At 34.2% G+C, this 72,089-nt stretch overlaps 5 protein-coding genes and 1 long non-coding RNA gene across 7 annotated transcripts; 3 read left to right on the top strand and 3 right to left on the bottom strand.

Moving 5' to 3' along the window:
- The first annotated feature begins 4,221 nt into the window (after positions 1–4,221).
- On the top strand, positions 4,222–9,131 carry LOC136209578 (RGG repeats nuclear RNA binding protein A-like). The gene is made up of 7 exons (XM_066001090.1): positions 4,222–4,678; positions 6,343–6,697; positions 6,796–6,861; positions 7,173–7,305; positions 7,866–8,024; positions 8,109–8,165; positions 8,605–9,131. The coding sequence occupies exons 1-7, from the start codon at positions 4,486–4,488 to the stop codon at positions 8,794–8,796; spliced, it is 1,155 nt and encodes a 384-aa protein (XP_065857162.1). The 5' UTR covers positions 4,222–4,485; the 3' UTR covers positions 8,797–9,131.
- A 12,759-nt stretch (positions 9,132–21,890) lies between these two features.
- LOC136209574 (pentatricopeptide repeat-containing protein At4g16835, mitochondrial) lies at positions 21,891–24,942 on the top strand. Its single transcript, XM_066001077.1, has one exon. The coding sequence runs from the start codon at positions 21,986–21,988 to the stop codon at positions 24,005–24,007; it is 2,022 nt and encodes a 673-aa protein (XP_065857149.1). The 5' UTR covers positions 21,891–21,985; the 3' UTR covers positions 24,008–24,942.
- Positions 24,943–25,389: 447 nt separating this feature from the next.
- LOC136209566 (GTP-binding protein YPTM2) lies at positions 25,390–28,144 on the bottom strand. Its single transcript, XM_066001065.1, has 8 exons — positions 27,886–28,144; positions 27,464–27,536; positions 27,131–27,178; positions 26,994–27,041; positions 26,431–26,502; positions 26,173–26,328; positions 25,951–26,054; positions 25,390–25,762 (listed from the first exon to the last, which is right to left on the bottom strand). The coding sequence occupies exons 1-8, from the start codon at positions 27,897–27,899 to the stop codon at positions 25,666–25,668; spliced, it is 612 nt and encodes a 203-aa protein (XP_065857137.1). The 5' UTR covers positions 27,900–28,144; the 3' UTR covers positions 25,390–25,665.
- A 6,265-nt stretch (positions 28,145–34,409) lies between these two features.
- LOC136212761 (uncharacterized) lies at positions 34,410–54,600 on the top strand. Its single transcript, XR_010679907.1, has 4 exons — positions 34,410–34,568; positions 35,144–35,289; positions 53,442–53,487; positions 54,331–54,600. It is a non-coding gene; the product is annotated as an uncharacterized lncRNA (long non-coding RNA).
- Positions 54,601–62,637: 8,037 nt separating this feature from the next.
- On the bottom strand, positions 62,638–66,196 carry LOC136209541 (monooxygenase 2). Of its 2 annotated transcripts, none has more exons than XM_066001041.1 (4): positions 65,739–66,196; positions 65,597–65,662; positions 63,646–63,808; positions 62,638–63,568 (listed from the first exon to the last, which is right to left on the bottom strand). In XM_066001041.1, exons 1-4 carry the CDS (start codon positions 66,110–66,112, stop codon positions 62,819–62,821), a joined length of 1,353 nt encoding a protein of 450 aa, XP_065857113.1. In that variant the 5' UTR covers positions 66,113–66,196; the 3' UTR covers positions 62,638–62,818. The 2 variants fall into 2 exon arrangements, with proteins under 2 accessions (XP_065857113.1, XP_065857119.1); XM_066001047.1 differs by having other exon boundaries at positions 65,597–65,670; positions 65,739–65,878.
- Positions 66,197–67,396: 1,200 nt separating this feature from the next.
- Positions 67,397–68,772, bottom strand: LOC136209558 (anthranilate N-benzoyltransferase protein 1-like). Its single transcript, XM_066001055.1, has 2 exons — positions 68,273–68,772; positions 67,397–68,204 (listed from the first exon to the last, which is right to left on the bottom strand). The coding sequence occupies exons 1-2, from the start codon at positions 68,735–68,737 to the stop codon at positions 67,548–67,550; spliced, it is 1,122 nt and encodes a 373-aa protein (XP_065857127.1). The 5' UTR covers positions 68,738–68,772; the 3' UTR covers positions 67,397–67,547.
- Between the last annotated feature and the right edge of the window lie 3,317 nt (positions 68,773–72,089).

The raw sequence follows: 72,089 nt of genomic DNA, 5'->3' as shown, positions 1-72,089 counted from the left end.
CCAAAGTTTATCAACTGTATCATATTCGATTTCCATTCTATCCCCAATAAGTCTCGGTCTAAATTCATTCATGTTCTCATAACCATCAATATCAAATTCAATTCATTCACGTCACCGTAATCATCATAAATAAATATCAAGTATACATGTCAAACATATAAACCAAATGAATAAACAATTATTACACCCAAACATAGAAGCACAAATACTATATATTTAATTAACCACTTGCACATGTCAAACACGAAGATCGAACCAATAGACAATTAATCTCAACCAATCAACATGACAACAAACATATAAAGAAAGGTACTGTATATTTAATTAACTACTCACCTCAAGCCCGAAAGGAAACTACAAGCAGTACTTGACTTATCGCTGTTTTGATCATCGTAACCTATATAATATATTGAGTATACTAATTATGTATGTTGTAATCATAAACTTAAATATTCATTTTATCATAATATAGGATTTTATTTTAATATCTCAAAATTTGACAAAAACTCAGTAAACAAAATACCAGAAAACTTGTATCAGATGATATATAAAAATTCGAGTAAACCAAATTTTAATCAAAACAAACTTTTACTTCAAAATATAATTTGATTACAAATTTTCCTTAAGAAGAAATTAATCCTTTAATATTCTATGAATGAAACCAATTATTATTTTGAAGAAAGTACTGTGTAAAACTAATGGCTAAAACAATATAATATTAATAAATTAAAACTCCATTTATTCCAACATGCTACAAAATAAATAATTGAAAGATTTCTAATAAAGAGAATTCAATTTTAATATGAGTAATAAAGATAATCAAAGATTATGAACCTGGAAAAATTTGATCTCCTTTTGCTGCTTCCAAAAATAATTAGGCGGCTCCCTCAAAATAAGATTTCATTGTGTATATATATAGGGATAAAGAGTTTTACCCTAATTAAAATTGAGTTTTAAAAAAAACAATTATTAATTTCTTATAAGCTTATAAGTTTTTTTTAGTATATTACCACAAAAATCGTACCCATCCTCTCTTTAATATCAATCACTTACAACTATTTAATATATAAGAATTATTTAAAAAAAATAAATATATAATATTTATTTTTATAATAAAACTTAATTAATTATTTTAGAATCCTAATTTCAAAGATTTACATGTATAAACATAAATTTTTTTTTACGGGCGTTAGTATTACTTTTTAAGTGGTGTATATTTTTTATAATAAAAACAATATAAACAAAACGTATTTTATTTTATTTAATTTGTGTTTAAAAATGTAGATAGATAAAGATAATAAATAATTAGTTATAAATATCTTATCCATATATTGAGTTGGTTTTAAACTCCTCCATCACCAGTATTTTTCTCTTGAATTTCGTTAAAATATTGGTTTTATTAATTGAATTTATAAATTTGGTGTTTCATTAATTTTTTTTTAAAAACGAAAACCTATTAGTGCTATAAATTCTATTATTTTGGCACAAGTATTAATAACTACAAGATTTCAATTGGAAAAAAACCCTTTCACTATATGTACATCAAAAACCCTATTTCTTTTCCTCTCCTCCCTCAACTTAAGCAGCCGGCTATTTTTGAAAAAAAGAAATCATAAGGTTTGATCATCCAACTTTCAAAATCATGAGGATGAAAGAGAAGATATGCCACGGAAAATTATATGGTTAGATTTTAATGTTAGAAGTAAGTGGTTAATTATATACGTAGTTCTTCGTTGTTTGCTTGTTTGTATGTCTATTGCAATTGACTGTTATACTTCTAATGAATGTGAGTAGTTAATTAAATATATGGTACCTTTGATTGTATATTTGTTGTTATACTGACTAATGGATATAAATTGTGTAATTGGTTTGATCTATGTGTTTGACATGTCTATATGATACGTTAATGATGATCATGTTGGTAGAAAAATATTTGAGAATGACATTGACGATGATGACATGAGAATGAGAAATATATATATATTTGGTAAATGTAAATTGGATTCTAGAAAATGTCAGAGATATGAGAATAAAAGCTTAAACTAGGATAGTATATTCAATGGTTGCGATTGAAATGAGAAAAAGGAATATTGTGATCACGTGAAATATAAACACCGGGTATTTGTTACGACATGGTGTTAAGGTACCGGGTATTTATTACGACAGGGTACCTAGAAGACGGGATACCGGGTATTTGTTACGACAGGGTATCCCATGATATGATTTTATTGGCCAAGCAACCATTGGGTATTACTAGACTAGAGTAAGCAGGGCCCTTGAATAGATTAATAGAAATTCATTAAGTATTGGATGTTCTGCTTGATAACTAATAAATATTAAATGCATGTAAACTGAATTGTATGCGCGTGTGGTTGTACTATGTATATAGTTAGCTATCTTACTGAGCCTCCCAAGCTCACCCCACTCTCCACCAGTTTTCTTTTCAGGTTAATGTCATTAAATGCTTAGCGATGCTCGTTTGGATCGGCCAGTATGTGGAGTCATCAGTCCTTAAGTGTTTGCTTTTATTTTATAAATGATGTTATTGGGTTTGTGCGCATCGATTTGATGATACGTTGAATGGAAATGTATTATTGTCTATATATTTATGGTTTGTGAAAATGGATGTTACACTATCAATATGCAAAATATGATGCAAGATGGCTGAAAACAATACTTTATATTTCTATTTATAGCACTTGATGCGTACCTTTCAATTAGACAACTTATAACAAATTTAAACATCATACCCCCCCCTCCAAAAAAAAAAAACTCATCCATCCTCAATCTTATCATCGTACTTAGGGTTTTGAGGATCCCAAACCTATGTAAAAAATATTGTAAAAGAGTCTACTAACCTTCACTTGGTGTCTTTCACCTACTATGCTTCCTAACTTCAATTGTTTACCTTGAAAATGGTAAAAAAATTGAAGAGTTTTCTTTGGAAGGTGTTAGGGTATGAAAATAGAAGAGTTTTTATAGTCTCTCTAAAATTTGGATTGAAATGAGAAGAATTGGATGATGTACATCTTTTTAAAGTAAAAAGGTGTGATTTGTTTTAATCATTAGTGACACCTCATCCTTAGTGAGGTGCTTGCTTACCAAACTTCAATTTTATCCCTCCTTATATATAATTTAAGCAATTAAGGTCATATTTATTCATTCATTTAGGTCCTAACTCAATTAACTCTCACTAACCAATCATTACGTCTTAACGACGCACTAATCACCTGCTAATCACAACTTGATCGTATTATGAATATGGAATTTCTAATGAAAATGAGATGAATCTAAAATGTATATAAATTAATCATGAATGCGTATATGAATGTCTGATGAAGTATATATTAGGGTTTTAGGGATATTACAACCGCCGTGATAGAGCCCCCTAGAAGGAGTAAACCCATACAATTTCTCCCCATTCCATAGAACCCGCGTGAAGGCAACAACTACACAATTCATAATAAGGTTAACATAGTGAGAATCCATCCAAACAAATGTAAAGTATCCAAAAAGAACTTCCAATTGATTCTGTCATAGGCCTTCTCTAAGTCTAAATTAAGAATATACTCCCTTTTCGACTTTTCTTATGCTTAAGAGAATAGACATATTCTTACACTAAAATTACATTATTAGAAATTTGCATCATCGGAATAAAGTTACTCTAAGTAGCGCTAACCACTGAATTGAGGAAAGGCTTTAAACGGTTCACAATGCACTTAGTCACAATTTTATACCAAACATTGCACAAGCTAATCGGTCTAAACTGAATAGGTACTTGATAGGGGTAAAAAAACCCTATATTCTGGTACGATTTTTAGTGTAATTTTACACTAATTTCAGTAAATAAATAGTAATTTAGGTTTCCATATAAAATAACACCAATATAGGTTTAACGTTTTAAAAAAGTATCAATTTAGACAACGATATCAGATTGGACACGTAATTTCTATTACTCCATTAAGTTCTCCCTCCACGTATAATTGACCGAACTTAATGAGGTAATATTAATAATGTGTCTCGTTCTATTATCAAAATCTAAATTGATATTTTTTTTAAACGTTAGACCTATGTTGGTGCTATTTTGTATTTGAAACTAAATTGATAGTTTTTCTAGAATCATAAGATGGATGTTCCAAAAGAGTACTACAGTCGATAACATACAACGTGCTGCAGCATAACATGTCCCACTAGGGTTTTTAAGATTAGGTTGAGCCTCCGTATCATTTCTCTGCCGCATTGGCTAGGGTTTTCTACTCTTCTTCAATACTGTCTTCTGTCTCTTCTGATTTAGCTTCGTTTCTTCTCCAATTTCTCGCCTCCAAAAACGCAGCTTTTCTCAATTTCATTCCGACAAATATCCCTTCTATCTAAGATCGATTTATCCCCCATGGCTTTAAACAAGCTCTAGAGGGCTCCTGGTTGCTTTTTTTCGCCTGAAAGAAGGGGTTTTGTTTCTCTTTATTAATCGAAATATCCTAAGAAATGGCAACCATGAACCCTTTTGATCTCCTCGTCGACGATGACAATGACGACCCCAATCAACTCCTCGCCGCCGCTCAACTCAAGGTGGTTGAAAAGCCTAAGAAGGCTGCTCTTCCTGCTCAGCAGCAAACTCAAACTCAGCCAGCCAAGTCGGCTAAGCTCCCGACCAAGCCACCTCCTCCTGCTCAGGCTGGTGAGCTTTTGTTCTTTGCTCTCTCTTTATTTGTTTTTATTCTTTTATTTTTTGAAGTTCAGTTAGCAGTATTTGAAATGTTGAGTTCTTGAAAAACAAGAACATATATTTTTCTTTTTGTTGAAAGCTTTTGTTTCTTCATCGATTATGTAGTTTTATAGAAGGATGTTTGAATGTTTTGAAGTTCAAGACGTGGGAATTGATTGATATGGACTTTTCTTGATTGCTGTTTTATTTTTTAATAGACGGGGAAGCAAAAAGAAAATGAGAAATACTTGCTTACAAAATGGTTTATCTTCGTTTCATTCCAATTAATGAATATATTGACTTTCAGTTATCTTAGTCCCGTTTTGTTGTTATTGGTATTTTTGTTGTTTTGTTAATTTCCTAAACTCGTCATATTCAAGGCTATCCTATGTCGTAATCTGGTTACGTTTATGTGTCTGTTGTTTCCATTACTTAAGTAGATAACTGCCCTCATACTGCAATCTTTACCTGTTCTTGAAATTATCTGCCCTTAGCCCTTGTTTGGGAGGGGGTAAATGGGAGTAATGGAAGGTTAACTATCAAGTTAATCTTGTTTGTGAGTTTGTGAGTTGTTTTTTTGAGATTAAATGAAGGTTAATGAAAGTTAAATGTTTACTTCCTCTAACCTCCAAATTGGTGGTTAATGGGAGTAATGTAGAGTTTTTAATTTTTTTTTTTGTCTCTGCAGATTAAATTTAACTTTACATCCCCTCCATATTTAAACTCCCAAACGAAGTTAAACATTTAACCCCATTTACATTCTATAAACTCCCAAACAAGGTTCATTTTTAACTTTCCTTTCCATCACTTCCCTTCCCTTTCTATTACCTCCTTTAACTCTCACCTCCATTAAGTTATCTTTGGAGAGTTTTATGCATCACTATATTTTCATTTAAATCAGCTGATGGAAGGCAAAACTACCCTCAAGTACATATATTAAATATATTGTAATGCCTGTTCTTGAAATTATCTGCCCTTCGCCCTTGTTTGGGAGGGGGTTAATGCAAGTAAATGGGAGTAATGGAAGGTTAAATATCAAGTTAATCTTGTTTGTGAATTGTTTTTTGAGATTAAATGAAGGTTAATGAAAGTTAAATGTTTACTTCCTCTAATCTCCAAATTGGGGGTTAATGGGAGTAACATAGAGTTTTTTAATTTTTTTTGTCTCTGCAGATTAAATTTAACTTTACATCCCCTCCATATTTAAACTCCCAAACGAAGTTAAACATTTAACCCCATTTACATTCTATAAACTCCCAAACAAGGTTCATTTTTAACTTTCCTTTCCATCACTTCTCTTCCCTTTCTATTACCTCCTTTAACTCTCACCTCCATTAAATTATCTTTGGAGAGTTTTATGCATCACTATATTTTCATTTAAATCAGCTGATGGAAGGCAAAACTACCCTCAAGTACATATATTAAATATATTGTAATGCCTGTTTGATTTGTCAATCAACAGTCAGAAAAAATCCTTAAGCTTGAATTTTCAGGGTTCATGTTTTTTTGGCTCTTTCATTGATTGGGTCATTTTACTAAACATTGATAATGTATGCCGTGTTAGTTTAACTGGGAAATCATATTGTGAGTAGTGCTGTTTTTTTACTTGACTGTAATGGATTTGCACTTATGAATAGTGAGAGAAGCAAAATATGAAGGTGGACGTGGTGCTAGTCGAGGTGGTGGACGTGGTCGTGAACGTGGAGGTGGTGGTGGATTCAATAGGGATATGAGTAATGACGAAACTTCCTTTGGAAGTAACAATGGATTTGCTGGTGGGTACAGACCATCTGAAGAGGGGGATGCTGGAAAGCCCTCTGAAAGGCGTGGCTACAGTGGCCCTCGTGGTGGTGGCGGAGGCGGAGGCGGTGTCAGCAGTGGTGGAGGCGGCGGTTTCCGTGGATCTCGTAGAGGTGGTTTCAGCAACGGGGAAGATAGAGAAGGCGAACGCCCTCGCAGGATGTTTGATCGCCGCAGTGGGACTGGTCGGGGGTTAGTATTTCTTTCTGAGTAACAGCATTGTTGTAAGCCTGTGTTCTCTACGTGATTGATACCTAATACATTTCTCGTGCCTGTTCAAATTTTAATAGGAGCGATATCAAACGTGAGGGATCTGGTCGTGGTAATTGGGGAACTCCTAGTGACGACATTGCTCCGTGAGTACTAATCGAAGAAGACAATGCAATCATTTGTCATAAAAAAAAAGGGCGGCCCGGTCGCATTACGCGTCCCCGCTGAGCGAGGGTCCGGGGAGGGGTCCCACCACAAGGGTGTATTGGGGGCAAGCCTTCCCTTGCCAATTTAATTGGCAAGAGGCCGCTCCTAAGACTCGAACCCGTGACCTCAGGTCACACGGCAACAACGTTTTACCGTTGCGCCAAGGCTCGCCCTCAATCATTTGTCATAATGCGCTTTTTTTTTGAAAGCAAAATAATTACATGTTTACTTAATGCTTTTGTAAATCAAGGGAAACTGAGGAGCCTGTTGCTGAAAATGAGAAGAACATTGTTGCTGAAAAGCAGTCAGGCGAGGAAGAGGTTGCTGATGCCAACAAGGAGAACCCTTCAAATGAGCCAGAAGAGAAAGAGCCTGAGGACAAGGTACATTGTTGTTTCTATACCCGTGTAATGGGAGTTCTTCACTCAATCAACAATTTGGCTTATGAAAAACTTTGAATTATAATTATAAGTGTGTGCATTGTTCTTATGTTGGATTACTAACTGGCATTAATAGATGCAATTATGCATATTATATTATTCTTGATTGGCTTTTACATTTTTACATATAATAGATAGACTGATCGATCTACATATTCTCGTAATATATGCTAATGTTTGGAGAAGCTTGAGATGTTTGAAATTTATGCTACTGTGTCAGTTTTTTTTTTTTCTTTAATGTATTTTTATGCTATGTTTGTCTTTCTTTTTTCCTTTTCTTGGTGGGTATTTTGTAATTTTTCGGATATTTTATTAACGGGGGGGCGGGATTTGAATGTGTAATTGTAATAGCTGAAGGGTGTCATATTATTAAAACTATATTGTATCATCTTGTGCTATGTATGCATCTAAATTTCAAGTTCTGTAAAGTTGCATAATGACATGACTTTTTCCTGTCTGCTAATATTTGGTACACATGTATTTTATTTATTTCTTCCAAATAGGAGATGACTTTGGAAGAGTATGAGAAAATTCGTGAAGAGAAGAGGAAGGCTTTGATGTCTACAAAGGCTGAGGAAAGAAAGATTGATGTGAAAAAAGAGTTTGGCGCCATGCAACAGCTTTCAAATAAGAAGAGCAATGATGAAATCTTTATCAAACTGGTAAGGGTGTTTTTTGACTGATTCATTATAGTTATTTGATGAAAGGTTAACTGACCTCATTGACTTGTACAATTTGATCCCAAGGGTTCTGAAAAGGACAAAAGGAAGGATGCTGCTGATAAAGATGACAAAGCCAAAAAGGTTTGTGTCTGTTATTATTTTGTTCTCCTTTGCACTTGTTTGTGCCAGTTGCATGGCTTATTTATTCTACAATCGTCACGTGTCTATAATTGTTTTTTTCACCCAAACTACTTTTGTGTTAGGATGTAATCTGCATTCTCAATCATCAAATCTGAATTTCTTGGTGGGTGGATGGGTATTAGTTAGTTATTTATGTTGAGTTCCATTTTAATAGATGTGAGAGTTTCCGTGAATAGCTTAATTGTTTCTCTTAAGAAAGTGTCTTATTTTGTTGCTTACTATTGTGGAATTTGATCTTAATTTTTTTGACAATTTGTATGTATTATATGGTTTGGAACTCGTAAATTTCAATTGTTGTTACTGAAATTTCCTACTTCTCTTTTGTCATGATTCGTGGATATTCAGCTGTAGAGATACTAACCTTTGTTATTTTTGGTAGTCTGTGAGCATAAATGAGTTCCTGAAGCCTGTTGATGGTGAGAGATACTATAACCCTGGTGGGAGAGGTCGCGGCCGTGGGCGAGGACCAAGAGGTGGATTCGGTGGGGGCAGTGGTGGGGGCTCTACTCGGGATGCAGTAGCTCTGAAAATTGAAGATCCAGGGCATTTCCCGACCTTGGGTGGCAAGTGAAATCAATCTTAATGGCAAGTGGTCTTCCATTGTTGCATTGTGCTAAAGAGTTGAAGTTTAGAGGGAATATGGTTTCATGCATTATAAACAAACAATCACATCTATTACATTTTAGTCTTTTGGGTGTAAATTTTAGATAACTCCTGTTATGGGTTTATCAGTGTCGACGACTTTGATATGCATGCATACCCTCTTTTTTTTTTTTTAAATTTAAGTTAGGGAAAATATTGAGTCATTATTATTATGGTCTTGGACTTGGTGGCATCAGTTTTGGTTTGTAGTAGGTTATGGACAATCTGTAGTTTTTTTTAAGTTAAAATTCTTCCATTTGTGTTTCTTATACTTGTTTTTAATTTTTAATGCTTTAAGAAAAATGATATATTCTCCTTGGCATTAATTTACGGTTATACATGCATATTTGGCAATAATTGTTTGAGCAAAAAGTAAGTCTGAAATTGTAAATTGCAATTTGGTGGAATGAAGTACATTTTTTAAACAAAAGCATTGGATTTTAAAGTGAAAGATAAAATTGCATATGCTGTCTTTTCTTTTGTATTAGGATCGTTCACAATGATTATGTTCAAATATTGTTGGTATGATCCTAATACAAAAAAAATTAGTATACTTGAATGGGAAGATTTTGATTATATTCTAATATACTTGGGCATGTTATCCTAATACAATAGCGTGGTGTTTGTTAGGAGGGATATAGGAGGTGGGATAGGGATAGAAAACACGAGATAAGTTATCTCGCGTTTGTTTGTGAGATAGAAGAGGGATAAATCTCTTATTCCTCAAATCCTATACTCAGGAGGGGGGTGGTATAAGAAGGTGAGATAAGCTTCTGCGATTTTAATAGGATGGAAAAGTCCATCTTATCCCTCAAATTAATGTTATGTAGTTTAAATAAGGTTAAAATAGTAAAATGTATTACTTTATCCCTATCCTTATCTCACGTACCAAACATACCAAACATTGAATAATAATTTTCGATTATTATATTTTTATCTCTATCCCAATCATTTATCCTTATCCATATCTCAATCTTTATCCTTATCCCTATTCTAATAGAATACCAAACTTCCCGTAGATAGTATATTTGAATAAAACGAATTTCTATTATATTTCTAGATTAATGCATTAGATCAATTAAAAGATAAATATGTAGCATGTATTGGTCCATCACCTAATTATTCTGTATTTTTTATTTGTCTATTTGGTGAGCTGTCATTTTGGTTGGCTTTACTTTTGTTATTGTTGAGTACACAATAAACCATTCAAAAGCTAAGTGACAAAAATAGAGTACTGAAATTTAATACAAATCGACAAATATTGTCTGTCTGATGCTATTAAATTAATATTTTAATCATAAAAAAAATAATGTAAAAAGAGCAAACAACAACAATCAATGCTTAAAAATAGAATGAGAAGAAACAATTGTTGTGGGATGAATTTTTTTTTTTTTTTTCAATCAAACAAGCTTCTTATATTAATTTCAAATAGCATCATAAAAAACTTGCCGCATAGAACTTGTACGATAGATATATATATATTTTTTTTGTATCTTTTGCCCATTTAGCTAAACTATGCGTTACCTGATTACACTCCCAACAATAGGAAAGTGCACATGGTAAGGGAATAAGAGGAGTTAAGCAGGAAAAATTCTCAGATTTAGCGCGTCAACAACCTTAACATCCGATTCGATACATATGAGCAATAGTTTTCTATCCCGAGCCAGCTGCAAGCTTTCCCAAATAGCAAGGAGTTTCTCGACTTTAGTTGAAATGCACGACTTCAGTGGAATGCCCGCCGATAGCAGCACCTACCTTTAAGAGTTGCGTGCAATCACCTCGACCATTGCGGAGAGGCTATTATCCGTCATACGACATCACAATTGAATTTTGTGACACCATCAGGAGGAGGACATCAAACCTTATAAGAATTAAGGAATGAATTGCTGTTTAATAAGACCCGAGCCGACCTGATTCTAATTTGAGAGGAAACTTCTGGCTTTTGCAAATAGCGTATCAACTCCGAGTAGAACTCCCTTATGACTCAGCAGATTGCGTCTGAAATAGATCCACCACAAAACAATCAGCTCAGCTTCCCATCTCCAACACCCAACATCGACCAACAAGTCGTAAGCCACGACTGAAAACCATCAGTCTGCCAATGCAAAGTGTCACGGACCGCATAGTTTCCTCCACTTCGGGCCAATTTGGATAGCAAACGGGCCCGTGGCAGCTAGACAGGCTGCCGATCCCTGACAGGCGCAGAGACACTCCCCCCTATAATGTGTCTTACGCCGAGTACGGACCTTGGGCCAGTGGACACTACTATGCTCCATACACCACTACCCCCAAAATGGAGGTTAGGCTTATCCAATGGCCACCAAACTTTGTACACATTAATTATATATCTAAAGAAGGCTGAAAGAATCTAGAAGACACGAGAGAAGTCTACAGATTTGGAGAATTGGCTAAGAGGTTTCCACTGCCCGCGGATTTAACCTCGGTTTGTGCCTATGGACCAGGAAACTGCCAGACTTCCCAACAACGCCTAGAAACTGTCCAGAAGTTTCTAAAAGTGCCCAGCAGAGCCCAGGCAGCGTCTAGAAGTGCCCAATCACTTATAAATTAGAGTAGCCTAGGTTTTTCTAGATTCTTTTGCCTTGTAATTTTCTAGAACCTTCTTAGGAGACTTGGAGGCCTATAAATAGGCGTGAGGGGTCCTTTATAACTTCAACTTCAAACACTCCAAGCTCTCTAGCAATCTTGTAAAGCATTCTTTGTGCAATATACAATACTTGTTTATTTTCCTCACACTTGTGCATTTCATTTACTTGTGACTTTAATTCGCTAAGGACCGGGTGCGTAATGAAATAATTAGGACAAAAGTAGGGGTTACATCTATTGAGAATAAAATGAGAGAAAACCGACTAAGGTGGTTTGGCCATGTGAGACGTAGAGCGCTTGATGCGCCGGTTAGGAGAACCGAAGAGTGGCAAAGGGATGTAGTGGTGAGGGGTAGGGGAAGACCTAAGCAAACTTGGAGGAGGGTGATCGAGAGTGATATGAGTTTATTGGGAATTGAGGAAAATATGGTAGTGGATAGGACGGAGTGGAGGGAGCGAATCTGTGTCGCTGACACGACTTGATTTTCACGGTTTTATATGATGGTTCATGTTAGCCGACCCCGAATCATTTCGGGACTAAGGCTTTGTTGTTGTTGTTGTTGTTGTTGTTGTTGTTTAATTCGCTAAGGCAACGATAGCTTGCTAAGGTGAATCGTGGCTGAACTAGCGATCAGGGGAGAAAATTGCTAGTGCCGCACGGACGATAATTGACGAAGGAATTGTGCCCGTGACAAAAGGCAGCGCTACTGCTTTCCATACCTGTTCAGCCACCGAGCAGTGGAGAAAGAGGTGGTGTTGATCTTCCTCACTGTGCGCACATATCCTGCACATCAGATCCGTTGGAATGCCTCGTTGTCGCAGATTCGTCGCACATGGCAGTATACCTTGCAGGAATTTCCAAGCGAAGTGCTTTAGTTTTGGTGGCACATCAATGGTCCAGAGCTGCTGTCATGCCCTTTGTCCATTCAGCGAGGAGGAGGAAGAAACCGAAGCCTGAAGTCGTCGCTGCTCAACCCTGTGATAACACGTTTGACTGAAAATCAACCATTTAGTGATAAGCCCCAGTACCTATTGTCCACAAATTGAGAAGGACTGGTCTGGATTTTTTCAATTTCAGCCCTAGATTAGCCAATATAACAAGATGTCGATCATAGTTCTAGGGAGAATCTCGCAGTACCCTCTCATTGTCCTCAATAGATTGAAATTCAATGATAAAAAGACCTTCGCCACATTCGTTAACAATAAAGCCCTTGCTAGTTTTCCAAATCGCATTGAAAGCATTTGACATTGTACGAATATTCAAAAGTTTGGAAGACAAAAAACACCCGGCCACTTTCTTCGACGCGTCTGCTCCTACCCCCACCTCATCCGACCTAAGTACGATAGCTTCATCTTTCTGCTTAGTCAGCTTCATCTTTCTCCATTGTTTTTTGATATGGTCTACCATTTCCATAAACTAGCAAAGGTGAAAAAACTAGCAATCATGCCCGACATTCACCAGAAAACGGCCAACAATACCTAACTGCACACGCAAGAAGTCGAGCGCCGCAGGTTAGAGACTCACCATATGTTAGGGCTTTCAAGGTTTGTGGGATGATTTAACTAAGGACTTAAGGCTCTTTACAAAGCCTTAAAAATCTATTACAAACCAAAATGGGATATAAGATATAAAATCAATACTTGACCATCTTCTTTTACTTCACGCTTTCAAATGTGGGTTTCATCTTCTTTTACTTGACGCTTTCAAATGTGGGTTTCATGGAGCCATTTTTAATAAAAAAATTTTAAAAAATCCCAATTTTATTGTTTCTTATCCTTTTCCAAATCTAGTATTGTCTTCAAAATGTAAAATTCAAATTTGAAAAACTTGATCAAGTACAAAAAAAAAAAAAAATTGTTGCAACTTAATTGATAATACTACATATGTTGCCATGTTAGCGAGATTTTCAGCAGTCGAAATCTTCTGAAATTGTATATGACTTTTTTCAAGATTTTCCCTTACTAAATTATAAGTGATGTCAATATGTTTCGTCATTGCATGATAAACTTTGTTCTTTGCTAAATAAATAGCACTTTGACGGTCACAAAATGCACTCTTACATGCTTTTGACCAGCTCGTAAGTCTTTCGGCAATTCCTGAAGCCAAATTGCCTCTTTATCATCATATGTGATTTCCATGTACTTTGCCTCCGCTGTAGACAAAACAACTATTAACTGTAACATAGTGTTATCGTCATAATTTATAACATTTTTCGTACTTAATTACTATTTTTTCATAACATTTTAATAAATTTTAATGAGAGTTTTATATAGTTTCATGATTTTACGTATCTAAAGTCATTTTCGTGTGTTTTCAAGAATTTTCACAAGGTTTCATGACAAATAACCAAAGTTAGGACTTAAGACGATGTTTTGAAAGTAAAACGGAGTCGGAAATGCATTTTTTCACTGTCCCTTAACCTCGTCGAGGTGCATCCCAAGATCGTCGAGGTGGGGATTTAGTGAAGTTTATTTACTTTAATCCCTGCACCTCATCGAGGTGGGAGATGTAGTGGAAAGTCACTTGTTTACATTAAGGGATAGATTTGACACATTTTCGTATTTTAATCGTAACTCTCTCATACAAACTCGGATTGAGGAGATTCAAAATGAGTTGGAAAGTTAAGAGATATATGAACAAATTACTAACAATAATCATCTCCAAATTCGAAGTGTAACATGATCAAAATATTGTCCTAAGTTGATGTACATGTTGAAGTCTAAGATTGCTTTCCCACCTTCACACATCTTGAACTCCTAAATTGTCAAAGTCTGCCACCACTCTCTTTAAAGCTTAATTTGGAAGATTAGAGGGTTGGGACACATAAGAAGACTTGGGCTTTGGAAGCATATGTGCCATTTTATTATAAAAAGAAACATTGGGACCATTTGAAGATACATCAAGCTTAGGTTTAATTTTCCCCCCTCTTTATGTTAGTTTGTTGATTATTCTCTTAAAGAATCACTTGTAATTGCTGTTGTTGTTCTATCCTTTGACTTCATTGTTTACAACCCACTTTTCTAGAGAAGTAACCAATTAAAGTAAATTAATAGGATTTACCTCCTATCATAACTGTTTTGGAAAGTCCCATACATCTGAGTGAACATAATCTAGAATACTCTTGGTATCATGGATTGCATGGAAAGCTTCACTATCGTCTGCTTCCCTTTAATTTAATATTCACACATATTCAATTTTCATATCTTGACTCCTTTCAATAATCGTTGATTCACCAAAGCTTGCAATGATTTTTCACCTACATATTCCAAATGCAAATGCCATAATCTGGTTGCTTCTAGCTCCTTATCGTTGGTAGAAATTACTATGTTGATGTTTCGACAATTGTACTACTTTCATAGTAATACAAGTTGTTGCTTTTTTGAACTTCTTTCATTATCACAAGTGCATCACATAGTGAAGCCTTTGTTTCCCATGACTCCCACAGAAATAAGATTCTTTATCAAGCTCGATATGTATACAGTTTGTCAAAATTCTGATTGATCCATCATGAGTCCTCAACTAGATTGAGCCAATTCCAATTAACTTACAAAGACTAGCATTTGCTATATGAACAACTCCACCATATATTTTTTTTGACGCGAAAGAAATAGTTCCGATTGAACATATAGTGACCACAATCCGTGTGTAGAATCCACAATTTCAAACCACTTAATGATGCCATAATTACTAATGAAAAGTCTTAGTTATTGTCATGCTTAACAATATTCAAATCTGCAATAGCCTTCCATTTGCCATTTTTTCAGCTTTGGGAAATATTTCTTCAAGTGCCATTTCTCTCGGCAAAACACATTCATATTTGTCATCTCTAGATTTTGATCTCCCTTTCTTGCCTTTAGTTTTCATCCTGGAATATTCTTTAATTACTTATGCTTCTACTACACAATTGCTACTTTCTTTTTCTTATCTTTCCTTTTCAATTCGTAGCTGTATAATGCAACATAAACTTCAGTGGGAGACACTTCAACTTTTCCATGAAGTAAGGTAGTTTCAAGGAATTCAAACTCGTCAGAAAACGATACCAACAACATCAATGTCAAATCTTTATCTTTAAAATTCACGACTGAATTCATCAAATAAGCAACAAACTATTAATAAGTAATGGAAAAAATATTGTGCCTGATTTTTTTATGTTTGTTTATTTAAGAATTAGATTAGTCAATAAAAAAAATATATAAACAAAAAAAAGTGAAAAAAATATTTTACTATTTTAAAAAATAGTAAAATATTTTTAAAACCCTACTCTATTCTTTCTTGTTCTTTTAAAATGATAGCCACTCACCACTTTTTTCCATTTTGTGATGGTTGTAATAAAAAACTGAAAAAAACATTTTTTAATATAAAAGTTTCTATTCTCCAATGTTTTTCAAAATATAATATTTTTCAACAAACAAATTGGAATTAAGATAAAATTTATTTTCAAAATAAGGAAGTTAATTTCTAAATATAGGGTTAGGCTATGCTTACTTTATTTTTAATAAAATAAGCCTTACTTTGTTTTTTCCACCATTGGATGATGATGAATTTGACAAAGTAAGCTCATCCAATGGTGGAAACACTATGCCATTTTTCCTTTCACATGACACAAGATACATGACAGACATTTGTTTTCGTGTCGTCTGAATATTTTTCATGACATTATTTTAACTGTATGTCATCGGAAAGCGAAAAAAAATGCGCTCGATTCTCAGATGACATTACGATTACATAATCCTGTCATAAAAAAAAAACGCGCGTTTTCGTTAATTTGATGCGCTCAACAGATGACACTTCTAATAAATGAATATCATTGTATGCCGAAAACAAAAAAGCGACAAATGAAATTTCACTTACGCGGACATACCAAATTTTAGTCGCTCTATATCATTTGACTGAAATTTCAGCTGATATATAAACCATCTCTCAATCCCAAACCCCAGTTTAGGTTACGCAAGCTTCATCCCTCTCATCCCGCTCTATCTCCATGGTTGATTTGAACATGCAATATTCACTGGGTGAGCTCGAAACATGGTACTGGTAAGCCATATTTTCTTCGTTCCTAGCTGTATTAGAGTATCATTGTTCCTTACTCTATCTTTTCCTCATCCGATTTAATTTGGTGTATGTCGATTTCAGCAGCTGGTATAATGATTTTGTGATTTTCAGACCTATCGTTGAAAGGTTTAGATCTCTCGCTTAGCTACACTCATTTTATTGTATTTAGATTCACTGCTGTAAAGCTTGGGTCTTTATCTTTTTTAATCTAGGGCAAGACAGTGCCTGATACAGTAGATGGTATGAACTCATCTGATTCCTTTTTATTTGAACACTATTTGTAGGGATAGTAAGAATGCTTCAGTACATGGGAAGGCTGACTGAAGAGATTGTCAATCGATTCATGCCTTTAGCATATGGGAAGATTTCTTTAACTTACTGAATATATATTAATGTTATGTTGGTTTGAACTGATTGGGCATGCCTTTAGAAGTGATTGTGTATATTTGATGTATTGTTTTGGAACCCAGAACTCATTGATTTAGGAAACTAGCCTGATTTAGTATATATATTGTTATGTGGGTTTGAACTGAACGATTACATATATGTATGATATTTTGGATGATGACGAAATGATTGGTATGAACTGATTGGTTAGATATAACTGTTTAGGAAGCTAGGACTCATAGAGTTTATGTATGAAGGGTCATTAAGCATGTGGCTGATTAGGCATACTCTAAAGCTTTGAATGTTCATTGAGATTGACACTACTCTTACACCTATGAGTTATACTGCTAGAAGTGATTGAGTATGTGTATGTGTATGAAACATGTTTATGTATGATGTTCTATTGATGTTTATGTTTGAGGTTCTGTATGAGTATGTGTATGATTATTCATTTGGGCATGTAGCTTATTAATCATGAATCAAGTATTAGAGGAACATTGTAAAAGGGTCATTAAGCATGTGGCTGATTAGGCATACTCTAAAGCTTTGAATGTTCATTGAGATTGGCACTACTCTTACACCTATGAGTTATACTGCTAGAAGTGATTGAGTATGAGTATGTGTACGATTGTTCATTTGGGCATGTAGCTTATTAATCATGCATCAAGTATTAGAGGAACATTGTAAAAGGGTCATTGAGCATGTATGAATCATGTATTAAAAGGTAAATTTAGGCTAATTGCATGTACTGATATGACTTGCAAATGATAAGATATCACCATACTCTTTTTTATTTGAACATGACCTATGATGATAAGTAAGGAATAAGTTGTCTTGAATAAGTAAGGAATAGACATGCACAAATAAGTTGTCTACTTGTTATAGCATGTTCACTTGAATATACATGTCTACTTGAATAAGTTGTCTACTTGTTATAGCATGTTAGACATACTCTTAAAGCTGAAAATGTTATGAACTCAACTGACTCATTTTTATTTGAAATGATAAGTAAGGATTCTGAATGCAATTCATTTATGAAGCATGTATGAAGCATGTATTAAAGGGTAAATTTAGGCTAATTGCATGTACTGATATGGCTTGCAAATGATAAGATATATTTTGATTAGATTGAATATATATATATACATACGAACTGAATAACAAGCTCTACATAAAGGGTTATGTATGTGCATTGGCCATACTCTTACTATGTTCCTTTCCACTTGGTTTGATATCGTAACAACAACATTAAACATGGTGATAGGTTTATGATGCATTCAGCACAAACAGAGTCCATTGTTTTGACAGCATCATAAACCTCATTACCAAGTTTAGAGTACCACGAGTACAACCCAAGTGGAAGGAGCATTGTAAAAAGGTCAGTTTAGTCTACTTGCACATACATACAAACTGAATAGCAAAGCTCTACGTTATATTACAAAAGGGGGGATGAGTGTTGCCTTTCAGTTGTAATTGACAGTCCAAAGTTCCTTAGCTGTTTTGACTAGTGAAAGGAAATTTGGAATTGGAATGAGAACCACATTTGGATATCACATTGCCTTTCAATTCTCCTTTCACTTAGCCAAGACAACTTAGGAGATTTGAACACCCTTCATATTCAGCACAAACAGAGTCCCTTATGGTGACATCATCATAACCCTCATTACCAAGTGGAAGGAGCATTATAAAAGGGCCAGTTTAGGAGCACAAAGCTCTACATTATATATTACAAAAGGGGGGGGGGGAATCAAAGGTCCAAAGCTCCTTAACTATTTTTACTATAGAAAGGAAATTTGGAATTGGAATGAGAACCACATTTGGAGCTCACATTGCCTTCCGATTCTCCTTTCTCTTAGCCAAGATAGTTTAGTAGATTTGGACACCCCATATACACTTTGCATACTCCTCAGTCCATATCCGGGCGATCCCCTCATACTCTTCCCTGTTGCCGCGGTATTGCTCAGCAACTGCTTCTTGCCCAGGATATGGCTCCTCACTGTGGGGCTGTAGAAGTAGATCATATATGTGCCACAGACACTACAAAATGCCTAGAATAATTAGAACAAAAATATGATGTTGTATGTTTATCAAATGAAATAGATAAATGGTTGCATTATACCGTGGCAGTGGAAAAGTGATGGTTATTAAGGATACATGGAAGATGAATCGACCCTTGAGGAGCCACATTAGGATGATATATCCTATTCCGGAACCAAAACAGAGAATAAGAGGAGAGATTTATTAGTGTATGTTTCATGTAGGTGATTATATCTTACTGATATGAGTTAATATTACTCTTGCAGGTCTGTTTGGGAAATCCGGAGGGTAGCTGATTCTGATTTCAAATACACCCCTTTCATATGGGGTGTATTGAGGGCCTTTCATCCTGATCGACCATGTGAAGAAGTTACCATTGAGAGTAGGGCTGTAAATGAACAGAGCGGCTCATGAGCGGCTCGATAAAAGCTCGGCTCGATTCGGCTCGATTTGTAAACGAGCTGCTCGTGAACACGATTTACTGGCTCGGTTCGTAAACGAGCCAAGCTTGAGCAGGCCAAAACTCGGCTCGAAAGCTCGCGAGCAGGCTCGATTAGAACATTTATGAACAAATTTTAGTTTTGTAGAAAACTATATAGTTTTGTGTTAGTTCACAAATATCCAAACTTAATATTATTTCATTTGTCATTCACAAACGTAATAAATGAGTAATAGACGAACTATTTGTAAGCATTTTGTTTATTTATTTACGAACTTTGCTTGTGAGCTTGTTTATGTACACAATTAAAGAGTTATTTGCGAGTAAACTTCACAAATATAATTAACAATTTACTCACAAACAATTCATGGTTAGATAATTTTCTTAATGAACCAAGTCTAAAAGAGGATTTTGGGCTCGAAACAAGCTCGAAGCTCGGCTCAAGCTCGTTGAGCAAGCCAAAGCTCGGCTCGGGCTCGGCTCGATAATTTCATAGCAAGCTCGGCTCGGGCTCGAGCTCGTTAATTTTATAGCGAACAGAGCTTGAACATGCCAAAGCTCGGCTCGGCTCGGCTCGATTACAGCCCTAATTGAGAGGACCTGTACGTTATCATCCAAGAAGAATCATTAGAAATACACAGAAGAAACCAGGAAGGGTTACAGAACAACTATGGATTGACATACGTACCATTGATGGCCAGAAGCCACTCTGGGTTCTCCATGTACAACTTATCCAAGTCAGCAATTATGTCTCCTGGAGTTTGAACAAGGGGATCCATTGTTGGTAAGTTTTCTGGTTGTTGAAGGTATGATTTTGAATTACGATGCATATATTTATAGTGATATGATTGTGGTAAGTGAAAGGTCGTGAAAGGGGAAGGGTCACGTAATTACTACTGAGTTTAAGGTTGTGTGTAATATTAATGACCTGCTTAGCTTTTGCAGATACCAAGACCTTTGGGATTATAGGCCTAATTATTACTCCAAGATATGGATTGACTTATGGAAGATTGATTATTTTTTTGTGTGTTTTGATTCACAAATGTATTGGTTATTCAAGATATGGATTGACGTTATAGGCACAAATGTAAACATATTATGAGTATTGGTCTCCAATAAAATTAAAACCATTGATATACAGAATTTAATCTTCATATTTTAGAATGTTTCTATATTCAGGTATAAAAACCAGAAATTCAAACGAAGAAGAAGGCATAAAGTGACATTTTAATTTTTAAAAATGTCATCTAAACAGCAATAAAAAGACATTAAAATTAATGTTTCTGTCACATGAAAAAAAATCCTTTGACATGATTGATTAAGACGTGTGCCATCTAAACATGCTATAACGACAGAAATTATTATACGAACTGTCATCTCAAATTAAATATGCCAATTTCCCACACGCTAACCTGGCGGTTTTAATTGTAAAAATGTCATTTGATGACATTAAAGGTGACGTCAGTAATAAATAAGCTGCATCGTAACAAGGGTAAAATGACAGTAAGAAAATAGGCTAATGTCATGTGTGATGACGAAACATGACAGAACCTGACCGTCGTCTGAAGGTTCAATAGACGGCAGCGAGCCCCGTGACAGATTTATATCGCGTGGGACGACGGTTTTTAACCATCGTTTGAAGAGGGTTTTGGCGTAGTAAAAAAACAAAATAAAGCTTACTTTGTCAAAAACAAAGTAAACATAGAAGATACCTCTAAATATAATCTAAAAAGACGAATCTGTTACAGATAATATCCTCATTATCTCTAAATATACTAAATTTCTTGTTAATATCATGTGAACCGCTTTGTTAGTATCCTTTCACCTATTAGATTATAGGTGTAATTATCCCTTAGACTTATAGTCTCTGTTTAACACTAAGTCACAAGTATATTATTCATACTCAATCAATATACTTCTCAATTTAAGGGAACAACAGTGTTAACCTAACCTTAATGATAAGATGAATTTGATCATTTACCATTAGATCCAGACTTATTAAATTTATCGGTAAATGGCCAAATAATACATGATCATTAAGGTCCATGTGATCAAAATGGTCAAGGGAAATTAATTCAATCATATACTCCTAATATTCCTATCTCTACATGGTATAAAAACCTTTTTTACCAACTAGTTGAAATTTCGAACCATGACAACTTCATTTATTGTTAAATCTAAACACATGATGAGATGAACATGTGTTGTGCATGTTTCAAATCCAAAGTACATTCACGTGATGTGTGTGAGAGATTTTAATAAACTATCAACTAATATTCCTATCTTTACAAACTCAATTCCATTTTCTTATCTTATTTGCTAATATAATAGCCAATCAAATATCTGACTAATATAACTATATAAAATATAGAGAAATTCTATTATACTCGTGGTGCAATACACAAGTCAAATCAAATAATGTTATTTGTACGTGTTTATTTTTTAACACTGATTATCTCCTATGAATTGTTATCCATTTCTCTTTTTGATTAGTTGGATCGGATGTATACACCAACTGTATAGTAGAAATTCACACAAAACATGTAGTAATATAAACATATTTTGACTGGACACTTTCCTATTTGAATATTTGTTTGGAATGTATATTTTCTCAAGCAAAAAACTTGTGCTCTTCATCCCTTCTTTCCGAATTTTCCCACCAACCAAACACCGAATCACTTGTTTCTTCATCTCCACAATCCAAAACCCAGATCCCAAACCAGAAAATGAATCCAACTCTACAATTAAAACCCACTTGGTTCCTACCTGTAATATGGCCCCAAGACCCGCCATTTTCAACAAATCTACACCTCTTCACCATAAAATCAATGATGTCATTTTATCAAACAAGACAATCACCAGTTATATCAGATCCGGTGATCTGGATTCTGCTCTCACCGTTTTCCATAACATGAAGGTTAGAACTACAGTTACTTGGAATTCCATTCTGGCTGCTTATTCAAAAAAGCGCGGCAAAATTAATGAAGCCCAACAACTGTTTGATAAAATACCTGAACCAGATACAATATCCTATAACACCATGTTAGCTTGTTATATACATAATTCTGACATGGAAACAGCTCGAAATTTCTTTGATAGGATACCCAACAAAGACACAGCTTCCTGGAATACGATGATATCTGGATTCGCCCAGAAAGGGCAAATGGAGAAAGCAACTGAATTGTTCTATATGATGCCCAATAAAAATGTTGTTACATGGAGTGCTATGATTTCAGGGTTTATAGCTTGTGGGGATCTTGATTCAGGTGTGAATTTTTTTGAAATGGCACCAGTTAAGAGTGTGGTGGCTTGGACGGCCATGATAACTGGGTATATGAAGTTCAGGAAAATTGAATTAGCAGAGAGATTGTTTGAAGATATGTCGACGAAAAATGTGGTTACATGGAATGCTATGATTGCTGGTTATGTTGAAAATTGTAGAGCTGAGGATGGATTGAAGCTTTTTAGAACAATGGTGGCATTAGGAATCAGGCCAAACTCGTCGAGCTTGAGTAGCCTGTTGCTCGGGTGTAGTGAGTTATCCGCGTTGCAATTGGGGAGACAATTTCATCAGCTAGTTTGTAAGTCTCCTTTGTCTACTGATACAACTGCGGGAACATCCCTAGTTAGCATGTATTGTAAGTGTGGAGATTTAGAGGATGCTTGGAAATTGTTTGTCGAGCTTCCGAGGAAGGATGTAGTCACTTGGAATGCAATGATTTGTGGTTATGCACAACACGGGCAAGGTGAGAGAGCGCTAGCCTTGTTTGATGAAATGAAGAAGGAAGGAATAAGATCCGACTGGATCACCTTTATTGGGATATTACTTGCTTGCAATCATGCAGGTTTCATTGATCTTGGGATCAAGTATTTTGACTGTATGGCGAGTGATTATGGAGTTGAAACTAAGATAGAACACTATATATGTATGTTTGACCTTCTCGGTCGAGCTGGTAGGCTAGACAAGGCTGTAGATTTGATAAAAAGAATGCCTTTCAAACCTCATGTTGCTATATTTGCGACCCTTTTGGGTGCTAGTAGGATACACAAGGATATAGATATGGCTGAGTTTGCGGCGAAGAACTTGCTAAATCTTGATCCGACTAGTGCAACTGGTTATGTGCAACTGGCAAACCTTTATGCAACACTGAACCAATGGGATGATGTTGCCAGGGTTTGGCAATCAATGAAAAGCAGACGGGTAGTGAAGACCCCTGGGTACAGCTGGCTTGAAGTTAAGAGTGTGGTTCACAAGTTCAGATCGGGAGATATGGCTCACTCCGATTTAGACTCCATACATGAGAAACTGGATGGATTGGAGAAGAAAATGAAGTTAGCAGGATATGTACCGGATCTAGAATTTGCATTACATAACGTGGGGAAAGAGCAAAAGGAGCATCTTTTGCAGAGACACAGTGAGAGGCTGGCAATTGCTTACGGACTCATCAAATTGCCATCAGGGACTCCAATCAGGGTGTTCAAAAACTTGAGAGTATGCGGGGATTGTCATCGTGCTATAAAGTACATTTCAGCTATAGAAAGAAGAGAAATCATTATCAGAGATAATGTAAGGTTTCATCATTTCAAGGATGGCTTTTGCTCCTGTGGTGACTATTGGTAAGTTTGCAGATTCGCAAGCCTTAGAATAGAAACCATTTGTGGGAATGATATGTGAATTCCTAGATTATGGTGGTGAGATCAGCCTGGTTGAACTGGCTGAATGGTGGAATACAACAATGTTCTTCGTAATCTGAAATCTCCAATCCTTTACTTCATAAAACTTTTATGAGTTCCAGAAGAACTTGCCTCATTGTTAAATGGGAAGTGCATCTGGCGTGGCTATAATGAACTGCATTGGATGCTCAAGTTCACTCCATTTTTGGGTCTATTAAGTGGATACAAATGTAGTGGCTCATATTTGTTCAGAGGAGTAAATTCTTCAGCAAAAAGATCCCAATAAAGGGGGTGGTAGTTGAGCTCCGCAAGGACCGGTCCAGTGAAGTAGGTGCTAATATTATTAGAAAGTTCATTGCATATCCAGAAAATAAACATTGGGTATGCTGAGTGTTTCAGCATTTGAAAGGCACATCTGATTATGGTGTTTGATATAGGTCATTGGCATTGGCAAGGCAACTTCAGCTATAGGGTTTCCAACGCAGATCAGACGGGTACGATGCATAAAAAATACACAGCCTAGTTTACAAAGCAAGTAATCGGAGAAATGTAATTGCACCATTTACTGCCAAAGGAAGCTTTTTGGTTGAAAGAAATGGTCCTGAAAATAAAAGATGTGACCTTGTTGAATTTGAGTTTATCGTGCATATTAATACAAGCATGACACCTTATCTTTCCTACTGCATAACCAATTTTCAGGACTGTCCCTTTCGACCAGAAAGCTTTCCTTTTGCAGTCTATGATACTGACTTTGTGCATTGCAGGTGATGTATTCACTAGTCATAAACAGGACAAGTACCAACATTCGTTAGACTTGTTCTGAAGTCAGATAGATATTTTAGGTGGTGGTGCACGAGTGGCCACAATTTCGTGTTATCATATCAAAAACCATATTATTTTATTTATTTGTTTCATATGATTAAGTGGGATTGATTATCTTTATAAATAGTATAAAAAATCTAAATCTAAATCGTATAAAAAATCTAGTCGGACGAGTAGTTCATGTGAAGAAGTTATCAGTTCTATATTCTAGACAATTTTACTGCTCAGCAGAATCGTATCATCATCCACAAAAAAAAAAAAAAGGTTTACGTAATAATTATTTTTTACACACTAATAAACTTCAAATAAAAAAATCAATTCAATTTGTGGTTTCGATATGAAAAAGTTTAATCACTAATAACATTTCAGAATGAAGGGCACTAATAACATTTCAGAATGTTTCCCTTCATGCTCTTATTAAATAAAAACATTAATCAATTTAAAATCTGATTTTTTTTCTAAACAGCTAGATCTTGCCCAGGGACAATATAAATTACAGGAGCGAAATATAAAAAACGCATATCATAATCTGTGGGATAAGATGATCAAGAGGAGAAGGTAAATACTGGTATTCACCAATATTCCTAATTTGTACAAATGTTTCTTTAAATCAAATTACATTTAAAAGAATGGAAGGTTTTAACAGTGCTGAAAGACCGAGTGACAAGAAAGAGCAAATTATAATAAATCATTTTCTTATCTAAACATTACTAGAGAACTAGTTTTACATGCCACAAAGAACATGGTTGACATAACAAGTCCATTAAACCAATTTCTCTTTTTTCATGAAGAGCAGCAACCAGACTTCTGGTTCACGGGCTGTCCTCGGAGCTGCACCGTCGGGGGCCTTGCGTTGTTCATTGATGGTTGGCTTGCCATCCTGTGGTTGAGAAATGAAACCATAAGATACAAGCGTTGTCATAGATTGATATTACATCAGCAATACATAAAGAAGATCTTACTATATATTCGTATGAACATTGAAATAATAATTGCTCCTTTAAACTAATATATATATACGCGATTCAGTTCCAATTAATCATAATGATAGAAAAGAGTTGTAAGCACCTATTCTTGATTTCAGCAGCCATAGCCATGAAAGCCTGTTCGACATTTGTGGCGCTTTTAGCACTTGTTTCCATGAAAGGGATGCCAATTTCATCAGCAAATGCCTGGAAAGAGAGATTCAATTTCGAGATAAGACTACCATTGATTAAGAACTGAAAACTGACTCAGGACCATTTTCAGTCAAAATAGAAGACAGATGAAACAAATGGACACTGATGTTACCTTAGCAGTCTCATAGGAGACAACTTTGTTTGCTGTTAGATCACACTTGTTGCCAACTAGAAGCTTGTTCACATTCTCACTTGCATAGCGGTCAATTTCATTCAGCCATTGCTTCACATTGTTGAAGCTCTCCTGGTCTGTGACATCATAAACAACCTAGCCAGAAATCCATTGAAATAATATTTCACCATAAGATAAGGAAAAAAAACAGAATGAACAAAACATTGATAACTATGAACAGAGCAAACAGGAACTCACAATGATGCCATGGGCTCCTCTGTAGTAGCTGCTTGTGATTGTCCTAAAACGTTCTTGCCCAGCTGTGTCCCACTGCACATTTAAAATGTTTATGAAATGTAAAGTGATTATTTGTATACTACTGACACATTATGCCATGCAACATTACATTCCAGGGTAAATTAGCCAAGACAACTTTAAGTACTATAACCACAGTATAAACAGATCATTTTTATACTACTGTCAGCTCCCAAAGTTTCTGACACATTACCCAACACATAATATAATCATTGCATAGACAGATTATCCTTACACCACTGCCAGCTCCACCAAGAAATGTAATGCAATCTACACTTGACTTCAAACTCCGAAAAAAACAACTGAACCAACCAAATGCCAGTTCAGATACTATAACCATAGCATCAAATATCATTCTCACAACACTCCCAGCTCCAAAAAGAAATGGCATATTATCTACACTATCATAATCCAAATTCAATGCTCAAGGGCTTTCCAGCATGGTTCCAATATAATTGCAATCAAACTAATTCAATAGGAAAGTAAATAATACAATTATAACTTACAATTTGGAGTTTAATTGTTTTCCCATCCTGCTCCACAGTGCGAATTTTCTACACATCACAATAGAGTATGAAAGATTAATTATGCAGCAAAATTGAAATTGAATAGCAAAGACAAGACAGTTTGTAACATTACTTACAAAATCAACTCCAATGGTACTGATGTAGCTCTCCAGATAAGAATCATCCTGTTACCAGAAACCATAAAAACAATCAGAACATGTGTGGCTTCACCCTTACCAGTTACCACTAACCAACCTGAACAGTTAGTATTCAGTTCCCTAATAATGCGAAATCAGCTATTTGTTTCTTTAATATCACATGTTGTTGTATACCAAGCTTTAAATAGACTCGGTACAAATTTTTTTACGCACAACCAATGATCAAACAAGGTTTAATCTACAGTTAATTCATCATCAGAATAGCAAAATAAGCAAGAAATAAAGATTTAATTATCAGAAATAGAAACTTACAGCAAACCTAAGAAGTAGACAAGATTTTCCGACACCTGAATCTCCAATAAGCAAAAGCTTGAACAAATAATCGCTGCAAAATCGAGAAACAAAAATTCAATATGAATTCCTTAGCCTATAGATCAACAAAACGAATAAAACCAAGGATGGGGTCAACTGATCCAAGGTCAAAGCACCTAGATCTAAGCAATCAAACAAAAACCAAATCAAATAACAATCGCAGATCAAATTTAACAACAAAACGTACACCAAAACCTATAAAAAATAATAAATCGCAGATATATACAATTAATTAACAACCGAAATAATGAATTCCAGATCCAACCTAATCACATATGAATCAGAATCTATTATTATTAAAATAGAGAAATTAAAACAAAATCCATCAGCGAAAAGTAAATTAGGATAAAATTAGAGCTTACTATTCAGGATTCATGATTGAGTGGTAAAAGGATGAACAGAGTCAGACGAATCACAAAAAGCCGGTGAATTAAAGGGGAAAAAGCTGATGATATCGAGATCAATCGAAGTATGAGGAAATCGCCGGAGAAATTGAATTGAGAATTAGGAAAAATCGCGGAGAGGAAATAGAGTTTGTATTTGGAAAAGGAAGAGAGACAGAAGGTGAAATCGAAGAATTGTTTTGGGTGGGAGATAGGAGAGGTGAAGGAAGGAACGTGTATTTAAAAGAACCCGAATTTGTCGGAATTTATTTGAAGTGGTTGTGACGTATTAGAAGTATCAATCCTTGCCACGTGTCCCATCTTTATATTTTAAATTTACGAAATTAGCCAATTATTTTGAGGAGTTTTAATCTTAAATCAGCTACTACTATTCTTTTTCTTTTTTTTTTTTTAATCATGAAACTCCCCACCTTAATCATTTTTATTTTTTTCCTTTTATAATTGAAGGATTGAACTGAGAATTGCCCCTTCACACCACTCGATTAATAATTTAATTGAGAGTATTAAAAAAATAGAAATTGTTATATGATTATATTAAAACACTATGGTAGAATTTGGCTTAAGTGAATTAGAGTTGGAATTGAAATAGAAATAATATTAGATAAGAATCTCAATCACTATTAACTACTCTAGTTTAGTTTAAACTGAGATGCCTTTTATGGTTATTTTGTTTTTGACAAAGTATCATTAATTGGTGTGTTTTCACCATTGGATGATGGAGTATAAAATTAATCAAATGGTTGGTTCATTCCATGAATCAAAATATAGTTTATTATTATTATAATAAATACAATATAATTCATATAATATTTTATTTTTATTTATTTTGTTTTTAATTTTTTATATTGCTTGAATTTTTGTATTACCTTTTTATAGAGAATTTTTACAATACTATATCCACGAAAACAAATTAATAATTAAATTTAATAATCGAGACACATGTTTTATATTATAATAATTAATATAAGCATAAAATAATAAATTAATAATATATCAATAGCAACAGTATACAAATTATGTATCAATTGGGCACTATTCATGATGAAAATAATTCATACTCCATCGTTAATGCTAAATTCTGTAGAAATATTTTTAAAAAATGGTATAATATTTTTTCAAAAGAGAAAATGTCCAATAATTCTCTTTTATATGTCGAATTTTACATATATATATATATATATATATATATATAAATAAAGAAAGAAATAATATTTTATTAACTTAAATTAGATAAAAGAACATCGTTAAAAAAAGGAGAGAACATGTCCACTCTCTATAAACAGATAAATAACTAATCGCCAAACTAATGAATGGGCTGCTGAGTTCGCTGAACGTTTAACAAAAGAAATAGAACTATTATCTAAATCTTGAACAATCATGAATTATTTCAGGTAGGTAAGACAATTGAGAAGAAGGCTGCTTTATTTCTTGTACCACGGAGAGACAGTACGAGAGAACCGTAACATCCATGCGGTCGGTGGACTTCAACCAAGAAAGTACTTCCCAGACAGCAATAACTTCTATCATAACAAGTTTGAAACAGCCCTCCAAAGGAGCATGAAAAGCATACTCGCAATAGCCCGAGTGATCACAAAGAAGAAAACCTACATAGCAATAACCAGCCTCAGAGAAAACTCCCGCGTCAACATTACAATAATAGTGATTTTCTGGCAGGCACTGCCACCTCGAAGAAACTGAATCAGAAGCTCGCATCACCTGTTTGCACAGACTCTGAGCACACTTCTAGTTAAGAAGGTCCTGCTTTGTGAACTGAATAATTCGATCTGATTGCACTGAATCTGCTCCCAAATGACAGAGTTACGATGTTTCCATAACTTCCAAACCAGAACAACAATTTCATCCAGAACCGGAGATGTTCTTTGTGATAAAAATAGTAGCTAACTAATTTAGGAAGCTACCGACCGAGTTCATATGACTGTCCCCAAAAAAGACCGACCAAGCATTTTTGGCCATTGAACACTCAAGGAAAACATGCTCCTCATCAGGGGCGAATCCAGGATTTCTCCCCCATGGCGGCAAACAATATAACTAAAATAATTTTTATCCAAACATAATAATTAATAAAAACCAGAGATCAAAGCTCAAGTTCAAGTAAAATAGTAGCAGAAATATAAAATCAAAATTCAAGTAGGAGCAAAAAAAAATACCAAAGTAGAGAGACAAAGATCGGAGATGGAGTGCCGGACCAACGATCAACGATTCGACTACGGAGGGAGTGGCTACCAATTTTGATTTAATCTTAGTTAGGATTAAGGATTTCAAATTAGGTTTAAGAAGAAAGAGGAATTGAGGAAGAAGTAAAGAGATTAAAGAGAGTAAGACTCTGTTCTTTTTTTACTGAAATTAAATTAAATTAACTTAACTGAAATTAAATTAATTGAACTGAACTGAACTGAACTTAGCTTAACTTAACTTAACTACACCAAAAAATTATAATTATAATAAATTATATATAATGATATATTTTATATATAAATAATTATATTTACAATAAATAATGATAAATTATATATATAATATATTATATATAAAACATTATAATTATAATAAAAAATAATAAATTATATATATAACAAATTATAAATTACAATAAATAATGATGAATTATATATAAATTATATTAAATTATAAATTATATATCAATTATAATAAATAATAATACATTATTAATAAATAATGATGAACTATATATAAATAATACTAAATTATAAATTATATATAAATACTTATAATTATAATAAATAATGACGAATATAAATAATATTTAATTATAAATTATAATAAATTATATATAAATAGTTATAATTATAATAAATAATGATGTATTATATATAAATAATATTAAATTATAAATTATATATAAATAATAATAAATTATATATAAATAATTATAATTATAATAAATAATGATAATTACTGAAATTAAATTAACTGAACTTAACTGAACTGAATGCTGTTGAACTGAACTTAACTTAACTTAACTGAACTGAACTTACTTATGCTGAAATTAAGTCAAAAAGAACAGAGCCTAAGAGAGACCGATGGTTTGTTTTAGGACCTATTTAGTTTTACATGTAAATATTTACTTTTTATTTTTTTTATTTTTGTTGTAAACAAAACGACGAAGTGCTAATTAAATAAAACGATGTCGTTTTGCTTTAAAATAGAATTAAAAAAATAAAAAGAAAATATTAAATTTAAAACCATTCTTCATGCTCAATTACAGAACCAGTAAACTCTAAACCTCCATTGATGAAGGGAGGCAAAGCTCTGAAACTTCAAAATTAATACCTAGGTTTAAAAAAAAAATACTCAGTGCCCCCATACTGGATTCCCCCTACTCTTCATCCTCCCTAACAAGTTTACAAGTCGCACAAATATTATCATGAGTGCAGCGACATTTGGCCAAATTTGACAGAGTTGGAAGGGAAACGGAGAACAATCGCCAAATATAATTCTTGACCTTCAGATACACTTGAAAAGACCAAACACGAGACTAATCTACCAACTGAACTAAAGGCACTTCCGAGGAAGATGACGTCTTATAGCCACATCGAACTGAGTAAATCCACGACTTCTCATGCATCTAGAACCAACCGTCAACCCAACTCAAATTCCAATCTCTGGTGTTTAAAAAAACTCCCTCACTAGAGCACGATTCCAATCCCCATCCACATTAAGAAGATCAAAGCCCCATAACCATGGACTGCTTCAAGCCTCAACTGATGCCCTATTACCAATCTTACATTGTAACCCTTTGCAAAGAAGATCACGACTAGCCAAGATGCTTTTCCAAATATAAGACGGATTGTGCCCGAGTTCTGCCGACATGAAGTTTGAAGAAGAAAAATACCTTGCTTGTAGCACCATTGTCATAAAGAATCCTGATTTTGTAAAATTCGCCATCCCTGCTTCGCTAATAAGACCAAATTGAAGTTGTGTAGATGTCGAAAGCCCATCCCACCTTGTGCTTTGAGGGCGCAAAGCTTCTCTTTATTTTTCTAGTGAATACCTGAGCTAGAGCTACCCGAGGATTTCCACCAGAACTAGTTAAGCATCTTATTGACATCATCCCAAAATTTCCCGGGCATAAGGAATACACTCATTATATACGATGGAATTGATTAAAAAACTGATTAATTAAAACTTGCTTACCCGCCTTGATAGAAACTTCTCCTTCCAGTGATTGATTATATTCCAAATTTGGTCTTTAAGAAAACTAAACTTATGCATTTTACTCTTACCGACTACCATTAGGGCTCCGAAATAACAAGCCATATCCATGAATTCTCCTACTCCCAAGCAGGGACGGATCTAGAATTTTTTATTAGTAGGGGCAAACTATATATATATATATATAATAATAAAAAAAATTAAAAAATCAACGATAACCATATAAACAAAATATTTTAATTACAATCTATCAACATAAATCAGTAAAAATAGTAAGTATTTAATCTTCAAAAGAATATCGCATAAAGGGTTAAGGTGTAAAAATACCTCTAACATTTTGGGTCAGGAGCAATTTTACCCCTAACGTCTAAAATGATGCAATTTTACCCTTAACGTTGGAAGCCAAGAGCAATTTTATCCCTAATGTTGACAATTTGGGTCAATTTAAGAAATAATTCATCAAACTGTTTTCTTAGTCATGAATCTTGTCATCTACACTTCACACCGCGTCATTTTATTAGTAACAAATCACAAACATATGTTGGGATGTGAAAAAATACACTGTTTTTTGTACGAATTAGACAAAAATTCAAAAATTCAAAAATTCACTGAATTTATAAATATTAATGTCCAATTCTATTATTAAATAAAAAACGATTAAATTGAGGTCCCATTCTAAACAAAAATCATCAATTGAGGCCTCATCGAAAATCATTCGGTTGAACAGTTTTAGACCTTTTTCCTCAAATCCATTTTGAACCAGCACAGAGATTATTGTTGTGTACATCAAATAGTCATAATTTCTGATTTTAGGATAAAATGGAGAATACGTTGATGATTTTTATTTAATTGACAGACATATTGATAATTTTGATAGTTTAACGTCATAATTAATTTTAAAAATTTAGTTTAAGGAGCCAAATGGATGTAATGCATTTAATCAAATTTAGGGTGGCAAGTTAATGTATTTTCATATTAAATTAAATACATAATTTAAAACTAGTTGAGATATATATAGAAAAAAAATATATTATTTGATAAAAATAAAAACATTTTGCATGATATTTTTAATTATTTTTTATATTTTTTATAGACAAAATTATTGGTTTATTATAAAAATATATGTTTATAACTGTTAAAAACAATAACTAAGACCTTTTCCCTTTAACAATTTTTATTTTATTTTTTTGGTTTATTTTTCAATCCGAATTTAATTTGATAAAATACTTAAAAATATAATGAAATAAATTTCATGAATTGCTCAAAATAAATAAATAAATTTTATGAATATATAATAAAATAAATTGATATTGAAAAACATTAGAACCCTAGATTTTATAAGGCAAGCATTGTGCTTGAATTAAAACAAAAGGAAGAAGAAAATAATATTTATTATAGTATATTACTATATTTTTTTTATAGCATTAAAACGAGAAAGTCCTAGGAAAAGTACATATATATGGCTATGAAGTTGTGGTTGTCATTGTCTTGGGAATAATTATTTTTTCAATTTTATTTTATTTTAATTCATTAACAATTTAAACAGCAAGGTTTCATGCTGAAAAAGTGAAAATTAAAAAATGCGTGTCTTCTTCAACCTCTCAATTCACAGCTTTTACGTTGCAGAGTCGTTAATGGTGGTTTTGAAGTTTTTTTTTTTTCAGAACTAGCAGATGGATACTTTTCTGAAGATGAGGGTTAGTGGGGCAAGTGCCCCATATTACTACTGTTTGGTTTTTATTAAAATATATATATATATATATATATATATATATTTACTTTACCTTTTATTACCTCCAAAAACAAACCCCAGAAAACAGACACACTTAATATAAAACTTGTGGGCCACACGTTACATTAGGCCAATTAAAGAGACATCATTTGTCCATACATAAAAACTCTTTTTTTATTGCTATTATTTTTCAACTGACACAAGTACACACACAATTTCAATAACATACTAATTTTGTGAGTACCATTGTCTACTCATTTCTCTATGAAAACACATACAAAATGTGTTCACTAGACTTGCTTTGTGAAAATTACTTTCTGAACACGCCAATGAGCAGCACTCTTCAATGCTCACTGTTTCTTCCAGTGATTTGCTTTAATTTTCAAAAATTTTTGGAACATGCCACCTCATATGAGTAATTCTTTTATTACTTTTACAGAGTGAAAATACATTTGAGTAGGCAAGGAATCAATTCCCTCAGTATACAACTACTTTTCTGATGTGGGAAGTAAAAAAAATATAGAAACTAAAACTATTTTGATGTGGCGTGTTTAGGTAGTACATCTCTTTTGGTCCTTCATTAAAGTTTTGTGAACTCTTTCTTCCCCTCCGTCACACCATTTTCTCTTCTTCTTTCTTCTTCACTTGTAATCCATTTTATCTTCTTCTTTCCTTTTTACTTGCAAATCTTTCCGTGCTCTTCCTCTTTCAACAGGTACATTGTTTTCTCCTTTTCTTTTGTTGTTTATCCTTTGCTTGGTTTCCGACAAAATGTTGTTTTTCACTCTATTTTCCTTCAATTTTCTGATCCCCCAATACTCCAATGTAGCTGTTACAACTTATTGTTTTAACTAATATGCGAGTCTTTCTTGCTTCTTGGAATCTTAAACCATTTGCAAAACTTTGTTTTCTCATTCTTTTACTACTACGGAAATAGAAAATATAGTGGTAAATTACATCCATGCCCACTTAACTTTATTAATTTTCACCATAAAATTTAATACCGATTTTGCTTTCGTTACTCTGGTTAATATTAGTCCTAGAGTAGGAATAATATTTAATTAGGGTACTTATGAGGAATTATTTTCATAAAGAGCCAAAATCCAACTATTACGGTAGGTAGGAGCTCTTAAGCATGACTCACTACTATTGAGTAGATAGTCTTACTCATAAGCATGATATTGGTAGGTAGTGGGTGAAGATTAAGTTTTTAAAATTACTATTTAATATTGTTATATCTTCTATTTTTTTATTTTATATCTTATATTTTCAATCTGCTTTCTTGTTCAGAATGAATCCTACTACTAAACGTTTCTTCCTCGAAGAAGGGTCTGACATGTTATACTCTAGCGAAGTAAAGGAAGGATTATTTCCGGTAACAGAATTTTGGATTAACCCTGCTTGTATTCCAGAGGCTAGAATACAAGACAAATATGGTAAAATAATTTTATTTTCAATCTCTCAATTATGTCATTTTTTTACTTCATCTTATTAATTATTAATTAATTAAATTTTGTCAAATGCATGACGTGTTGCGAATAATTTTGCTTCTATAATGGAAGTAAATATTTGCTTAAAAACCAGAATATCATACACTGATTTTAAAGCTAAACGTACTTTCTCACTTAACCCAGCCTTTGTTATGAATCATCCTGATAACAACCCATTAAAACCATATCAAAATGTGCTTGAGAATATACTCAATTATTGCATGGATTTTTGTATACCTATTGATGATGATAAGGCGGCTAGACTCATAGATTGGGAAGAGATCAATGACATAAATACACCAGTACCTTTAGATGCACCATTCCTTTGCTGTATTAATGTAGCATCGAATAAGGCATTTAATGACTTATTTAAAGATAATCGCTACCACATTCTCGATAAGGATAAAGATCTAGAAGTATTTACAGAGACGGCTTCAGATGAGGGATGGGGAGAGCATCATGCAGTGGTAGTCTACGAGGTAGGAGAGATAGATATAAGTAAATTAGGTGTAGATAAGACTTTAAAGTATCTTATTTTCCAAAATCACATGAGTGATTGCAGATGGCAGATTCAGAAGAATTTATGCTACCTCGTGTAATCAGATGCTTAAACTTAATATTCAAATTTTAGACAATCCATTCTCAAGGAGGATGGATCGAGAGGCTTCAACTAGTGGGTGCCAATATTAAGTGGGCCACGCGCCACATTAGGCCAATTAAAGAGACAACGTGTGTCCACACATAAAAACTCTCTTTTTATTGCTATTATTTTTCAACCGACACAAGTACACACACAATTTCAATAACATACTAATTTTGTGACTAAACCCTTATCTACTCCTTTCTCTGTGAAAACACATACAAAATGTGTCCACTAGACTTGCTTTGTGAAAATTACTTTCTAAAAACGCCAATGTGCAACACTCTTCAATGTTTACTGTTTCTTCCAGTGACTTGCTCTAATTTTCAAAAAATTTCTGAACACGCCACCCCAAATGAGTAATTCTTTTATTACATTTACAGAGTGAAGGTACATTTGAGCAGGCAGGGAATCAATTCCCTCTGCATACAATTACTTTTCTGATCTAGGAAGTAAAAAAGATATAAAAACTAAAACTATTTTGATGTGGCGTGTTTAGATATTACATCTCTTTTGGTCCTTCATTAAAGCTTTGTGAACTCTTTGTTTCCATCTATCACACCATTTTCTCTTATTCTTTCTTCTTCACTTGCCCCATTTTATCTCATCCTTTCTTCTTCACTTGCAACTTTTTCCGTGCTCTTCCTCTTTCAACAGGTACATGGTTTTCTCATTTTCTTTTGTTGTTTATCCTTTGCTTGGTTTCCGACAAAATGTTGTTTTTCACTCTATTTTTCTCCAATTTTCTGATCCCCCAATACTTTAATGTAACTGTTACAACTTATTGTTTTAATTACAACGGAGGATGACCTTTTTGTGAGCCTCATTAAAACCTTAGCCCTTTGAAGGGACTTCGTGTAAGATTCCTTTATGAGGAAGAAAATCTGCCATTTGAAGGGACTTTGTCTTTTTAAGCTTTTAGAGAAGCTGCCAGTGGTGGGACTTTGTGTTCTCTTATGAAAAGAGTTTTGAGCTTTTAGAGAAGTTGCCCGTGTTGGGACTTTTATGTAGGATCTTATGGATAAGACCTGCCCTATATGGGATCATATATGGATATAATACGCTTTCAATTCACCTTAGATTTTCTCCGAATTACTAGGGTAGGTGGCCAGCCGTCCCCTAAAAGCTTATGCTAAGGTTTATGGATTTCTTTCACTGGGAAGAGAATTTACCCTTGATTGGACTTTTACTTTGTTATTTCCCCTCCCTATGTATGGAGACATTTATGTTGTCTATGAACTCTACAAAAAAATGATAAACATGTTTGATAACAAAGATTAGTTTATTTAATGGGGCAATGTCATTGCCTTTATTACAATGGATACCGGTCTTTTTGAGAGCCTTGTTAAAACCCGCCCTTGATAGGGGATCACTTTGTCCTATCTTTGAGGTAAGTGGACCCGCCTTAGATGGGGGATCACTTTGTCCTATTTTTGAGGTAGCTAATCCGACTGTGGGATTTTTCATTCAGCAGACATTGGGCGTATATCACCTCTTTGATTGCATCCGCCTTCTTCAGCTTTGCTATTTCTTCTTCTATAGAATTTGGAAAGAAATAGAACAAAACTAGTCAAATGAATATAAGAAATATGGTGAGAAAGATTAAATTATAAAATATAGGATACTATAACAGTTTAATGCACATATAAGAATACGTAAAAATACTGATTTTTAGGCCCATGGTTCCGTCTTTTCTGAGCAACTACAGTTGCATCTTTCGCCATGTTTAGCTACGTGTCAATAATGACTTGCTTCATCTCCCATCCTTCAATCGCCATTGTTACTACCAATGCATCTGCATGTGGAGGGATTATTGGACATGTTTCTGCAAAAAGGGTGATTGAGGGATGTTTTATCCAGGGCGGATATTTTGACTTCTTTTTTCACGAGTGGCTGATACCTGATCCACCTGCTATGACATTAATGACACTTTTGGATTTATTTCTAGGCTCTATCTTTTGCTTGTCGTTGTCTTGTTATTTGTTATTCTAGACAAATCTATCTTCTACTTTTCCAGCTCCCAGCAAACTTCTAGCCAGTTCTTCTATGGAACCTGCAATTCGCCTTGGCGTTTCTTCCAACGATTACATGATCCATTTTTTTGGGTTCGGGATATGTAATGTCCCATTTATACTGACTCTTCTTCTTTATATTATGGCAAGTTGGGAGCTTTAAACCTTTTGTCCGCCTCGTACCCCAAGATCCGTGCTGTGGATGGCGAATTCCTGTTAACAAGGTATGGACCTTCCTAGTACGATCATCCGCCTGTTCAACCTTTGGATCTTTCCTTTTTGCCTAATGACATAACCAAAGAATTTTTTTCTGAAGTGGCTCCGAATGTACACTTCTCTGGATTGAGCTTTATTTTTCATGCCAGTGTTTGGCACTAGTTGTAGTATTATCGATTCCCTTGTACTTGTGGGTTCGTACTGAAAGAACTCCAGAAGTGGGGCATACCTTGTCGATTATTAAAAGATTGTGGTAACGCATACAAGCTATATTCACTTACTTTAGGGATCAATGGTTTGATCCATGGAACAGACTTCATATCGAAAGACTGTTTGCATTGGCCTCGTTGGCAAATATCATGTATGATGCAGTGTCTCCTTATGGAATTTTTAGTTCATCTTGGAATCAACTCAGTAATTCCTTCACGTTAGTCCCTAACTCTAGAATGAACTTAGTCAAAGGATAAAAAAGTAAATATTATATGCCAAACAAATTCATAATAGAATTTTAATCGTGCTTGCTTTAATAATACCATATATAACAGTCATAACCATAAAGGTTACTATTGCACATAAATATCATAATGAATTTTTAATAATAAAAAACCATAATGACAAAGGTTAAAAACAATGTCTTTTGCATTTTAATGCATATTATCACCCAAGATAATAAATTTATTTTAAATATCATAAACATTATAACCTTCAATATTGGGTAAGATATAATTACTTTTTACTTGTAACTAATATTATGTTATCATGCATTAATGACATTATGAGATCATTAAGGCCTCGTTTGGAGATGAAATATAATTAAAGTAAGGGAAGCAGTGATTTAATAATATAGTTATGTATAAAATTAATCTCATATCCTTTCATTTGTATAAATAAAATAAAAGACAAAGGGTAATTTTGGAAGAAAAAGACATGTACCATGATTCTCCTTCAATTCGGGATGTAAGGAAAATTACCCAAAATTCACCCACACATACCTTCAATTGCCATCATCCAAACAATCTTTAAAGAACACTCATGTATAGCCTAAGAACTTTGCATAAATTAATGTTCTCATTCGAAACTGACACTTGTACTCTTTTGTAGTTAGCTCGGGACATGAAAGTTTTGTTTATCCAATTTAGTAATTCATCAGCCCCTAATGGCCCTAATGGTTATGGACGATTACGAGATAATCATAAATAGACTCAATATTCTCAAGTCTTTTATGTTGGTAAAAAAAATTCTAACAATGTCAAATAAACAGTTTCGATATGAATAGACACATCTCTGTAAAAAATGGATGAAATAACTGTTTGACAAAACAATAATTAAAAACATGAATTTCTAATATTTTAAATTAAAAATACTATATATGAGAAAAGCCATACATAGATGATGGTGAACTGTACAAGAAAAAACCAAATATGATTTTCTTTGTAATTTCTTCTAATAATTATATGCATGTTCATCCAAAAGACTGATCAGACCTAAATCATCTGTAATTTTGGGTCTTATACATGCATTTTGTACTAATTCAATGATAATAGCCTGTTACACCTGTCATGCATAAAAATATGAGACATATTAAGCATGCAAGATTTAATGAAATATCTATCTCCATGACTTCATCTTTCACAGTTTATTAGATTTATCTAATAACATATATGATATTCATAACATTTCATAAAGGTAAGGAATTTCAAATTTCTTTAATTAAAAATGGAACAAGAAAGGGGAAAAAACTTATCTTGTTTATCATAAAATTCCAGATTTATTGTAGAAAACTTTTTCCCACCAATATATAGATAACCCTATATTTGGATAGATTTGTTTGTACTGATTGAGCCAATGTTTGAGATTTGACTCCATTGTTTTGTTCTTTGTGAAACTCTATACAATCAAGATTTTGTGATCTTCTGTTTGTTAGAGATCCCTTCAATAGATGGTGTTATGGAGACCTTTCTGCGACTGCTGATATAGAGGTTCCTCCAGTGGGAGGGTTTAGCCTTTTTGAAAACATTTTATGTTCGTCGTGTAAATTCTATTAATCTTAGAATTCCACGTTCACCACACCAATTGATAACTTGTGAAAAAATCCTTGATCGGAGCCCTTCCATATGAGGCGCCGTTGGGATCAGCCGGGGACACTTCGATGCCTAAGTCAGTAATATTCTTGAGAGAATAATCTGTAATCACAAAGTAGGGTTAGAATATTATGTGTACCTTTGATCACAGGAAGCTGAGGTATTTATATGCAATTCTGTAACAATCGCATTAATCCCCTTTATTGTCCTTGAATATGGGTTTTGATGTTACTTTAGTTATACTCGATGGTTTCAGTATTAATGGAGTTGTTAGTATCATCAATGTCGGAGGCTTCTCCTTGATAACGATTTAGTGACCCCTGCATTAATCCTGCATTAATTATCATGAATTCCATACTAATCATGCATAAATCCCACTTTTATAGGAAATAATGGTTTGTCATTATTTCTATTAATTTTTCCTTTATTTCTCATTAGAATAATTTGGGTTGTTATCAGTTTCTTTACAAAACTAAGAGATATCTAAAAATAAAGATACAATGTTCTATTTATAGTTGTAATTTCGTGTCTAAACCTAATCTAACTTGTTTCCCAATATAGGTGGAGTCGTGGAGCGCGAGTTGTGGGGCCGGGAATTAGTATTTTTACTGATTCTCGCAGGCCAGCTCGTCAAGCGACTGCCGAGGGTCCCCAAGACACAATTTTTGCCCGAAATTGGTCCCTTTTTAACATACACACGCACATAAACTCCAAACAATGTTAGTCCAAAGGCTAAATTGACCCACCAGTCGTTAGATTCGAGTAAAAACTCCATTTGGTGTGACCTTTGGTGGATCAATTAGCCGAAATAAAAGAAGTGAAGTTCACGTGTGTGATATTTTAGCAATATTTGCTTGAAGACAAACAGAAAACAGCTAGAAATTACAAAATTAAATAAAACATATACTAAAACTAATTATCACGCACACATGCATCAAAGTGCGAGAAATACTCGCTTATTGAATGAAAACTGATCAAAACTATGCTAAAAACCGTACCTAAAGATATGGGTTTTCGACCCCTATCAGATAAACACCCTCATATTAGCTCCTCCTCCTCCAATAACAACAACAACAAAGCCTTAGTCCCGAAATGATTCGGGATCGGCTAACATGAACCATCATATAAAACCGTGAAATCAAGTCGTGTCAGCGACACGAATTCTCTCCCTCCACTATGTCCTATCCACTACCATATTTTCCTCAATCCCCAATAAACTCATATCACTCTCGATCACCCTCCTCCAAGCTTGCTTAAGTCTTCCCCTACCCTTGACCACTACATCCCTTTGCCACTCTTCAGTCCTCCTAACCGGCGCATCAAGGCTCTTCGTCTTACATGGCCAAACCACCTTAGTCGGTTTTTCCTCATTTTATTCTCAATAGCTGTAACCCCTACTTTTGTCCTAATTATTTCATTACTCACTTGATCCTTTCTCGTATGACCACACATCCATCTCAACATACGCAGCTTCGCCACTGACATCTTATGAATGTGACAGTGTTTCACTACCCAACACTCCGTACCATATAACAATGCTGGTCTGATTTCCATGTGGTAGAATTTTCCCTTCAATCTATTAGGCATGCCAGGGTCACAAAGGAAACCCGTAGCACTCTTCCACTTCGCCCACTTTGATTTAATCCTATGAGAAACATCTCCATCTACTTCTCCATCCCTTTGGATAATAGATCCTAAATAGCGGAAGCAATCCGATGCTTGAACAACTCTCCCATCTAGGGTGATTGTCCTTGTCTCCCTACTCCTATCGCCGCTAAACTTACACTCCAAATATGCTGTCTTACTTCGGCTCAACTTAAAGCCTCTAGATTCTAAAGTTTGTCTCCATAGTTCTAACTTCCTCTCCACGCCTTCTTTCATCTCATCAACCAACACAATATCATCTACAAACAACATGCACCATGGTATACCATATCTTGAAGTGAACTCGTTAGTTCATCCATAACGATGGCAAAAAGAAATGGGCTTAGTGCAGAACCCTAATGCACTCTAATCGTAATAGGGAACTCTTCAGTCTTCCCAACACTGGTACGTACACTCGTGCGTGCTCCCTCATATATGTCCTTTATGATGTCAATATATTTTCGAGAAATGCATTTCCTTATTAACGCCCACCAAAATACTTCCATTGGCACCTTATCATATGCCTTCTCCAAGTCAATAAAAACCATATGCAAGTCTTTCTTCTTATTTCGATAGTGCTCCATTAATTGTCTTATTAGATGGATGGCTTCCATAGTTGATCTTCCCGGTATAAAGCCAAATGGTTTTCCGAGATCTTCACCGTCCTCCTTAGCCTTTGTTCGATCACTGACTCCCAAAATTTCATAGTGTGACTCATTAATTTGATTCCTCGATAGTTAGCACAATCTTGGACATCGCCTTTATTCTTATACCGGTGCTACATCTCATATGACCTCAAATCCAGGTACACTCTCCTCTTATTTTAATTCGAGCAATATTAATCATCACATTATTGTTGGAAATGGCCATTTGATTCTGATTCACGATTATGGAAACACCACTTTTATCCCTCCTCACCCACCTTTAATACTAAACAATGTGTTGCATGCACCCAAGTTAATTAAAAATCTTATCTCTGTCCGCAAATTCACAACTGATAATTCAGTTTCCATTGATTTGGATCCATTTAGCTTTTGTGTGAAGGATTTACGGATGGGGAACAAAATAATGAGATATGACAGCACGAGGGATCTATATCCGCTCTCCACCATAAATCAGACCACCTCATCCAAATCCAATTCCATCTTTACTGCTTTATCTTTTGATTTATAGCATAGTCATCTCGGACATCCGGGACCTAGTACTGTAAGCACTCTGTGTAGTTAGAATTTTTATTGAATGTGATAAGTCCAAACCATCATTTTGTGCTTCTTGTCCTTTGGGAAAACATATTCGTTTACCATTTTATAATTCAATGTCGTTTACTGCTTTTTCGTTTGACATAGTTCATAGTGATCTTTGGACGTCACCCGTAGCAAGTTTTAACAGGCATAGTTACTATGTGCTATTTGTTGATGACTTTAGTAAATTTTTATGGACATTTCCTATTTCTAACAAATCCCAAGTGTTCTCTCTATTTACCAATTTTCAGTCTTTTGTCAAAACACAATTTGAACGACCCATTAAAAATTTACAATGTGATAATGGCAAAGAATTTGACAATGGCCTTTTTCAAAATTTTGCATGTCAAAATGGAATGCAATTCCGTCTTTCTTGTCCCCATACTTCATCCCAAAACGGAAAAGTCGAGTGTCATATCTGATTGATAAACAATATTATTTGGACATTGCTTGCCTATGCTTTTTTTCCACCCGCTTTCTGGCATCACGCTCTTTCCATGGCTACATATCTTCTAAATATTCTTCCAAACAAAGTGTTAAATTCCTCTTCCCCAACTCAACTTCTCTACCAAAAAGATCCTTCGTACTCTCACCTACGTATTTTTGGATGTCTTTCCTTTCCATTATTTTCTCCAAACACTATTCATAAATTGCAAGAAAGGTCCACCCTTTGTGTTTTCCTCGGCTACCCTCGTAATCATAGATGATATAAGTGCTACGATTTGAAGAGCCGAAAAACATTTGTAGCTCATCATGTGTTATTTGATGAACACTCTTTTCCTTTTTCCAATATAATTCCTCCACAACCTCGTGATGATTTTTTGGAAACAAACATCAACCCTTTTTACATTCACCACATGCAACAAATAAGCCCACTTCAGCCTCCTCAACCAACTCGGCCCACTTCTCCCACCCCAGTCGACCCAACATCCAGGCCCACCACCAACCCATCAGTACTATACTTCCTTTCCCTCTCTTAATGCAACACCATCTTCACCTATGGCCCAATCAGCTCCAAATAGGCCCAATCCCACTAATCCTGCGCTCTGCCGTATGATTACTCGGGCACAACACGACATTTCTAAATCCAATCCGAAGTACTCTACCAACTTAAACACCGAAACCACCATTTCCATTTTTCCCCTACCCAAAAATCATATACATGCTATGCTCTCCGTGACCCAAATTGGAAAAATGCCATGATGGATGAATTTAATGCTATAATTGAGAAATTAAGGCATGCGAGTTAGTTCCAAGGCCTAATAATGTTAACGTGATTCGATCCATATGGATTTTTCGTCATAAAAAGAAAGCTAATGGTTCCTTTGAGAGGTATAAAGCCTGTCTTGTAGAAGGGCATTGATTGTGAGGAGACTTTTAGCCTGGTGGTCAAACCGGCATCAATTTGCACTGTCCTCAGTATTGCATTATCTCATTCTTGGCCCATCCACCAGCTCGATGTCAAGAATGTATTTCTCCATGGTAACCTCACTAAAACCGTATATATGCATCAACCGTTGGGTTTTCGGAACCAGACTTTTCCTAATCATATCTATTTGTTGAAAAAGTCCTTTTATGGCCTGAAACAAGCCCATCGTGCTTGGTACCAGAGGTTTGCAGATTTTGTTGCCGCCATTGGTTTCTCACACAGTAAGTCTGATCACTCATTATTCATATATCGCCGAGGCTCTGATACGACATACATACTTCTTTATATCGACGACATCATTCTCACAACTTCTTCTGACAGTCTCCGTTAGTCTATTATGGAACTTTTAAGTGCCGAATTTGCTATGAAAGATCTTGGTCCTCTCAGTTATTTCTTGGGTATTGCTATCACATGTACTAGGCGATGGCTTATTTTTTTTTATCACAAAAATAGTATATAGAAGAAATTCTAGAACAGGCCGGTATGTCTTATTATAGCCCTTCTCGTACACCTGTTAACACAAAACCGAAGTTGACTGATGATCGGACCAAATACTGTCAGCTAACCGGGGGCTTTGCAGTATCTTACATTCACCCCGCCAGATATATCTTATGTCATCCAACAAGTGCGTCTTCATATGCATGACCCTCGTATTGACTATATGGTTGCTCTCAAACACATTTTATGATACATTCAGGGGTCTCTTGAATTTGGTCTCCATCTCTACATGTCCAATGTCGACAACTTGGTCTCCTATACAGATGCTGATTGGGGTGGTTGCTCGGAGACTCGGCGTTCTACTTCTGGTTATTGTATCTTTCTCAGTGACAACCTAATTTCTTGGTCTTCCCAACGTCAGCCTACACTTTCCCATTCTAGTGCTGAGGCCGAATATAGGGGAGTTGCTAATGGTGTATTTGCATCATGCTGGATCAGAAATCTTCTTCTTGAGCTCCATTGTCCAATCCAAAAGGCGACACTCAATTGCTGTGACAATGTTAGTGCGATATACTTACCAGGTAATCTAGTTCAGCATCAGCACACTAAACATATTGAGATATACATTCACTTTGTTCACGAAAAGGTTACCCGTGGCGAAGTTTGTGTCCTTCATGTTCCATCCCGATATCAGATTGCAAATATTTTTACAAAAGGGCTTCTGCGTGTACTTTTTAATGATTTCCGTGACAGTCTAAGCGTTCGATGACCTCCCGCTTCGACTGCAGGGGTGTGATCAATATTATATTTGACTTTGACTTTCCATTATGCATAGCTAGTATTAGGAAAGTGTATCTTTGATATATTTGACTATTGACTTTCCATATCTTCTAAAATTAAGAAAGTGTATCTTTAATAGCCTAAATTTATGCTATTTATCATTGTATATATATTGACTGTTGTAAATCAAAATCAATCAAGGAATTACTTTCCAACACTTATGGGTTCTAATAATTTAATAAATAAATAATTCTAAAAATAACTCCTATGGTTTCACAAATTTGCAGATGAGTGCCTATAGTGTTATTAGCAAAACCAAAAACTTTTATATTGAAACTATCAATTTGACCATTCATGACCTTAAAATAAAAAAGTCCAAGAATTAAATTTACTTAGTACCACATTTTTAATTTTTCAAAATTGATACAAAACGGCTCTGAAAGAAAGAAAAGGATGTGTGCCGCACTCACGAGGGTAGTTATGGGGCAGACAAGTTGGTTCTTTCGAGTCGGTTTTTGGTGCTTTCTCTTTTTATAAATTAACTTTCTATCTCCTAACCAAACGAAACCTAAATGACCTTAAAATTGATTTAAAAAAAAATTAAAGTTGCTTAAAATATCATCAATTCTTGGAAGTTTATATTTTGAGGCCATCAATGATCAAATTGGCAGTATCAACCTAAACGTAATTGATTTGCTAATGGACGAGGACCTCCGTCTTTTTTTTTGTTGCAATAAAAAACCACATGCATCCATTTGTAAATCAACGAAACCACATGAGTTATTTTTAGAATTATCCCTTGAATAAATGGCGTGATGATGTGATTTAATTTAGAATTGACTTATTTGTTTCTCATGGTGTTTCACCAAGGTTAATAAAAGATAAAGTTAATAAACGATTAAATCCGTCATTTTATTTGTTAAACCATATTAAGGATAGATCAATTGTCGAAATTAGGGATCAAATTTTCATAATAAAGTCTAATTGACTATTTTGAGTATTATATACCTAAAATGAGTTGATTGACATTTAGAATGATATTTCGAAGATATTTTTAATAATTAATTAATTACTAAATTAGAATTAATTGTGTTTCACGACTTTTCTCGTCGCAGTCTTACTCTCTACATTACGCGTCCCCGCTAAGCGAGGGTCCAGGGAGGGGTCCTACCACAAGGGTGTACTGGGAGCAAGCCTTCCCTTGCCAATTTTTTTTGACAAGAGGCTGCTCCTAAGACTTGAACCCGTGACCTTCGGTCACACGACAACAACGTTTTACCGTTGCGCCAAGGCTCGCCCTCATATCAACTAATCAATCCAAGAATCATTTGAAATAAACCAAGTGTAAATTTTAAATTAATTTAACATTAGAGATAAGTAAGTGGGTGTCCCGAACCTACCTTTGAAGGGTATAGTAGTCGAGCGCTCTATCTACTATACTGAATTTCTCAGTCTAGTTGATCGGGTGGAAACTTTGTACATTTTAGCTATATGTTGTTTAAGGTCACATTTTTCCAAGCATCGATCTTTTGTCACACTTGTGGTACGATGCATTTATTTTTCAAAAGGGCAGTGAGATTTCCTCCAAAAGTATCGTATGCTAACATGGGATAAAAATATTTGATGTCCCAAATTCTTGAGACACACCCACTGTGCCCCAATTAACTAAACCTCTTATCGAGTTTAGCTTTTTAATTTTCTTTCATCTTCTTGCGAGGACTTTGATTCACCATGTGTGGTCCTTTTGCAAATTTGAAGAGATCGTTTTCCTAGCCTAAAAAGAAATGCCTTTCACCCGACTTTGAAAATCATGAGAAAATCTCTCCGCTGGCTAAGAAGCAGAGGCGATCTCCCCCCTCCAGTAGTCTAGTGATATGCAATAGTTCGTGGATCGACCATAAGTTGGGATAAAAGCAAACTCCACGATATCATGGAGCGACATACACAACATGAATGTTGAAGAAGAGCGACATACACACATGAGAACGTATCACGAAGAAGTATTTGCTCCATATGTTAGTGAGACCTTGAACATGGACATGTTCAAAATTTTACGAGAATCGCACGGGATTTAGACATCCGTGATAGAGTGGAGCATATATGGCAACGCTTCAAAGTCATTGACCTTAATGATTGATCATCATAAAATGTTATGTTTATTTTAATATATATGACCTCATTCTTTCGATTATGCATGTTAAGCTTTTAATTTTTAGGGATAAGGTGCAAAAGTACTCGTAATGTTTCCAACCAATAGAAATTTTACCCCTAACATTGGCAGTGAAGAGCAATGTTACCCTTAACGTTGACAAGTTGGATCAATTTCAGACATTATTATAAAATCCAGATATTTTGTTCCTTCTTCTGCATCAATTACATGTGTGTTGATTCTAATTTTTTTTTTCATATTTTTTATTATTTAATAATAAAATTGAAAATTAAAATTTTTAAATTCAGCGAAATATTTGAATTTTTTTTCCATCTCGTACAAAATACAATATATATATTTTTAATTTTTAATTTTTTCCATTTAATCATATATTTGTGACCTGTTACTAATTAGTGATAAAATGACGCACATGTGAACTGTAGATGGCAATATTCATGACCGAGAAAGACAATTTGATGAATTATTTCTCAAATTGACCCAAATTGTTAACGTTAGAAGTAAAATTGTACAATTTTAGACGTTAGGGGTAAAATTAATCTTGACTTAAATGATAGGGGTATTTTTACATCTTATCCCTAATTTTTATAATATTTTTTTCTATTAATAATAATTATATATGTTAAGCTTTTATTGAATTTTTTATTTAATAAATTTTATTCAATTAATAATAATTAATCCATTAATAATTTTTAGTCAAATATTGAAATAATTAATTTTTTTATAAAAATTAATTATTTGTACCATGTTTTAGGACAAATGAGGTACAAGTAATGGATACAGTTGTAAGTAATGATAATTATGATGGTTGTTTTTAGGGTAAATAATTTATTAGTCCATTCCTTTTTACATAATACATTGTTTAGTCATTTTATTTTAAAAAACATATTATAAGATCCATATCTTTTGTCAGTATTAACCATTTGATCCTTCTGTCTATTTTTTTTTAGATTTTTAACCGTTATATTTGAAATAAACAGACAGATGGAAAACAACAGAGTAACATGACCATTTATATCTATAATGGCTGTCTTGAAAACTAAGATATGTTCGGTTAAAAATCTAAAAAACCTAGACAAAAGGACCAAATGATTGATATTAACAAAAAATAAGGACCTTATTATGTGTTTTTAAAATAAAGGGACTAAACAATATATTAGATAAAAATACAAAGACTAATAAATTATATACCCTTATTTTTATATGCCATGCAACCGGCTATTAAACTTTTATGATTATTTTAAAATAGTGATCTGCAATTTTTCTCAACAAAATCATTAAATTTTATTTTAATTAAGTTATTTCGGTGACTTCAAATATAAAATGACTCTGAAAATAGCTACCACATCAGTAATAATCAATTTTTTTTTGCTGATCAAAATGAGACGTAACTGCCATCTAGATTATCGAAAACGATATGTGTCATCTAGATGGAAGCTACATGTCGCCTCAAACAGCTAGATGACAGCCAAATATCGTTTCAATCATCAGTAAAAATTAATTAATACTGATATAAAAATCACATCATATTTTCAATGTGATTTTGTTTTTAAGATCGCCAGAATAATTTTATTGAATTCTAAATTAAATGATTTTATTTATATAAATTAAACCATTTTAAAACAACTACAAGCAAAAAAAAATATATTAAGTCATCATTGCATTTAACTGTAAGGGGTGGGCACGGTTCGGTTAACCGGTCTATTAGGCTAAAAAAATTAACCGAACCGTTATCAACGGTTTTTTAATCATCCAAACCGAAACCGGTCCATATCAATCGGTTAACCATACAACCGGTTAACCATTAATTTCGACTAGATTTTTCGGTTAACGGTTTTTAACCAATTCTCACCAGTTAACCAAAAATCAACGGTTAACCATAATTTTTACCCAAACCTAAATTTTTAAACAATATTAAAATACACATAATTTCAAAAACTCAAACGAAACGAATTCATATAAAAGTTCATAATTCAAACATAAGTACCGAACTAAAAAACAATCCATCAAGTTTACAATTTAAAACATAAAGAAATGTAAATAATATTTCGTCAAAGTACTTATTACAACATTAATCCATCAAGTTTACATTCAAGTATAATGTCATACCCGACCCTAAACGGCATCGGGTATGAATGGAAGACAAGATAACCAACGCCTGACAAACCTATTTTCTACGAAATCGACCGATCATGTCAAATCTGAACCTGATCAGCATAGGGTAACACCAATATATTCTCAAAATAATAATACTAATCTATATTTTATTCACTTAAATCCCACACTACACGAACAAATGATTTAAAAAAAATTATATATCAGCTAAGTTAATCGTCTAATAAACTCTTTAACAAATAATTACTCTAACTATTTAATTTAATTTACCTAATTGGCTTGGACTTGATAATAAAATCAAGCTTCCTACGTATCCCGCTATTTCAAAGAAGGAATCAAAACCACGTAGTTCTAACTTCAGATAATTGTATTAAGCTTAAAGAGAATATCATAGCTCAATTTTAAAGACCGTGTTAGCATAATATTACCTAATAATTTCTAGTGTGTACATACTAATCGATATAGAACTATCGTTTTAATATTATCCTAACTTGAAGCTTGCTTAGAACTGTTTGACACAAAATCTTCCAAACTTTTCAAACCATGTAAAAAAAAGATTGATTCAATCCTAAACTACCATATATTACTTGTGCTTACTCCTTAAATTACTTGGTTGAGACTTTAAACTCTTTATACTCAAAATTTCGTCAAAATAACAACTCAATTAGATTTTTAAAACCCAAGCTTTCATCTCCTAATGCAAACAATTAAGAGATATTAATACTTAATCCTAGGGGTTGATTCAATTCAAAATTTCTTAGCATAAGCTTTCAATTGGTCAATTTGAAATTTCAATCACTATCCATATCTCAGAACACCAATTCTAAGGAACTCTGGATAGAACATTGACTATAATTAAATCCAGCCAAATCATCTTAACAACAACTCTCCTAGTAACTACCAGATCACACTATTATACTATAACACTATAGAATTCCAAACTCAAATGAGCAATATTGGACTCTGCTAAAACAACCCATGATAGTTACTCATGATGATACTTATCCTGAATAACATTCTTAGACTAAAAACTGAAATATAATTAACCATTATTAGGTGACAACCTATTTAAAAACAATTTCAACAATTTCTTTCAGCCAACTCCTTCGATTTAAATCGGGTCCGAAATGGTAAACAAATGTTTAAATTCTATTATAGCAACGAGCTGATCTTGAAAGACATATTAAGGATTCAAACTTCATATTAATGAGTCCCCTTGCATTCAATTATCACAGAAGGATACTGTATCATATTCATAGACAATGAACTACTTCAAACCTTTAAACCCATAAATATATAAAGAGATTAGCAGAATAAAAAAATAGCTAAGGTAGCAAAAGGTAAACCAGAAATTATCTTACTGCTATAATTCAAATGCTTACTCACACTGTAGTTACTGCACGACCAATTTTTCATAGACTTATATGCCATAAACCAAGAACTACTGCTTAATAATTAGAGCTTCTTTCAGAGTTGCATTTATCCATGCTAAATGTCAGGCAAAAGGGTAGATTTTCTCTTTGTATTGAACATTTGATTGGAATAACTCAATTCTCCAATTATAGACAAAATCATTTACTATGAACCATTAATTAGATTCATAGAATGAGTGTTTGGCCTCATCTATCTTTTTGGCCTTGCTTGCAGGTCATAGTTTGGAGTTCAAAAGAGCAGAAATACTGCTGAAAACATGACTTGAACAAATTTCAAAATTTAAGAAGTTATGGTCCCTGGTTGAAGTATTTGGGGATACCCTTGAGGCACCCAATCCCATCCCCACTGAATCAAACATGTACCCATTTCTAGGACTAAGATGTCTAATATGCATTATTCACTTCTTAATTGTTCAAACCCACTATGAGCAACAATCAACATATTGAAAGCCAGGACAGAAAGTAAAAGAAGTTAGTGTTGTAGTCTCAAAAATAAAAACAAGAAACCATTCCCTTCAAACTTTATGATTAGTCCATCAATGAATTAGCAAAATAAAGAATTGGTTATTTCTTCCTAACTTAATTGACATCAATAGCCATCCATACCTCTCGGATTCAACCGTCGACGAAGGAGGAAAGGAGGCTGGCAGCAGCCTGGTTCTCTCTGTTGTTTTCCCCAAACGAAATCAACTCTAAGAATTCCTAGCATGTCCGACTTTCCCATTTAAAACCCTCACCGTCAACGCCAGGACCACCAGAGGAAATATTCTGATCTCTTTTCCCTATTTCGGGAGGAACACTCCAATTGAAATCAATTAAACCCTATGAAAGTAGATGAAGCAAAGGTAAAGATGGAGGATCCATCCCTCTCATTCCAGTTCTACCCAGAATATAAGAAGGAATGGGGAACTTATTCGAAATCCCCTCAAGAGAAAAGAAAGTTAGTTCTTCCATATTGTTCTGGTTAATTCTTCTTTCTTCCACCTACTTCTCCTTAATCTATCTATTACTATATTTAAAGTAGCTTACATTCAAGCTGATGTGGCATCGTCTCAAATTTTCACAATTTATTTTAATAAAGTTTTACTTTCACAATATATGCTCTTTTGTACATTTGTTTTATTCTTGAACACCATAACTTCTCAACTGCTCATCCCCCACTCCCTTAATCTCTGCCCTCTATCAATTATACAATCTCCTTGATTAACTACTTCGATCATAGTCTCTGAATTGGAATCTTGCTTCACTCCCTTAATCTACTTCATTTTTTCTCTTGCTGTTGTTTACAATTCCTTTCCTTTTCGTAGGTTTGTAGTTTCCTTTCTTCCTTGCAAAAAATGAACAAATAATTCAATTGGTTGGTTTCCTGAGGAGTTGTTCATCTCTAGATAGAAACAACCACCATCTTTCTTTGTTTTCTCCAGGAACATGTTCAGTCGTGGTAACAACAAAGATCATAACATTGTTTCTCCTTTTTAACACCACAAGTACTCTAGCAGTTTACTAGCCCAAAATCAAAGTTTCTTTTTAATTGCTTCCTGTTATGCATGTTTTTATTGTTGTTGGGATTATTGGTTTTAATTTGCAGGTTTGCAGGTAATTCATGAACTTATTTCTAATTTTTAATCTTTTTCTTTCCTCTTCCTCTCCTATAATTTTTAAGGAAGCTTGCAATTAGATGGAATACTTTTGGGGCTTACGTGAATCTTGGAATAACAGCTCTTCTTCAACCTATAGCTATCAATAACATGGCTTTTCCTTATTCTCAATTTGTTTTGAATGATTTTATTAGGATAATGGTCATTTTATTTTGTGTCAATAATGGTTAATATAGTTCATTTTTGTGGCTTTACCTTTATTTAATATATGAAACAAATCAACAAATTTTTGCTCCAAGTGCAGGAAACTACTTTGATCTTCCTCCAAATGATCTACACATATTCAAGTGGTAAATTTTCTAATCACTATATCATAATGCATTTTATGCCTGACTCACTTTTACAAATTTTTCTCTTTTTATTTTTATTGAAGAATGTATGACTCACTTACATTTTAAATTTTTTACCTCTTTGATGTTAGAGACCCTATTGATAATGTTTAGAGCAACTAAGGTATAAGACATGATTTTTAACTAGCTATTATCAGTTTGCTAAAATAGAACTGAATAACTAGAAATATTTCACTATCATTTTTAATAGAATTAAGTTTAGATAAATTTTAATATTTTAAAATCAAATATCTGCATTTTTTTCTGTTATGGCTAGATTTATGTTAACTTGATTACATCCTAAATAGTTTTGAACAGTTTTTCATTAATTATACAAATGAAAAGCTACAACACCATTTGGACATGGTATGAGGTTGGCTACTTTGTAAATATGTACATGAAAAAGTGAATTGATCGGAGCTACATAGGATTTGTTGATAATCAAGATGTTTGAGATCTTATTAAGAAGGTTAATAACTGTATCATTTTTTTAATAGTTCTTATTTCTGTACTTCTCATATAATAGCTCTTATTTGAATTATATGTTTTAATTTTGCAGGTGTTGAGCTTTTTCCTTCCTGTGTGTTTAGCATAAGTTGTTAGTATATTCGTTATTGCTAGCTTAAGTTGTTATTATATTCATTATTGCTATTATACTATATTAAGTGGACAAATTAGAAACGTTTCTGGATGTTAAAGCTAGATTTGTTGATAATTAGGAGCCTTTGGATGCAAGAGTGTATTCTAGATAATAATAGTTATTTTTGAAATGTTACCTATTCACTTATGCTTTTGGTGTTGCAGCTTTTGGATGACAGTTCAATTTCACGGAATTATCTATGGAGTTGATTCATCATAACTCCAATTTATTGTGCATTTACAAAAACATGGTGGGGTTACCTGCTTGATGAGGCGTGATATGTTGAATTATGTACTGAGACTCTAAGGTTGTAGTACACTAGACGAACATGCTTATAATGTCAATAAGAATAGTATAATAAAATGAAAGGATTTTATTCATTTCATTGCATTCATTGTAAAATTCTATTAATTATGATTTGGCTATAATTTGCACAGGGATGAAATTCTGAGTGTAAAGTATATTTTCTGTAACAATATTTAGTATTTATATATTTTTCCTTAATGTTTTCTCATGCGGGAAGCAGATTTGCATATCAAAATATTTTTGGCCTCTCATCTTTAAGACTTTTTAGACTTTATCTATAATCTTTTTATTACTAATTGGTGATAATCATTTTGATATTAGTTTAGCATCAGTACAAATTGTTTTTTCTATCTTTAATACTTTTTTTTTTTGTATAAATTATGCTTCCAAAATGATAATTTGTTTTGAATTAATATATAATAATTTTCTAAAATTGTTGAATTTTTTCTTTTGATATCTCTAAAAACATAAATGAAATCTTTATACTACCTTAACTTAAGGTATATCCCGTGCATTGCACGGGGTTTCACACTAGTTATTCTTTAGGATTTGTACTCAATATAGGATTTTATTTTCTAAAAATTTCAATTTAGTCCCAATTCTTCTAATTCATGTAATTAGACCTTATTATCACATTTTTATCCTTATTTATCGCTTATTATTTCGATTATAAAAAATTCTATGTATGTAACCGATCTCGATTCTGTAAAAATATAAAAAGAATTAGTTCAAAAGATGTTATCTCGGATCTAATAGAATCAAATCATGATATACGAAATGTGATTCTGAAAACTTAACTCAAATTGACATGCAAATGTCCTTTGATTTTAATCATATATTTAAAATACTCTTTATTGAAATTGATTTTCATATAAAAAAAATTAGACACCGATGTGACATATAATTTATGTTATATATTTATATTAATATATATTATAATCTATGTTAAAGACTTTTTTTAATCTTATAATATGTTATATAATATATGTTATATAATTATATATTAATTTTTTTTATTAAAAATTATATTTATTAAACGGTTTGGTTAACCGTTAACCGCGGTTTTTGAAACTCTAACCCGAAACCGAAATCAGTACCTATATATTTTTTAACCATTAAAAAAACCACCGATTCGGTTAACCGCTTTTTCTGGTTTAGATTACCGATTTTCAGTTCGGTTACCGATTTGATCGGTTTTTTTGCCCATCCCCAAAATCCCGGATAGACAAGTTGAAATGTGTGATTGGATCCATTAAAAGTTTAGGGTGCTAAATGAGAAAAGTTGACAAGTTGGAGTGTCTAATGTATTAAGCCCAATTGTCAAGTTGCCGCTGCGGCTGCATTAATTGACAATTTGGCACTAATCAAATGATATCATAGTTTTGGTGTCGGTTCTCTTCCTGATCCAAGACAAAGAAGAAGAAGATGATGATGCAGAGATCAGCCAGTAGTTCCCGGGTGGATGAGGAGCCTTTTAACATCGTCAATACAGATTACCCGGATAAAAACTATCAGCAACTCCCCACATATGACCCTCTTTCGCACGTTGCCAAGAAGGAAAAATCTCGTCTCAGATCTGCCGAGAACGCTATCCATCTCATCCCTCTTATTGTCCTTCTTTGTGCCGCATTTCTCTGGTTTTTCTCCAGTCCAGGTACTTCAATTGCTCTTTGCTTCTATATCACTGCTGCAATTTATTTTTACAAGTGCTACCGATTAATAAATCCAGACGTTATTTTGGGGATTCAGGTTAATAAAGAATGATGTGATATATAAGCATGAGTTGAGGATAAAGAATTGAGTGCGAATTTGATTATTGTTTGATGTTTGATTAGGTGAAATATCTTTATTTCAACTGTTGGGTGTGATTGATTTCTATGATTTAGTAAGAGCACGGTGAAGGGTGTAATTTAATTACACATTAGCAGTCAGAATCAACAAAAATTTGTGGATGGGATGACAAAAAAAGATGTTTGGACTTGTAATATGAATTTAGATATAGATTCGATATGGACTAAGATGGAGCATATGCCACCGGGTAAGGACACATCTTGGTGGACAGAAGAAGTACGACAAGCAGTAAAGAGTAAGCGAGAATCCTATAAAATATTGGGGAAATGTAGGAGTGACGAGAACTACGAAAAATACAAAGAGGTTAAAAGGGAAGTAAAGAAGGTCATACGAGATGCTAGAGCAAAGGTGAATCGGGATCAAGATTGGATACGAAAGAAGGGGAAAGAGACATATATAGAATTGCTCGGATGAGAGATAAGAAGACGCGAGATCTCGGAAAAGTTAAATGTGTGAAGGATGTGGACCAGAAAGTCCTAGTTGGAGATAAGGATATCAAGGAACGATGGAGGTCCTATTTTGATGACTTATTTAATGGAGATCGCAGACAAGATGTTGGAGATATAAGTATCCATCACGATATGATAAATCATGAATGCCTGCGGAGAATTCAAAAGGGTGAAGTCAAAATGGCATTAAGTAAGATGAAGTTGAAGAAAGCAGTAGGACCGGATGGCATCCCAATTGAGAGTTGGAGATGTTTGGGAGAAAGAGGAATCGAATGGTTGACGACGTTCTTCAACAAAATTTGGAGAAACAATAAGATGCCATCAGAATGGAGGAAAAGTATCTTAATCCCTTTGTATAAGAACAAAGGCGATGTCCAAGATTGTGCCAACTATCGGGGAATCAAATTAATGAGTCACACTATGAAACTTTGGGAGCGAGTGATCGAACAAAGGCTAAGGAGGACGGCGAAGATCTCGGAAAATCAGTTTGGCTTTATGCCGGGAAGATCAACTATGGAAGCCATCCATCTAATGAGACAATTAATGGAGTACTATCGAAATAAGAAGAAAGACTTGCATATGGTTTTCATTGACTTGGAGAAAGCATATGATAAGGTACCAAGAGAAGTACTTTGGTGGGCCTTGATAAGGAAAGGGATTTCGCGGAAATATATTGACATCATAAAGGACATGTATGAGGGAGCATGCACGAGTGTACGTACTAGTGTTGGGAAGACTGAAGAGTTCCCTATTACGATTGGAGTGCATCAAGGTTCCGCACTAAGCCCATTTTTTTTGCCATCGTTATGGATGAACTAACAAGTTCACTTCAAGATGGTATACCATGGAGCATGCTGTTTGCAGATGATATTGTGTTGGTTGATGAGACGAAAGAAGGAGTGGAGAGGAAGTTGGAACTATGGAGACAAACTCTAGAATCTAGAGGCTTTAAGTTGAGCCGAAGTAAGATAGAATATTTGGGGTGTAAGTTTAGCGGCCATAGGAGTAGGGAGGCAGGGACAATCACCCTAGATGGGAGAGTTGTTCAGGCCTCGGATTGCTTCCGGTATTTAGGATCTATTATCCAAACGGATGGAGAAGTAGATGGAGATGTTGCTCATAGGATTAAAGCTGGTTGGTCGAAGTGGAAGAGTTCTACGGGTTTCCTTTGTGACCCCGGCATGCCAATAGATTGAAGGGAAAATTCTACCGGACGGCAATTAGACCAGCATTGTTATATGGTACGGAGTGTTGGGCAGTGAAACACTGCCACATCCATAAGATGTTGGTGGCCGAGATGCGTATGTTGAGATGGATGTGTGGTCATACGAGAAATGATCGGGTGAGTAATGAAATAATTAGGACAAAAGTAGGGGTCACATCTATTGAGAATAAAATGAGAGAAAACCGACTAAGGTGGTTTGGCCATATGAGACGTAGAGCGCTTGATGCACCGGTTAGGAGAACCGAAGAGTGGCAAAGGGATGTAGTGGTGAGGGGTAGGGGAAGACCTAAGCAAACTTGGAGGAGGGTGATCGAGAGTGATATGAGTTTAATGAGAATTGAGGAAAATATGGTAGTGGATAAGACGGAGTGGAGGGAGCGAATTTGTGTCGCTGACACGACTTGATTTCACGGTTTTATATGATTGTTAATGTTAGCCGACCCCGAATCATTTCGGGACTAAGGCTTTGTTGTTGTTGTATTAGCAGTCACATTGCTGCTAAACCATGAGTTGACTCAGTCTGCTAACATACTGAAAAATGCAACCTCAAAATCTTTAGAACACTTTGAATTGCTGAATAATGGACCCCTGAATAAGGAACATTAGAATAATCATTAATCAACATTCAAATAGACCACAAAAGGATCCTATTCCTATACAATAACACTAGGATAATCAACATTCAAATAGACCACAAAAGGATCCTATTCCTATATAATAACACTAGGATAATCAACATTCAAATAAACAACAAGGCAATCCATTTCTATTATGCACTTTCAAAATTGCAATCTCATAAGGCCTCCTTGCATGAAAGAGTTTCTGCCCCAGTAGGATCTCTAAAACAATTCATTGGACCATTTCGAGCTGCAATCATGACTCCATCTGCTTCACTTTACACCCTCCAAAATCCACTACCCTGTCTTCGGTGATAAGAGTTTCATTGAATAAGTAAATAATAAGCTGGCATGTCTTAAGCCCATCTGAGGCACCATGGCTCCAATCTCTACTACTTGAAATATGGTGGGAAACCGACTTTCTACACATAAGCATCAGATCTACCCATCTCCAGTTAGAAAATAACTTAAAGGTAATATATTAAAGCTCCATTATACCCTGTCGCAAGCTTTGAACATGTACATCTTCAAAGAAACTGTCCTTTCTCGTCTTCTACCCTTCCTTTCCAGAAAACAACTAACCTTATAGACTGATAGAGCATTACTAAGCCTACCGTTTTGGTTTTCTTACACTACAACTGTATTAAGAATAGGTTAAAACCAATTTGGATACAATTTTATCGATCCCATTAGAAATAGCATCGGTAAAAAATCTGAGACTAATTCAGGTTATTTAGTTTTGATAGTCAGGACACAGTGCTTTACAAGGACTGTAATAGCCTGTTTAGTTCCATCCATAGTTGAGAAAGGCGAAAGGCGAGCCGAGGCGAGGCGACGGCCTCTCGCACGTGAGGCGACAAAAAATTAGAAAAACACAAAAAATAAAATCATAACTCAAATCTAATAGTTTAACTTCTAAAGTTGTAAAACACATACACACACAAAAAAAAAAAGTTCCAAATCCTAATAACATATCATCATCAATCCTAATAACACCTAATTCTTAATAATATATTAAACGAAGGACCAACTTGCCGATATCTTCCAATATCAAATCAATGCAATGAGCTGCACATGGAGTCCAATACCAATTTGGCCTCTTTACCTCCTAAAGTTTTCCTGTAAAAGTTTTCCAGTAACAGTTAATAAAAGGTTGCAAACTATTAGATTGAAAATAAGAAAACTAATAATTAAATTAAACAAAACTAATAAGAATTTTGCACAACACAAACAACTAATAATAAACTTGTAAAATTTTCACAAATTTTTATAAAAATTTGGGCAGCATAACATTTAGACCAAGAACAAAAATTTGGGCAGAAAAGAGACTAGATGAAGTAAGAAAATGAAGTAACAAATAGAACAGAGAAGAGAAGAGAGAAAGAAGTATTGTCTTGTGTATTTAGAAACAGAGAAGAGATGAAGTAAGAAATTGAAATTATAAACAGAGAAGAGATGTACGTACCTGTTACTTAGATCAGTGTGGTGGAAGGGAAGTTGTCGAAATTGCTTGGATGAGATGAAGTGGGAGTTGTCGAAGTTGTCTGGAGGAGATGAAGAGGAGTTGTCGAAGAAGTCTGGTGGAGGAGATGAAGTTCCATATTGCATAAATATTCTTACTTTTGACCTAATTTCACTTAATCTTGCCTGAAACTCTCAGGCGACCGCCTCTCGCCTTGCACCGCCTGAGATGAAAAGGCGGTCGCCTTTCGAATTTCGCCCACCTTACACTACAGAAGGCGGAGGCACGATCGCCTGGGCCGCCTCTCGCCTCAGGCGATCGCCTCGGTCGCCTTACACAACTATGGTTCCATCTTCATAGAAGGGCCTAAGAAATAAATTTTGTTGCTTTAGGACTTTTGGTTGAGTACAAGACAAGCTGCTCATCCTGGCAATATTGGAAAAGAAGAAATTCATAGAGTTCGAAATTGATTCGTGAATTATTACATTGCTTGGAACGAGTAAAAGAGTGAAAATGTTTTGTATTTAGCCATTGAAGTTTCACCCGTCGTTTCTAGAAACCTCTTTTTGAACCAACAGCCCTGCAGTATGAAGATCTATCTATATATATATGTATAATATATTTCCAAAACGCTTCAAAAGCTATGTTATTAGGTACCGTACACTTGGATTCGTAAATATGAAACTCATATATACTTCTTTGTATTATTTTGAGCCTCTTGCATCTAAATTTCTGATTGCTCTGCTGATTCCATTTTGCCATCCTTGCGTTCTTTATTCCTTCTCTTTTCTTTCTTTCTTTCTTTTAGATTAGCATTATAAGTTCATGGATTTCCTTCATGTTTTTTCAGATCAAAAGAAAAAGATATGTTGTTGTAGATTTGTGGTAATTTCTGCAAAATGTTATGAAGTATTTGATGAACGAAGTTGGTTTGTTATTGAATGTGACTTTGCTAGAAGAAATATGATTTTCTCTCATATGATGATATTATAGTTGCTTCCAAGAGATTATAGAAATGAAAGTAATATCATTTGAGGACAAGATTGTAGACTCTTGTGAATGACGTGACTTGAGTTTTTGTACACATAGTGCAGCATTTACTTCATTGATCTTGATCTAATCACAGAGCTTATCTTTATTGGCAGTTCCGAGGGCTTGATGATTGATGGAGAACTTCATATGATATCCATATTACGTTGTAGAATGCCAAAGAGACGAAAGCTGGATTGCTCCAGTTTGACAAAAGCAATTCTTTATTCTGTATATTTTGAAAGGGTTTATATATGACCAAGCAAAAGAACTGCTGTGAGCATCTAATTATGAGACCAATTAGTCTTATTAGCATGCAGTAGCTATTCAAATTCTTTTTTTCTTTTACATATAGAATTTTTTATGATACAAAAAATTCCGCAAATGAGATTTTGATGCCTATATTAACTTTTAATGAGATTGAACGAATAAGTTTGCTGTGCTTTCCATGTAGGGTGGGAAGTTTGATAATTCATATACTTAAACCATTCCTTTGTTGTGTTGTGTTGTGTTGTGTTGTGTCATGAATGTTTCATCATTCTCAGGATTGGCTTATTCTATCTATATGAGATGCCCGATATTGAGTTTCATCAGATATCAATAATACCTTAATTGGAAAAAAGGCCTGAAAAATGTTCTAATTGCCATGATATCAATTTCATGTGAAATCCTTATCTGTGGCTGAAAATTTAATGTAGATATTTGTTAGCAATTCCTTGGCAAAAAGTATCCTGAGGCCCCTGATCTTTTATTGTTTGGTGCATTAAGCCCTCGATCTTTTATTTAGACACATTGAGCCCCTGATCTTTCACCATTTGGTGCATTAAGCCCTCGATCTTTCATTTAGACACATTGAGCCCTTGATCTTTCATATATAGGTGTATTAGGTCCTTCCATAAACCAATTAATATATAAGTTTATTAAGGGCATGTTTGGTGTGACAACAAATGATGTTCTAAAAATAACAAATTCTAAAATAAAAAATATATTATACAAATTAATAAAAATAATTTAAATAAAAAATAAAAAATTTATTGAACACAATAAAACCTTGTTTTTCGATAATTATGTTCTAAAAATAAAAATAATGTTAAAATTGAAGCACATTTTGTGGAAATAAGAAGGGTAATTTTATCAATAACAAGTAATTACAAACAACTGTTTATGAAAAGTGTTTTTCGTGAAAAGCTCCAAAATGTTGTAGTGTCCAGAGAAAATGCGAAACGCTGCAGTTATATAAACCTAACCAAACATACCCTTAATAAACCTATATATTAATTGATTTACGGAAGGGCCTAATACACCCATATATGAAAGATCAAGGGCTCAACGTGTCTAAATGAAAGATCGGGGGCTTAATGCACCAAATGATGAAAGATCGAGGGCTTAATGCACCAAATAATGAAAGATCAGAGGCTTCAGGATGCTTTTTGCCCAATTCCTTTGCATTTTCGAAGTTACCGAGAGGTTACTTCTTTTCTAGCAAGGAAGATAGGTAGTATGTGTAAATATCATTACATGGACAACAAATCTTAAATGCAAAAGAATGAAAATTGTTCGTATGATGCTCATTGTATTATTATTTTTGTGTAATTGAGTACTGTATTGTGTAGAACTCTGAATAAAAATAAATAAGAGATACAGACTTTTCCTGGCTTTTAGGATGCTATACACTTTCTCGTGTTTCCTGTTGTCTTGTCTTCATTAAAAGTTTCAGGAATTTGTAGTTAATAGAGGTTCACACTCAAAATTTGTGTGTTCCAGAATCGGTCCAAGCCTAACAAGCTTAGGTATGACAACGTTATTCCGAACAGAACAAACGGCTGGATTTTCCCACTGCAAGAGTGAACCTACGAGGTTCGCTCGTATGGTTAATGGGAAAACACGGGGCCATCTTTCACTTCCATAGGACCTGAAAGCATCTTCTATAGATGCAGGTTCAGAGTTAATTGCATTTGCAAGCTTTCTTGCCAGAACTACTGAATCTTCTAATGCACAGCAAGCTCCTTGGCCTAAGTTAGGAGTCATTGGGTGCCAAGCATCTCCTACCAGCACAACTCTTCCTGTTGAGGCAGGAGGGCTTACACCCGGCCACAACCAACGGTCTCCGAGTGGAGTTTTACTCACTGTATCATCTGGGGTTGCTTCTATCAGGTTTAGTAGCTCAGATGGCCAGTTTGTCACTAGTTCCTTAGCTTGATTCTTTAACTCGGACGGATCAGTCATCTTTGGACCTGGCGATTGGCTGTTGAAGCAGATAAACCAGTACACTTTCGTTGAAGAAACAGGGACATATCCTGCTCGTATCCCCCTTCCGTAGACATAATTCACTCTCGGCTCAAATGGCTGCCCGTTCGGGTAAAACCCTAGCCCCCGGAATGCACAATGCCCTGCGTATTTAGGCTCAGAGAAACCCATCCATTTTGCGACTCGGGATCCAATGCCATCACAACCAATTACAATCTGTTGAGACTTGAAAGATAAGAATACTAAATATGGAGAGTTACAAGGATAAAGTAGTAGCAGTGAAGTGTCATAACCTTGGCAAGTATTTGGGTTCCATTCACAAAATTGAGAAGAGTTTCTCCATTTTCACTTGTCTCAATATTTTGTAGCCCTGAAGAGAACCGAATTGATTCCGGAGGCAGCTGATTAGCAAGAGTTTGCAAAAGTACTCTCCTCTCCACAGCACGAACTTCTTGGCTATGCCATCATCCAGCAAGCATTAACAGTAGGAAACAAGCATATTTAAGACTGAAGCTTATGTTGCAAAATCAAACAGCTTTCCCATTTTGAAAACTGATATTCTCAGAATTTTACATTTTGGATAGTTTTTCTAGAATAATACTGAGTGCAAGTTCAGAATAATACACTAGGCTCTAATACCACTTGTTAGGAATTAGATTAGTGTTGATTATAATAAGTCTGATATGCGGAATATCAAATTAGATACACAATCACAAAAACAAGAGTTTTACATGTTCAACTAATTTTGATTACATCTATAGACAAGCAAGAACACCTAATTCATTATTAATGCACGAGATGGTACATCAGTGAGGAAATATAATTTTTTTTAACCAGTTATACTCAAAACTCTCACACACACATGTATATATACACACACCAAGAGTGTATGTTTCAAAATTTTAAGCATAAATAAATAAACAAATCAAACTAAATAAAATTTTAGATTTTAGACATACCTTAGAAGTAACTAAAGCTAATCTCTTAATTCTCTCTTGTACCATTTGTATGTAATATGTTCATTATATATAAAATTTTGGTAAAAAAAAAATGTTGTGGTTTTCTCCGTTTACAAACAAAAGTTTGTGATTTTAAAATTTACAAATAGAGATATGTGATAAGTTCTGTTAAACAAACACATTTTAAATTATACAGTAAGGTTTTGATGATAACCAAATGCATTTTTCTCTTTAAACAAAAGTATATTTGCATATGATAAAACACAACCATTCTAAATTAATTTGATCAATTTAGTTTATAAATTGTCAAATTAATAAAAAAAAAAGTGAAATGTCAACATGATTTATGGTTTTGTTTTGGACATGCTGTATTTTGTTGGCATGTAAATGCAATTTTTTAAAAGACAAAAATATCATTGGTTGCAAATGATATTTAAAATAATGTATTTTTTGTTAACTAAACATATCATAAACATATTATATCATGTATCTCTATTTATAAACTTTTAAAACACAAGTCTATGTTTGCAAATAAAGTAAACCGTGTTTGTACTTTTACTTAATTTTTACTTAATTTTTTTTCTAGATTTATAATTTTAATTTATAACTACATTTTTATGATTTACGCACTTTTCTTGCATTTCCGTTCTTATATATGTTTCATAAATAATATTTTTCAATATTCTTTTCCATTTCATTTCAGTTGTTCATGAAAAGGAAAAAAAAAACATTCTAAAACTTTCATTATTTTGATTTTGGTGGATTGAATTATTATTAAACCGTCTATATGTATTTTTTTTTTATCACATTAGCCTCTAATGACTAAACAACTCATCTTTAAATATAAAACTCATTTGAAGTGTTATTCATGTAAATCGGAGATACATAAGTCGTGGGTGTGGCATCAGTCGTTTATTCTCTTTGTTTGGCCGGGAGCTAAGACGGTTATAATATCATATGAACTGTATTAATGTATATAGCCAAAAGTTTTCTACAGGTACGTCTTTATGCATATTAATAGGTGACTCCTTCCCGACTATCCATTTTACATGTGTTACACATTTGTAACATTTTCAAAATGTAGTTTTATGTTTTATATTTGAGATGAGTAAAGTTTTTTCAACCGAATTGGATGACTAAATATAAATGATTAGGATCTATATATGGAAATAAAATTATTAGAGCCTCAATCTACCAAAATAAAATATGTTTTTTCAGTTCCTATTTCTACCTTTCTATTTAGATAGAGTGAAGTTGAGAAATCACAGCAATTGAAATAAAATACCTTGGATCTTCATCCTTGAACCTGAAGGACCGCATCTCCCTTCCATCATCCGACTTCACCACCATCCTGCAAAACTGATCACATGAACAAGTTCAGGATTAAGAACTAACTCATAAAACGAACAAATCTAGATATGCTATACCCTTCAATTTCAACAAATTGAGTCCTGAGATCACTCCCAACTCCGATAGCATCCAACACTCTCCACCCATTTTTGAAAAGAGTAAGTGAGGTTCCTCCACTTCTAAGCGATTCTCCCTGCTCCACCACAACCGATCCAATTCCAAGCCTATGGAGGGAAACTGCAGTAGCGAGGCCGGCGATTCCAGCGCCGACGATTACTATATCTTCCTTGCTTAGATCGGTTTTTGCAGCTCTTGTGACTGATACAAAGTTGGATTTAGCTCTTATTGTTGGGGCGAGAAACAAAGATTGGCTTCTCCGAGAGTTTTGAATTGGAGAGAGGTGAATAGAGTAAGAACTGAGAAAAGGAAGAGAGGAAGAGGCTATGGCCATTGTTGATTTTTGGTTCAGAGGCAGAGAGCAGGAGATTAATTAAATATGAGTATGGAAACAAGTGGTGGAGAAGAAAGGTTAGCCGGGAAAAATCGTTTTCTTTTACTTATGTACATTTGAGATTGAGCCCATGTTTTGGGCTTATGGCTGAAAGCTAACAAGCCCAACGAAGAAAATAGTAATTTCTAATGTTATTAGACTTGGATTGGACCGGCCGGTTTAATCGGGAACTAGCCAGCTCTTCGGTTTGCATCTGACTGGATTTTAATCTTTAACAAATTCAATATAATTCGGGACTGATAGTCCAACCGGATAATCTCCACCATATCATATCAACTATAAAACTACTTAAGAATCAAGTTCACAACCACCTTTTTATACCTTTATTTCAAGCCAAAAGAATCCCAAAATAGATTAGAGTCATGTCACTGAAAGCTCCATTAGAATAGAAAAATTCTATTATGATTTTGGACCATTGAACCTTACTAATAGAAACATGACAATTGTGTACTTTCTTTCCTTACATCAATAATCTTTCAATGGAGTAGCATGATTCTCTTTTTTCATTAGTTGGGTCCACTACATCCGGTCCATCGTAGAAGTTCTCCGCAAATCTCCTAACCAAACACCATTCATGTCCAAAAGACTTCCAGCTGAGACCAATCATGCATTGCTTTTACATGTCCTATTCGTGTTCAATTTTACCTAATCCTAATGCGAGGGTTGCCATTTGATCCATATGATAAGACTATCACACTAAGATTTAGAATCAAACAGCTTAGAACAATGTATTCTAATTACTTTATTAAATGCAGATGTTGTAGCTCAGTTGGCAAAGCATGTTGAGTTTATAAGAAAAAATCTTAATTTTGATTTCCATTAAATACATCCGCATAGAAGAGTGATGAGTTTTAACAATTACTAAAACCCGATTAATATTAAATGTGACTAAAACCTAATCAGTACCATCTCAATGATACTTATTATAATCTAGAAAAAAAAAACTTTATTGGAATCCTGAAAGTTTTTTTAAAATATATCTTAACTTACTAATTCAAAACATTAAATGGAGAATTATGAAAAATGAAGAGCTGAAGTTTTTGTTTTTATTATTTGGTATATGCATTGCATCTATCACCATCCTAATTGAAATTCATCTAACTACTTGCAAAATTTAATATCAACCTACATAAAATAGCATAATAAAATTCATACACAGGGAATAAATATAGAGTGCAAGTAGGGCCAATTATAAAGTTGTTGACAAGCTAATGATTAGTAGTAACAAATTTTCACCATTTAATGGAAATTACATTGATAACGATTATCTTAGAAAACATTCTAACAGACACACATTCTCTCTTTCTTTTCTTGGATTTAAACATACAAATAATAGTACTATATAACACACACTTCCCAGAAAATTAACTGGTAATTAATTAACAATCTCATTTTCATAAGGGATTGTGACTATAACATTGAGGTGCGAAGGATCGCCCAACTTATCATAAGACGGAATCGCAATAGTCTGCACAGCTCCATTTTCCGTACCAATCCAATAAGATACCATTGCTGGTTTACTCCCTTCTCTAAAAGAAACGTCATTTATCCTCATATAGTCATTCAAATACGATGTTTTTAATATAATAACTCCATCATTTTCCGTATCAGATTTTCCAATCTCTTCTTTCTTCCAATTCTGAGCCCTCATTACCTTTGGAGATTCTTTCACCAGAAGAGCAAATTCAGACGAAGTCTTATTATTACCAGCCCCAAGTTGTTTCTCTGTTTTCTCAAGGCAAACCAACGCAACATTCTCTTTCGAATCAACCATTTCAGAAGTACTGCTGATTTTATAAATCACAGTTTGGTTTAATCTCTCTCTAGTTGTAGACGGAAACAAGGAATTTAGATTTACGCTAGGTGCCTTGAGTTTTGGGAGGTAAAACGTGGGGAGTTTTTTAGTTTCCGACACGATATCTCTATGAATCCTTGCCCATTTTTGAAGGAAATTATCAATTATTAACACATCCGCGAACAGAAGGCTGCAACTTATCCCAATTGAGTATCCGCCGCATTGGAAGTTAGTCACCTGCGAGTAATACTAAAATTAGAAAAACTACGAAAAGAAGAACCAAACAGACACGAAATTAGACTAACCTGAACATAAAAGAGTGGAGAAAACTGAGGAATTAGTTCATCAATGTCCTTCCAGAAAACAAGCTGAGATTCAGCCATTTCAACATCCTCCAAAGCAAGGAAATCTAGCAAAGTAATAGGAATGGTAGCTTCAAAAAGCCTGGCACCACTGTCATTAGAGACAATCTCGAGATCACCATGCCCATCTTCACCTCTTCTTAGACGACCACTGAGCAGAGGCTCATCTTTGAGAGCTCTGCCTAAAGACTCCTTAATCCAGCCAGCGACATGCCATCCTGAATCGTCATCAGCATCAGCTTCCTTATCACAGAAGAGGATAATGTTGACAGCAGCCTTGAAAATGGAAGAACCAATTGAGTCTTCGGATGAAACTTTCAAAATCTGTCTGGGATGAGTCACTTTGTAGGGTGGAACTGTTTGCATAGCCTCTATTTGGGACTTTGGGACAACATTGACATTTGCCATCTTTCTTTCTTTCTTATGTTTTGTTTTCTTGGATATTTGAGTTGTAAATTGTGAAGATGGAAGGACATCTTGTATGGTATTTATAGTGGCTGTTTTTTTGTTGGATTTAGTTAATAAAATGTGAAATGACAATTAGTACAGTACTATGTTTTCAATTAATTAGAACATTTCATTTTCATTTCATTATGAAATGGATTTCAATGAGTTTGTTTGTTTGGGAGATGGCAGATGAGGCAACCAGAGAGGGCCTCAGATATTTATGTTTTTGAAGAAAATATATAGGTGTCATTTTCAAATCATGAAAATATATGTAATATCTTTATAGGACAAAAGGAGTACCTAGTATTATACATTCAATTATCCTTCTTAGGAAATATAATTATGACCCCCTAGCCGTTGGATATAAATTAAAACATTGAGAAGACAACAATAAGAATAATGGATGAGTTTTTCTAAATCTATTTAAAAAACACTTTAGCAATTGATTATGTTATTTTCCCTTGTTACTACCAAAAAAAAAAAAAAATCAGAATATTTATCTTGGGGTACTTTTTAAATTTCAATGATTTTTTTTATAGGTTATCTAATTTTTCAGCTCATCAGACACCTCTCTCAATTTTAGTGACTTATTGACTAATCAAAGAAGAGTATATCGTCCAAATCAATATAATAATACTGTCAATTTCTGATACGATAATACAATTTACAGAGATAATCTACTTGACACGTTTATTATTATTTTTCATCATTTATATCATATATAATCACGTACAAATACAATACTCATTTTAGTAGCCTTTTATTAACATATCGAATAAATGTGGTTTCTGGAGAAATTTCCCAGGTGGCTTCTAAACCAGGTGATCTAATATAGATATTAATATTTTTTGAGGTATGTTAACATATATTAGTAACGAAAAGTACAAATCTTCTAATATTTCATAGGATAAAGAATAATATTAAATATTGTGGTTTAATATTTTTTTTTCAAACGCATCCTGTGATTTAAAAATTTAGAAATAGAAGTTTATGGTTTGTGCAGTTTGTAGATTCAGACATTTTATCGTGACTATTTATCCTAGAATTAAAAATGTCCAACTTTGCAAATTACTCCAAATAAGTTTTGAATTTGTAAATTAATAAAACTATAAGTATTTTTTAGGCTTAACACATAACCAGCTCCCTGAACTTGTCTATAATAGTAGATTGATTCCCTAAATTTGTAAATTTCTATATTCCTTTCTTAATTACAATTAATCATACATACACTTAACAAACACATTAGTCCAAATAAATCAATATTTAATTTTAATGTTTTACTTTGTCATAATCAAAATTAGTGTGGAAATTATGTTTCAACAAAAATACCATATGTTATTTTCACGGCTTCATTCTCCTTCATAGATAAGTAAAACAGTGCTTGTTACTTCCTCATTGTGAATATTATTGGCTGTCTCCTCTACCTCCTCTTTAGGGGACTCCAACATTCTACTGCGAGCAATTGTAACATTGAACGCTAGATTTATCGCGACCTTCATTCGGCTTACAATTTCCTCTTCCTCGTCCACACCCATATCCTTGTCCTCCACCTTGTGTGGATTGAGTGCTTCTTTTGTTGTTGTTGTTGTAGCTGTTGTCACCTCTTCCCTGATTTCTTCCACGTCCCCTTCATCCTCATCGTCTCAAATTCTCCTCTTAGCATTTGCAAACGTACATTTTTAACTTTTTCTTCACTTTGAAAAGACACTCATAGAATGTCTCATGCCTGTTTGGAGGTTGTAGTCTCAGCTACCTTCCCTAACATTAATTCATCCAAGCCTTGATGGATGACAGTAAGCGTCCTTTGATCGTTTTCAATTTTTCTGCAGAACATCTTTTTCTGCCTGGGATAGTCTTGACTCGTCTGCTGGAACTTGGTAGCCTTTTACAACGATGTCCCAAACCTCTTGAAAACCGAGTATTACCTTCATTCGAATGCACCAACTTGCATAATTGGTTTTCGTGAGTTGAGGGTAGTGGAAAGAGATGTTGGAACTGCCTACCATTTTTTATAGGATCTCTTAAACACTCAATTTAAGAAAAAATATAGTATTTCGCGGAAGAATAAACTCTCTCAATTTTGTGTCTGATACCACTTTGTTGAAAATAGGAGTAAAATTAATATTTAGTAAGGACTGAATTGTATTTAGAAGGACTATCTTTGAAATTTTCGGAATATATTATTCCATTGAAAACATTACTCTGACACTCATATTTCTCTGAATGCATCACTGCCTTAACCTTTTCAAAATCAAATTACAATACATAGACCCTCTTTATGCTGAGCGAGGGTCCGGGGAGGAGTCCCACCACAAGGGTGTATTGGGCCGCTCCTAAGACTCGAACCCGTGACCTCTGGTCACACGACAACAACGTTTTACCGTTGCGCCAAGGCTCGCCCTCTAGAGGTTACAGCAAAATAAAAAAAAAAAAAAAAAAAAAATCAAACACACCCATACATATCCTCTAATTTCTCATCTCTTATCTTATTTTTAACTTTTGCTTTGTATTCATCACACATTCACGTGATTGAGTTGATTTTTCTTTTTTTTTTTCTTTTAATATTTATTATTATTATTATTATATCAAATTAAGTTTAATTTTTAACAGGATCACTTTGTAAGGTGGAACTGTTTGCATAGCTTCTATTTGAGACTTTGGTACAACAGAGTTTTGACATCTTTGGATATGGAAAGTGTGAAGATTGAACAACTTTCGATTACGGGTATGCTGCTATCTATAGAGTAGAGGCCTGCATTAGTAAAAAAAGATTTTTTTGGGAAAAAGAAAAAGAATATCTGGGCTCTCAGTACTTGAATGGTACGTTATTGCCTTTTCCATAAGGGAATGTTTTTCTTGTCCTGAAAAACGAGAAAAAAACTAAAAGGAAAAGCCTACGTCATTTTAGATGAGGAGGAAGATTCTCTTAGCCTTAATACAAATTTTTGTGTCAAAATTTGATGTTAAAAAGGGTTGATGACCCGCGAAGCCAAACCGGGCCGAATTCATTACACGGGCCCAGCCCATACTTAGACCCATGGTCTAGGATCGGATGGGACCCGAATAGAGCCCGAATAGAGGAAGCGGGTGAAGTAAGTAACTGCCCCGAATTCCTAAATGGAGCATCAAAACTCCCACTCAGAACAAACGATACCACGTTTGTTGCCACGAAAGCCACGAAAGGGACATGGCCTAAAAAGGAGTAACCGCCCTCGGAACGTGGCCTGGAAGGAGTAACCGCCCTCGGCGGTTACTTAAGAACACTTATAAAAAGCCATAAGGCCAAAGGGGGAGAGGTACGTTCACATTTTTC

Source organism: Euphorbia lathyris, chromosome 1 (assembly GCF_963576675.1).
Source record: "Euphorbia lathyris chromosome 1, ddEupLath1.1, whole genome shotgun sequence".
In the NCBI taxonomy this organism is placed as follows: Eukaryota; Viridiplantae; Streptophyta; class Magnoliopsida; order Malpighiales; family Euphorbiaceae; genus Euphorbia; species Euphorbia lathyris.
The sequence above is the reverse complement of the archived record's forward strand: the minus strand, read 5'-3'. Positions and strand labels throughout refer to the sequence as shown.

What these genes read in the sequence shown, in the direction of transcription:
- LOC136209574 (XM_066001077.1), top strand. Translation starts at nt 21,986, where the DNA reads ATGTATATTTTCTCAAGCAAAAAACTTGTGCTCTTCATCCCTTCTTTC.
- LOC136209578 (XM_066001090.1), top strand. Translation starts at nt 4,486, where the DNA reads ATGGCAACCATGAACCCTTTTGATCTCCTCGTCGACGATGACAATGAC. An exon ending in ACCTCCTCCTGCTCAGGCTG is followed by an intron (nt 4,679 to 6,342) that starts GTGAGCTTTTGT and finishes ACTTATGAATAG; the next exon opens with TGAGAGAAGCAAAATATGAA. An exon ending in CCTAGTGACGACATTGCTCC is followed by an intron (nt 6,862 to 7,172) that starts GTGAGTACTAAT and finishes TTGTAAATCAAG; the next exon opens with GGAAACTGAGGAGCCTGTTG.
- LOC136209541 (XM_066001041.1), bottom strand. Translation starts at nt 66,112, where the DNA reads ATGGCCATAGCCTCTTCCTCTCTTCCTTTTCTCAGTTCTTACTCTATT. An exon ending in CAATTTGTTGAAATTGAAGG is followed by an intron (nt 65,663 to 65,738) that starts GTATAGCATATC and finishes TCAGTTTTGCAG; the next exon opens with GATGGTGGTGAAGTCGGATG. An exon ending in GAACCCAAATACTTGCCAAG is followed by an intron (nt 63,569 to 63,645) that starts GTTATGACACTT and finishes AAGTCTCAACAG; the next exon opens with ATTGTAATTGGTTGTGATGG.
- LOC136209558 (XM_066001055.1), bottom strand. Translation starts at nt 68,737, where the DNA reads ATGGCAAATGTCAATGTTGTCCCAAAGTCCCAAATAGAGGCTATGCAA. An exon ending in CTCCACTCTTTTATGTTCAG is followed by an intron (nt 68,205 to 68,272) that starts GTTAGTCTAATT and finishes TATTACTCGCAG; the next exon opens with GTGACTAACTTCCAATGCGG.
- LOC136209566 (XM_066001065.1), bottom strand. An exon ending in GTACCATTGGAGTTGATTTT is followed by an intron (nt 27,042 to 27,130) that starts GTAAGTAATGTT and finishes TGTGATGTGTAG; the next exon opens with AAAATTCGCACTGTGGAGCA. An exon ending in AAACAATTAAACTCCAAATT is followed by an intron (nt 26,503 to 26,993) that starts GTAAGTTATAAT and finishes TTAAATGTGCAG; the next exon opens with TGGGACACAGCTGGGCAAGA.